The sequence below is a fragment of the Onthophagus taurus genome, chromosome 2 (genome assembly GCF_036711975.1).
Source record: "Onthophagus taurus isolate NC chromosome 2, IU_Otau_3.0, whole genome shotgun sequence".
NCBI lineage: Eukaryota > Metazoa > Arthropoda > Insecta > Coleoptera > Scarabaeidae > Onthophagus > Onthophagus taurus.
The window spans coordinates 29402031-29462958 of NC_091967.1; the positions used below are offsets into that span (position 1 = coordinate 29402031).

Genomic DNA, 60928 nt, shown 5'->3' on the forward strand with positions numbered 1-60928 from the left:
AATAAAAAACAATTTAAATTACTTTATATTGTATGCAGGTGACCCGTAATATACGGTATCTACTAGGACAGCTGTATATGTATAAAACTACTTATTAAACAAATGGTGATTTTAATTTAACCGCTAATGAAAAATCATGTAACGTATTGTACGTCTATGTTGATTGGTGGAAATTTGATATCAGCGTAAGTAAAAATATATGTGACAACATTTTTTGGCTTATTTACAATAAAAGACAAAGTATGTTCATCCAGCTTTTTAACCCTCCGGTGGGCGCACCTGTCGGACTTACACGAATAGGCGCCTTGCGGCTTTTACACCGCAATTGAATATTTAGTCTTTTCATTGGTAACGTTTGTAAAATTTTGGTTCTATGAAAGAAATGAGCATTAATTTTGTTGCTTTATATTTAATTATATAAAATTGGTAATTGAACACTTTTGACAACCTTAACAATACTAATTAAATTAATATACTTTCATCAGCTTGTTTTCACTTCTAAAAATATTTTCAATAGAGTTTTTGATTTTTTTTTTCTTTTTGACCTTGTTTGAAAATTAATCTATTTCCATTTGCTGCTCACCATCGCACCTAATACATTTTGTATTTGTGACACTATGCTTCTTACAAACATTTAAACTGCAATTTTGACACACTGATTTTGTCCTATTGTTCTTATGCCTACCACAAATGTAACAAATTCCTGGTTTTGCTGGTTCTTGGGGCTGCTCTTCATTGTTTGCATACTTTTGCAAGAAAGCCGTAATATCTTCAGGAAGAGTTTTTAGTGATGCTCTTTGTTTCAAATGTTCTTCCATCAAATGTTTCAAAAAATGGCGCCTTCTTTGTTCTGTCATTTCTGGGTTGTTAAATTTGAAAATAACATTGGCATTAATGCCAGCAATGTCGATATGTCTGTAAAATAGAACAAGTGGCCAACGTCTAGTTATTCTAGAAGTGGAGTAAACTGAGCACATCTGATCAACGGTGTCTATGCCTCCTTTAGTCGCATTATAATCCAAATTGATTATAGATTTCTTACTTTCCTGGTCTATATCAGGTGTACTATGCATCGTTGAAAGGAAAATCACAATCCTATTCTTCTTAGGCACCGTTGAAGACAAACAGAAGTCATGTTGGAAACCAAAAAGAGATGATTTGACATCTCTATTTTTGTTTTCCAAGAATTCTGGAGGAATTTCTTTTTTGTTCTTTTTCATAGTACCTAAAAATGTCAATCCTTTCTCCAGTAGTTTTTCTGCAAGGGGGTAGCTACTATAATAATTATCAGTGGTGAGGTTTCTTTTTGTTTTCTCTATAGGTTCAATTAGCCTTGTCACAATATCTTCAGGCTTATTTGATTTAACATAGGGTCCGGGCAATTGCTTTCCACAATAAACTTCAAAGTTTAGTGTGTAAAATGTCTTTGCGTCACAAAGAGCATACATTTTGAGTCCATACTTCGCAGGCTTGTTAGGAATATATTGTACAAACCCACAGCGACCTCTGAAAGGATGAAGCATTTCATCAATAGTCACAAACTCACTTACGTTGTAATAGGCAATGCAGTTGTTGACAAATTCTTGATGAAAATCTCGTATAGGAGCTAATTTGTCTGCTTCCTTCCTCTGATCCCGGGTATCTAAGTCGTCAAACCTAAGGGCACGAAGCAAAAAGCGGAAGCGCTTATAACTGAAGAGGGTTCGCAATATTGTCATTCCTGTTCCATCTGAATCCCAGAGCTCACAGCAGTTCGTGTGTCCTCCCTTTTTTACACCAATTAAGTACAGGGCACCTAAGAGAGCCTTTATCTCTGCTCTTGATGTGTCTCTGCAATCCCTAGGTCTTTCATATTGCACTTCAATCCTCTTTTTCTCAATATATCTGTTAGTATTTATCACAATATTATCGATCATTTCATCAGTAACAAACAGTGAAAAGCATCTATTTCCCTTCTAGTATTTTTAGCAGCCATTTTAGGCCCTGGTAAAATTTTTATTATGTTTTTTGCCTTAGTTTTCGAAGAAGAGGCAGGCGGTTTACTCATCCAAATTGTTTCCCCATCTTTTCCAATGTAAAATTTGTAATCATCACTGTCTTGTCGCTCCCCTTCATCTCTAATCTCTGCATGAAAATTTTCTACTGACTGCTCAGATTCGCTGTCGTGGTTTTCTTCTTCAATAACTTCCTCTTCTGTATCTAATTCACTAATATCTGATTCATTTTCCTCTTCTTCTGATAAAACTTCTCTCAATATCTTCAGGCTTCACTAAATTTCTCTTCCCGGAATGAGACCTAAAAATACCGAACACTTAGGAAATGTGATACTATTACTGTTTTGTAACATACATTTGTTGGACGGAGTCCATTGTCTAAAATGTTTTCACACAACTTTTCGGGAGTTGAATCTACTCTTGTCTTCAGGTGTGGTTAGCGCCCTGAACTAGTAATGCAAACTTTGTCGAACGAAATCAAGTTCGCAGGTTCTAATCCTGGTCACAGCAAAAACTACTAAAATAAAAATAAATAAAAAACTGTCCTTCTAACGTCAAAACACCTGAAGACGGGAGTAGATACAACGCCCAAAACCTTGTGTGAAAACACTACGTCAAACAAATTTAGGTTACAAATCAAACACCATTGTCACAAACCATTAGAACTACCCTATTATTATTAAATCAGCGTACTGAAATTCGATTGTTTAGAAGAGGATGCTTATACAATATTTAAGAACGTACAAAAACGTAAAATGTATGAACTTATGTAAAAAAAATAGATACTTACATCACAGGGCGCTCAGCGGCAAACACACCGCAAATACGTCACTCGCTTTTCAAATCTCAATACCAACTAAACTGTTATCAACAACCTTTGTACAAATATGACATGGGATGACATCTGTTACGAATAACGAATGCCTCTGTGGACACATTTATTTTAATAACGCTATCTGAGATACACAATGGAAACTAAAAGATGCGGCTAACTGCCGCAAACGCGCCCACCGGAGGGTTAATGTGGATTAAATTGGTTAAAAAGTAATATCTGTCATTTATAAAAATTATGAAGCGAATTGAATGTAGATTGAGGGAATCACTGTTATTATCATTGCAAATTGCAATCATATCTTGTTCTTTATATTTTATGCCATTCACGTTCAATTTGCAATAAGTTAACATATTGTCTAATTGAGTGTGATAAATATTAGTGTGTGTAAAATCCACGTGTCGAATTTCACTGCTCAAATGCTGGTAGTGTCCTTGTGGACTAGCCTGATTAATACTTTTGTGAGAATATAAGTAATTAGCAAAATTTAACTGCCATTTTATAGCTGACGTTAAAAGCACATTCCTTCGATTTGTGACGATGTGTAAGTATGCTTTAGTTTGTTTGTGTTTAGTTTTTTTGCCTCATTGTCCATAATCGCTTTAGAGGACCTAATTTTTTAATTACAAATGGATAATGAACAATGAAGTGGTGCTTAGGTGTGAGATCAGTGCGAAATACAGATATATATGTTTCATGATGCAATGTTATGATCTCACTAAGCTCGGAAAGTTGTTTTTCATTATACGATGGTAAAAGACATGCGTTAACTAACTTTATAAGCAATATGAAAACTTTCCAAGTAGGTTCGTCGTCCGGAACTAAATCTCCAATCATAAGAGGTAGATAGTGCAAGAATGCAAGCATTTCACTTGCTAACATTTTTAATTTTGAGTTCATTAAACATTTAGTCGTAATATTCACAGACATATTACTAGCATCCGAATAATGATACTGGATGTTGGGTATCAATAAAATATATGTTTAGTTTTATATTCTATGGTTGTAGCGGACGCGCTGCGAACTAAAAAATTGTGACGACTTATGAACACAAAAAAGAACAATACAGTCGATTAGCAATTTAATAACTAACGCAGGTCCTCGGCCGGCCCTGTGAAGACGGGTAGGGTTATTTATAATAAATGACCAAAACAAGTACGCAAAAAGAAAATTATAAATTTGAATTGAATTACGCGTACGACCCGTACCCCTGATATCAGTGTGGCGTCGAGAAAGAAAATAAAAACTAATTCGTGAAACAAAAAAAAATGTACGCCAAAATTTTACAAAAAAAATAAAAATTATTTTGTTTGATTTAACTGACAACAAAATACTGAATATTTTCAATCTATGATAAATTTTTTTTTATGATATATAAAATATATTTAATTTATTTGATTTATGAATTAATTAATTTAATTTAAATTGTACTAAATTGAACAAAAGTTCACCGGGAAGCGGTATATAAAAAACAAACGTTTAGGTCTGACCTTGTCTTGACCACGTGTAGACGATCCAAGCAAATTCTTCCAGCTCCAGCGACAATCTCCTCCGATTCAGGGAAAGGAAAACTTAATAGGTGGTGGCAATGCAACCTCGACCAAAATCCTCAGGGAAGAACCTCTCCGAAAAGGTAGAACTTCGAAAATGGATTGAAAATCTCACAAAATAACCAAACTTCTGTCTCGAAAATGTTACAGAAAGGTTGCCAAAAATTTACGCTCTTCCATTAAAACCTTAAATGAACACGAGGAAATTAGAAAAGGAAAAAAAAAATATATAAAAAAAAGTAGAAAGGATGGAAAAATAAGATATAAAAAAAATGATGGTAATAATTTAATTAATTTGGTGGTAAAAGGATGTATGTTTGAATAAATGAAGGTATGGATGTGTAAGGGAAAATATAAAATGTATTTAATAAAAATATCTTACCTCAGATCATCGAGGTTTAGTCAGAAAAACTTAGAAAAGTTTCAAAATACGGTTTAATCCGGAACAATCCGATAATTGGACGTGCAAAAACGTTACCAATAAATTACATAACACGTAGATGAATCCCAAAAATTTGGATTAGGAACCAATCACCACGCGAAAAATTCAAAATGGCTTTACCAAAAATCCTAATTCTACGGGCGTACACGTACTGATCTGACTTGAAAAGAGGAAGAGAAAATCTTACACAGACGATAAATATCCTCAAAAATTCACAAAAAATAGATACTTGCGCACAAGCAAGAATAACGAAACAATTAACACCATCTTTTAGGGGAAACGAAGAAGTAAAATAAGTTTAGGGGAAAATAAATTGAAAAGGAAAAAGGAAAATCATGAAAGGAGATCTTCGGAGAATTGTCGCTGAAAAAGAAAAATTAATTAAACAAAAATTCAACAAAATAAACAAAAAGTAAACAAAATAAATCATCGCGAAATTTATACAACTCAAAATACTCGATAACAAAATAAAATATCTAACCCAAAATAAAATTAAAACGAAGAATTAGGAAAGTAAAGGTTAAACACTCAAATGAAACATTAAGGAAAAATACAACCGTAACTTCAAGAAAGTTTACCCAGTAAACTTTTATCAACCTAGGAGCTAACTAGTTCCTCCTCATTAATCAAACTACAAACGGCTGTCTCCAAATTAGGGATAAAGAGAGGAAATCAAAACAAACAACCCAACCCCCAAATATAACAACAAGATTTCGGAACCATCCACCTGGTCCACCACTTGCCCAAAGCCACCAGGTCTTCGGCAAATCAGCCGGAAGGATAAGAATAAAAATAATAAGAAAAAAAAATAATAAACAAAAGATTAGGGAGATTAATGTGGATTTGGCTACGTACGCGCAACGGCTACTCAAATCTCTTGCGTCCATAAACAAAAAAAAAATGGAAATCATAAGATAGTATAAAAAGAGAAGATTAGAAAAAGAACAATTAACAGGCCTACCCGGATTTACAATTGACCGCAGTCTTCAAGACCGGTAAAGGCGAAGAGATACCTAGAGAAGGTAGAAATGAAAAAGAAAATTATACAAAACAATACGGCTTACAAGAGATCGAGCCACGGTCACACAACGCTCCAAACCACACACCGCAAACCAAAATCCGTAAAACAGAACTCTTCGTGAAGCGAAGATATTCCAAAAACAAAAAAAAACGACTCTAAAAGGACAACAAAAAAGGTTTATTACTACAATTAAGGATACAAAGTGGAAAAGGATTGGGAAAACAAAGAAGGGTTGATGGTCCGAACCCACCCCTTACAAAAATAAAGCACCCCCACAATAGTAAACATAAATCCACCAAGTGGATTAACCAATGACAAACTACCAAATCAGAAAACGAGGATAAAGATGGATAAGGAAACCAAACTGTACTCGTAAGTACCAAAAATTGAAGGCTACAAGGTATATCTTACTATCTTTCATTACAGCTGATACAGATCGTGCTGACGTTGGCACAAGCCAATATCATGGAAGGAAGTTGGATTTGGGATGGCTGCTAAAGACTTACCCTTATTTAAAAAAAATATTTCATGCGGATAAAAATAGAACCGTACACATGTTTCGTGCACAATCTGCCACGAATATAAAGATGAAGCTTCCAGAATAGCCAGAAATGGGACTGTTCCGATTTGCCTCAGGAGTTCGAGCAGATGGTGTGCAAAGGCTACAGCAGATTATTGATCGTATGGATTCCAACGTCCACGCCGCTGCCGTGAATGCGAAGAAGGCGGCGGAATTATGGAAGCAGCAATCCGACAAACACCCTTGGGTTAAAACTTTAAAAAAGCATAGAGCAATGGTTGTCCACGATTTAATTGGCTTATGCATTGACGTTTACAACGATTCTTTGCTTGAAACGCCCACTGCTCGTACTTGGCCAGCTCGTTCATTGGCAGCAATGCGCGCTAAATAATAATGCATTTAATAATAATGCATTTATTTTCCAGAAAGAGAATAAAAAAAACAAAGAAAAAAATTAAATCAATACATTCACAAAACTAATCTTAATTTACTAAAAAATTAATATAAACTAATTTACTTAAAACTAAACTTAATTTCCATCACAAAACATTCTTTCGGGAAAAATGGCGCAATTCGGTAGAAAACCGCTTTTCAATTACGCCAAAAAAAAGAACACGACAACAAAAAGAAAAACAGCAGCGCTCAAAAACTCAACACATAAACTTGCACACACTTGAACACTAACCAAATAATAAACAAATGAAGAGAAAAAAAAATATAACATGTCGTACTCGTCATCGACAAGATAAAATCAATACAATCCCAGCTGAATGATTCGAATGACTGGGAAATTCAGCTGGATGAGTTTCAGCCCCGTGGTTCTGCACTTCAATACAGGGATGACGTCGTTTATACTGAAATGCTTCACGTTATTGGAGATACAGAGAAGAAGAAACTTCGGGACGAGTTTAAATCGGCTCTTTGCATATCTCTTCAGATTGATGGAAGTGTAGATCGTGGTAATCAAGACATGAAGTATGTTGTTGCTAAGTATGTTACCAAGGATCAACCTACAGTACTCCGCAGTTGTTTCATATGAGTTAGTCAGCCAGAATCGAAAGGAGCCAAAGAATTGCTCGAGGCGACGGTCAACACTTGTGAAAAATCTTTTGTTCCAACCGAATTATTAGTTGGCGTCACAACTGATGGAGAAGCTGACAATACTGGAAGAGAAAGTGGCTAGTTTGGAAATTGCTAGAGGACTATCTAGGACATAAACTACTAACTGTATGGTGTTACTGTCATCGATCTGACCTAGCAATGGAATCGGCCTTAGAATTGGTTCCTGAACTAAAAAATGTGGATGAGTAATGTAACAGGAACAATGTAACTTGACCTTAAAAAGAGATGCAAAGCCTTTAAGACTGATCATAAATGTAAATTCTAATTTCTTAATTCTAATTGCTATTTACTTTTAGAATTAAATTTCCAGTTCTAATTACATTTTCTTTATTCAGGAAGCACACATTGTAACTAGTGAATCGCTTAGACAGCCTGAACTGGAGCAAGATAATTTAACGGATTCTGTCATAGTAAGTTTTACTTTTATTTTCACTTTATCAGTAACATTGATAGGATACCATATTATGCTGAGAGCTGTCAGAAACAAATATTAATTAATTTCTGTGCTGGTTATTGTTATTTTTAATACATTATCACTTTTTACTCAAGAAGGTTTTTTTACTTTGTAATGTATGTGGGTATTTAATACTAATAATAATATATGTTTATTGATGATGCAACAAAAGTGCAACAAACCAAAAAAATATATATATAAGTAATTAAAATTATGAACACTGAAAAATTATCAACAAAAACGATTTGTGTATAACACTTTGTATGTTTATAGGAGTTAAATATAACAAAAGACGCTGCCATACCTTCCTCCGCTACAAATCCAACAACAGAGTCAGTATTTAAGAAGAGCCAGTCTAATGCAACAATCAAAGAAAAATCATTGCGACGAATTTTAAAGAACAAAGAGAAACAGATCCGGAGACTTAAAAAGAATTATGAAAATAAAACCACATTACTGAGAGATATGTTAAGCACACCAGAATCTTTTACTCAGGTTTTTAAAGGTAGTAATATTTACTTTCCAATTATTTAATCACGAATTGAGGCAACATGTTTATGTCTTAGTTGTGATCATAGTTAAAGCAATGCAATCATGATTATGATAAATGACGAACTAAGAACTTAAAATTATGACTAAGACTAATACATGTTACATGAATCTGACATAATACAAGCTGAGTTAAGTAAATGTGGTGTCAAATTTTAAACACAACATATTTAAACAAAATGCAAGCAATTTTTCCACTGTAATTGTTTGTACAGATAAGAAAATTTCCTTCAGAATGCAGGTCAGGACGCTTCAGCTTTCAGACGTTGCTGCTTACTTAAATAAATAGTTTGTTATTTTTTATCAGTTGTCTTTTATAACTCATACTCTGCCAACATTTACATTTAAATTTTTTTCATGTTTAATTAAAATTTGATTAAATCCAATTTTTGCTAATAAATTAAACAATTAAATTTTATTCATCTTTAAATTGCATTGCTATTTAATGGCATTAAGTGAATTAATCTATATATATCGTTATAAAATAACGAAAATAATTTTTTTTTCAAAAATTATAAGCGATCGTGAAAATTTTTTCAAGTAAAAGTTATGTGAAATTATACTGTCAACCCAACTGTAGAAAAAAAATTATAGATTTAAAAAAATAGCGAAATTAGTACTCACATCCGGTATAACCGGAACTACAAAAAGAATGATTTCATGTTGTAATAATCCGTTTTAACGATCTAACTATTCATTCCAAATGGTTTTCTTATATCACCAATAATAAAGAAAAATATGGGGGTGAGCCACTTTTGAGGGACACCCGGTATAAGAAGAGCCCTAAGTGTTACAAATTTCTACAACGCTTGTTTGTACTCCCATCACAACGTCCACTTATGTCACTATTGGATAAAATTCCATTCAACGTTGGAATTAACGACCACATTTTTGCACATTTGGGTGCTTGCTTAGCAAAATTACCAGAAAATGAAAGGCTTTGCTCATTGGTTTTTGATGAAATGGCTCTTAAAGAACATTTGCAATACAATAGCAAAACGGATTCTCTAGAAGGAGTTGAAGATTATGGCAGCGAAAGAAGTGAAAATGTAGTATTATTGTATTTATGGCTCAGGGGATAATTAAACCATGGAAACAACCACTGACCTTTTATTTCAGTCAAGGGCGCGATAATTCGAGCAGACTAAAAGTTTTATTGAAAGAAGTAATATTTAATATGTTTAAACATAAAATCCCCATTATGGCTACAATATGCGACCTGAGAACTGCAAATGTAAGAGCTCTTAAAGACCTAGGATCAACAATTTCGAGTCCATTTTTTATTTATGAAGGGAGGACTATTCACAATATCTTTGATGTACCCCATTTATTAAAAAGCACACGAAATTTATTCAAAAAGTACAATATACAGTTACCATCATCAGAAGTACTGCCCTCAATGTCATCAGATGAAGAAAGTTTGCAAGCTAGATGGTCTGATATCCAAAAAGCGTATGAAGTAGACACTGATACACCTCTGGTTTTTCGAAGTCTTTACAAATTAAAGGATTATTACTTTTCACCTTTACAGCACAATGCTATGAAAGTTAAAATTGCAGCACAGACACTCAGCAGAAGCAGTTCAGTATATATTTACCAGTTATAATAAAATAATAAAATAAATTCACGACTCGGCTTCGGTTACAACTGGTTAGAACCCGGGATTCCACTCATGCCTCTATGTGCGATGTGGAGTGTGAGTCTCATTTGTTCATTTTGCTTTTCTATCTCACGTTCGTTGGTTGATCTCGTCGAGTGTTTGTTGTTCGTGTTTTTCAGTAATTTATTTTCTTTCCATTACGACCAGTCTTTTTAAAGCCTTTTTAAGAATTTGTTTAATTTTACGCAAGGTAACTAGATTTTATACTGTTTTATAAACTGTAATTATTTAAAATATAAAATAATTTGTTTAGAATTATGTTGTTTAGTTTGCTTATTTATTTTGTGTAGATTGTTTCTTACAGTTTTTTTTTTTTGATATTTAGTATTTTTTTGTTTGGTTTTATATCCATGAAAATGTTTTAGCGTAAATTTTAGAAGTTTGTGTTCTGTGTATGAAACCTGTAAATATTTTGTAGTACTAGTAGCTATTAGGTAGGTACGTGCATAATATACAATCGCGAGCAATAAGTTTTACTCATCAATGTCGTCATTATAAGAATACAATTACAATGAAAAAATGTTAATGGTAAACTTTGTCGAGAAATTGTTAAGTTTCCAATACGAACACGCAAAAAAATGTACGTTTGGAAAACTTACCATGGTAAAAAAATTTCGAAGGGGACTAATGGACAAAGTGTTATTAGTTTGTGAGTTTTGCAACACCTGGTTTGTTTGTAGTACACAAAATCTCCAATCGATGTCATTGAATATGGCTGCTGTGTGGGGTACCGTTGTTGATGGGAGCACCTATACACAGAAATGATTTATTGTCAACACTAGATGTTCCCATAATGAGCTTTTCGACATTTTCAAAAATCGAGCGGCAGTTGGAAACTACTTGGCAAGACCAAGTATGGTTATTTATGGAGACGGCAGAAAAGGAGGAACGTCGCCTAGCAGAGGATTCGGGTGACACTGACAAAGATGGGAACAAGTGTATGTTGATGGCGGCTGGAGTAAGCGCTCGTATGGTCATAACTATAATGCTGCATCTGGGGTGGTATGTTTCAACAAGAGGATGTAACTAACCAAAATTAGTTTATATTATTTGCAGGCAGTTATTATTGGAATGCGAACGGGGAAAGTGATATTTGTTGGTGTACGCAACAAGTTTTGCACCGTTTGTTGCGGTGCGGAAAATAAAAACGTGGTTGTTCCAAAGCACGTATGTTTTAAAAAGTGGACAGGGTCGTCGTTGGCAATTGAAGCCGACATAGTTGTAGAAGATTTTAACCAAAGTATTGCTATGCGCGGGGTTAAATACCTTAAATTTATTTCTGATGGAGACTCAAGTGTTTTCTATCGCATTCAACAAACGGTGTCTTACGAAGGGCAGGTGGAAAATTAGAATGCGTTAATCATGCTATAAAGAATTACGGCAAATCTTTGTACAAGATCAAAGCAGATACATCGATAAACATGCAAGGCAGAAAATACCTAACAAAGCCAATAATAACGGAATTGCAAAAGGGTGCGTACAAAGCCATAAAGAAATATTCGGACGACGTAAATAAAATGAAAGCGGAGATCAGCAATTCAATTATGCATGTTTTCGAACATCATGAAAACTGTTGTGATGATTATTGCTATAAAAAAGGAGTTGTTGAGCTATGTCCAATTCCGCACCTGAAGCGCACTGGTTTGTTGTACCACATAAACGGTATGTGCAATATAATTATAAACTTTTAATTTATTACAACTGTATATTATGTGTACTGAAAAACAGGAGCACTTGAAAACTTATTGGTAAAAGCGCATCGACTAGTGGCGAAAGAAACAAACAATAGAGCCGAGTTATATATGTCATTGTTGGCAAAACTGAATTGTGGAAAACGTTTGAATTTGACGCAATGAAATTCTTTCCAAAACAGAGCATATATAACCGGCTTGCGTTACAATGAAGGTAAGTATGCAGTAAAGATCTTTAGATACTCTATAAATATAATTATCATGGACAGGTGTATCATGGCAACAACGGGGATTACAAGGATTACAAGCATCTGGATATGTGTCAATTAGCAATTATTTCATGAGACATATGCATAAAATGCAACGAAAACAGGAGACTTGACATGTTCTCCACGGAAGCGAAAGCATCGTGAAATAGTTGCATCAAGAAACTATGATTTTGGAGCATCTGCTATTCAGGGAACATTATCCACTGCAGAAATATAATCTGAATCGAAAAGAATTTTACTTTCATTACAGGTTTTTTGATCCACTATAACCTCACCCTTAGGACTGGTTTCTAGAACAAAAGTTAAAGTTAACGAATCGCTATCTCTAGTGTTGTCCTTGTTTTTCACACATGGTAAACAAGAACAGCGCAGATACATCCAAAATATCGGAACGACTACTTTGTAGAAATCGAGCATAAAAGTATCTTTCTATTTTACAATCGCGAGGTGTATCTGAATGACTGCAACAAACTTCAAGGGGTGATTCTTTAGTGAATTTTAAGGGTACTTTGATATATGAACCATGGGCGACTTCGGCTCCCTAAGGAGCTACACCCCTCCAAAAATGGCGGAAAATTTTGGTTTAATCTTTTTTTCTCAAAAACCATAAACGCTAGGAAAATGAAATTTGGGGAATATGTTTAACTCATAATAGGGCACGTTTTTACCCTATTTGTACTTTCAACCTACCCTTCTAAACTATTAAACGTAACCACCCCCTTTAATTTTTGCTAAAATTTTTTTTATGCAGATGATAAATACATTAGAAAAATTTTACATAGGTAGATGAAAGTATCTTAAAACTTTTTGTCTCTCTAAAATTTTTCCAAAAACGACTAATTTTTGAGAAAAAAAAAATAATAAAGCTAACACTGCCCGTTAAACAACGGGGTTGTCGATCAAAAGTTGGAATGAATTTTTAATGAAAAAATCTCGTAGGCTTTGCAATCTTTGTCAGAAATATTTTTGACGTTTAAATGTCAGTGTTTTTCTTACTATTATTATTGTTTTTCAAATTAATTTTTAAATAAAGTTCTATCGCATTTACGCTCGTTCACTCGAGTTATCAAAATTTTAAATAAAACAATAATAATAGTAAGAAAAACTGATGTTTAAACGTCAAAAATATTCGTATTCTGACAAAGATTGTGTAAACTTGCATAATATGCATTCTTGGTTCGAGCAAAACCTACATTGCTTTATCTAAATTATTTTATTATTGGGTAGACTAAACGACCTGACTTTTAAAGAAAAACCAATAACCAGGGAAAATATGACAAAACATTAAATATGATAAGGTTATTGGGTGTAGCGATCGGTATACAAAAAAAAGAGAACTAACAAATGGCTAAAAAACAAGATTACTTCACATAGGAGTGATTTTAAAACGAAAAAAACTCACTGTGCTTTGGCCAGTCATATGATAAACTGCAACCATACTTTTGATTTTGATAATGTGTCGATAGTTGATGGTGATCCTAATTATTACGGTAGATTATTTTTGGAAATGTAAAACATTAATATCACTGATACAAATAATTTAAGTATTTTTTACTCGTATTTATTTCATTGGGAAAAAGGGAGAAGGAAAAGAGTATTGAGTGACAACACCAACGTTAGTGATTCATTAATTTTTTAAATAAAAATTATAAAAATAAAATATAAAATATGTTTTTCGACAGTATCGTTGTGATTTTGTCTATCGCGCAGTCTCAAAAAATAAAAATATTTTTAAGAACTGGTTTCTTCGCCATGTTCAGTCATCATAAGATTTTTACTTTTGTAACGTCAGTTATTTTAGTTTGTATTTTAAGTGTCCTAATTTTAATTTATTAATTCGAGCCACCCTTTTTGGGTTTTAATGATGCTATGTTTCTTGGTGGACCGTTGAAATGTTCCGCAATCGTGCCGCTTATCAACTAACCTGTAAGTTTCTTCCTTTCTATGTAAGCCATTAATAGTTTGAGTGTTAATTTTGATACATTTGTTCACAGTTTTTTGCCTCTAGAAGAAACAATTAGTTTCGACATATAGCAAAGAAAAATTTAGTTCTCTTTTTTTCGTATACCGATCGCTACACCCAATAACCTTATCATATTTGTCAATTTTTGCGATCAAAAAACTCCATCTAACTTATTCCATAAAACATTAAATGCCAGTAGAAACGTGTCCAGGGCCGAGACCTAAACAGTGTTTTTTTTTTCGTCGAAACTAGATGAAATAAATGCATCAAGGTGTATGGAAGGCATTTCGAACATTATTGAGCTATTTTTACCAAAAATTTAAGTTATTCTAAGTGTTATGGTTTATTTTGTTTTATTATCATTGTTGATGTTTCATTGATCCGTTGGTTTTTAAACACGCCTCAAAAGTAGTTTTGATGCAGTTCAAAGCTTGGATAGAGTGTAAAGGAAGGGTCTAGGTAATAACATTTTTGTGCTCTCTTATTTGTTAACTAAGGTAACTTGATCCGATTAAGATATACGAATTTTTAACATTTTCTTCTATAATTCGAGAATGGATGGAGATATCGAGATGCGGTTTTCACTAATATTTACCAAATTTTATGGTGATTAAGGGTTTATGAAGTAAATAGTATCATTCCATTTAACTTTCTTTCAAAAATCACAAAAATATGTAACTGCTGCACATAACGCCCTCTAGTTTATTTGTTTTAAACCAAGCGGTCTTACTGAAAATATCTTTTAAAAGAGCATAAAATGCTATAAATATTGCAAAACAAAACCGATGCGGTATTATCCAAGCTACTTCTGAGATAGCGGGAATTTTATGTTTCTCTATGGCAGTTACAACCCCTAGCGGTCGAAGTACGAACTTCAAAATAATTTACAGCTATTTCTGTAAACTGTTGCCCACTTTGCTTATAAGGATTTTTTTCCCAAACCTATAGGCCTTACCGTTGTCAAGATACAGCCGCACCGTACCCTTAACGGGACACCTGTACATGAAATTTATATATTATAAGTAACAAAAGATCAACGTGACCAAATAGCGAATATCAGTACGGAGCAATATAATTCGCAAATGTATGTAAATGAAAAAAGTAAACGGTTAACAGCATCAAATGTGTTAATGTTTGTTAAATCGTTCACTTTCATGCCGAAAATTTAGAAGCCCAGCAATGTCATACGGTACTGAAAAAGAATCAGTGGCACGTAGTCGTTTTGAAAGCGAATACGATTTAGTTGTTTCTCCTGCTGGTTTGTTTATAGATTTCGAATATGGATTTCTTGGAACTTCTCCTGATGGTCAATTACATAGACCTCCAGTAACTGTTTAATGTAACTTAAGCGGCCCATACACGACCATTGCTCTAGCGGCAACGCCACAAGAGTCGTCGCATGCGGCGGCGGTTAGCAGCCCATACACGATGACTCTTGCGGCGGTGCCCCCAGAACCGCTGCAAGAGTCGTCGCATGCGGCCGCACTTCTTAAAAGGTTAACCGTTTTACGGTCCAAAATACTTTAAAATGTCTGACGTGACGTTACGTAATCAGATACCGATACCGGTGCTGTTGTCAGTTGAGTTAGCAATTAGATTAAAAACTAAAAATAAAGTTAAACGAATATGGTGCAAGAGATGGTTAAAAGATAAGAAGAAATTCGGCATCGCAAATTTGCTGCGAGAGCTACAAGAAACGGAGCCTACTGATTATAAAAATTTTCTTCGAATGAGTTCTGAACAATTTTAAAAACTTTTAACACTGGTAAGCCCACTACTTGAGAAGAAGGATACGGTAATGAGAGCTGCAGTGACTGCTGAAGTTAGATTAGCTGTGACACTCAGATATCTGGCTACAGGAAATAGTTTAGAAGATTTGAAATTTTCAACGATAATTTCGCCCCAGCCAATTTTGCCATTTACAAAGTACTTCAGAAAACATACATGAAGGTAAATAGTATACCTCTATATATTATCAGTGGGCCAAAAATCACTTTCCATTTTTTAACTTTGAAAATATTTTTTTAATTGAAATTGAGTGTCATGGAAAACATGATTTATGAAATAGATTGTAATTTTTTGAATACCTGATATTTATTAATTAATGCCATTGAGGTTTTTTTAGTTTATTTATTTTTAACGTAACCTAACTAATCTAGTTCAAAAAAAAATACATACATTAGTTTACATGTTTATTGTAATTAAATGTTAATAGTTCCTGACTAGTATTTGAGGTAGCCCTGTCTAAATCAGTAAATTGTGTATGTGGTGACATTGTATGATGTGGTGGCATTGTATGATGTGGTGGCATTGCATGCATATTGAATCGCCATTCTGTGTTGTATTGTCCTGAATTAGATGATCCTGTTGTAACTGACGCAGTTTCTGTTAACTTTCCTAGTTTTGCATAATACATAGCATCACTTACTAGTTTTTCAAGGATTACTCCTTGATTAGTTTCTAAAGTTTTAAGATCAGCAGCGTATTTTTTCCAGCTATATCGAAATCGTTTTCAATAACTTCATTGGAAGAACAAAATTTTTTTAATGCTTCATTGGCTAAGCCAATCAATTCATTCTCAGATTTTTTTTTATTTTGCTCTTTTTGATGGGTTCTACTTCAAGGGAACTCGTAGACAAAGGTGTCTGCGGAGTTCTAATATTTAATATAGGACTACTTCTTACAGAGTGTATTGTCTCCTCGTCGTCAGGTAGTGACGAGATTGTGGGAGATGAAGCTTTCCCACTCCTTCCCAATCTTATGAAACCATATCCCCGAAAAAAACTTAATCCCGATGAACGCATTTTTAACTACAGACTATCTCGTGCACGCCGTATTGTGGAAAATGCGTTTGGGATAGTATCGTCCCGTTTTGGTGTTTTTAAAACAAATATATCTCTTTCTGTTGATAAAGTGGATTGTATAGTTTTGGCTTGTTGTGCTTTGCACAATTTTCTTCGGGATGAAAGCAAACACTACATACCACCCAGGTATGCCGATGAAGAAGATGTTGAGGTAGGTGAACTTAGGCTCGGCCAATGGAGGGAAGAACGACAATTAACAGCTTTAAAAAGAATGACAAAACCTACAACACTCGCAACCACGGAGGCAAGGACGCAATACAAACAATATTTTAATAGCGTGGGAAGTGTTCCTTTTCAAGAAAAAATGGCGTTATTGAATTGCTGAATAGTTGGTTAATTACAGAAGTATTGCATGGTGAAAATATAATAATAGAACTTATGATTACCTCACTTTGCATTTCATTTTCCTTTTTTTTTTCTTCTTCTTGTTCTTCTTCTTCAATGTCTATATTTGAACGTCCTGGCCTCGGCGCTTCAGTATTAGATATGAAAGATAGATGGTCATAATACCATAATTTCGGTATATATGCATCATCTTGCCCTCGTCCAGTTGCCGTTAACGATTTCCGTACTTTTCCCAACTCGAGGTGGAAGTTTCCACGTAAAGTGTGATTTTTTTTTTGTACGAAATCTGCATTTGATAAATTTTACAAGTTCATTTATGGCGGTAGTTTTTAAGTTTTTGTTTATATAATTTTTTGATTTTGTGTCCCATAAATTAATAGATAATTTATAGAATGTACCCTTGACATTCTATAAAATTTTATGAATTTTTCCCAAAAATCTCTTTCGGCGAACGATGCCATTTCGGTGGACGTTGGAAACAAACTAAAGCGATACTTTCGGTGTCGTATGCACGTCGCAAGCCCATACACGTTGACTCTTGCAGGGCTGCCGACGGCATCGGCATGAGTCTTGGCGCTTCCATACACACGATGCTTCATGCGGGTCGACTCTTGGCGTCGCTGCATGCGACGTTGCAAGAGTCGTCGTGTATGGGCCGCTTAAAGAACCTGCTCAATTAGTTAAGAACTTATCAGTTACTCACGACAATTTTAACCGGCCGTGGAATCTTCTTGTTGATAGATATGAAAATCTACTATTAACAATCAAATCTCCGCAATATTTTCGGCAAAACCTCTAAGAACTGAGTCTTCTGTAGAGTTGAATCGATTGATTGGGGAAGTTAAAGAATGTCTCGGAGCTCTGGAGTCCTTGGGTTGTCCTGTCGACAAATGGGATTACCTCTTGTTATACTTAATCGTCAGAAAATTAGATACCGATTCTATAAAAGAATGGAAAAAATCGGTCAGCGATCATCGTACCCCTTCAAAATTCGACGATTTCTATCGGCGCGTGTTTTGACCCTAGAAGCAATCGAAAATCTTTCTGAAAAAAGTAAAAATTCGTATTTTTCTCCAAGCTCTATACAAAAAACTGTTAATTTTAAATCACATAATGCCTCACCGGGAACAGTCAGATGTGCGTTGTGCGGAAATGAACATCGTCTACATCGTTGCTCTCAGTTTATTGCAAAGACACCTGAGACGATGTGAATATGTGATGACCAACAAACTTTGTTTCAATTGCCTGGGTCATCATTCCGTATCCGCGTGTCGCGTCTTCGGTAGGTGCCTGAACTGCAGACAACCTCATCATACAATATTACATGATTTTCCACCTGAAAAGCTTTTACAAATTAGTTCTAACCTTACAAAAAATCGGCAATTGTAAATTCACCTCAGCCATCAACCAGTCATTCGGTTCATGCATGTCACATCAGTGCTCCAGTTTTTTTGGCTACGGCGTTGATCCAAATCAGTTCAATTCGCGGTGACGTCATCCGCCATCCAATACATCTGTGAGCGGACTCTATGGTCGCGCTTTCTTGGATTCGTAGTCACCCTAGTAGATGGAAGGACTTCGTTCGAAATCGAGTCATCGAAATACAAGATCTACCTGAAGCTCGTTGGTCTTACGTTCCTAGTGAAGACAATCCTGCGGACCTTGCTTCACATGGCATTTCGATTCGTCGCTTGCAGGATGAATCGCTCTGGTGGTCTGGTCCTCACTGGCTCAACAAGTCATCAGATTGCTGGCCATCTCATCCTTTTCCGATGCCATCTCATGTCGATCAAGAAAAGCGCGACACCGTTTCCATTCAATTAACCACTACCGCGAGCTGGGATCTGAAATCAAAATATTCCTCACTACACAAACTTTTACGAATTACCTCATGGTGTTTTCGTGCAGTCACAAAAACTAAAACCGAATGTGTTTCAGATATTCTTACCCCAGCTGAAATAAAACGTTCCCTTCTGTTTTGGGTTAAAGCTACACAACAGGAACATTTCCATACAGAAATTTGCACCCTCCAAGAAGGAAGAACAGTAAACAAATCAAGCTGCTTGTACAGACTCACCCCTTTTCTTGACAGTGAAGGAATTCTAAGAATAACTGGGCGTCTCCGGTTCGCATTGTTGGATTGGGATGAGAAACATCCAATGATTCTTCCCAAGGAATCACATTTGACCGGTCTCATCATCGATGCTCATCACCGGAGGACTCTGCACGGAGGAACGCATCTCACTCTCTCATCCATTCGGAGACAATTTTGAGTTGTTGGAAGTCATGTACCGGTTCGCTCATTCATACACCGATGCGTTATATGTGCCAAACAAAGCATAGAGGCTAGCCAACAACTAATGGGTCAGCTTCCCCCATCTCGGGTCATTCCATCAAGGCCATTTCTTCACATAGAGTCTATTATGCTGGACCATTTCAGTTAAAAAATTGCGGGGACGAGGTGGTAAAATCTATAAAAGTTACCTAATATTGTTCGTTTGTTTAGCTACTTCTGCCATCCATCTGGAAGTAGCTACCGATTATACAACCACTGGATTTATATCGGCTCACAAACGATTCACAGGGCGCCGTGGTCGGTGTCAGTGCCTTTACAGTGACTGCGGAAGCAATCTCGTCGGTGCTGATAAGGAGCTCAGATCCCTGTTTAATGCTGCTTCTAGGGAATCTAACGGTCCACGCAAAATATACACACAACTCCAACCTACGCACGCAGTACAAGACGACGGGGGTGGTGTGTTCACGTGTGTATGTAGAGAGTTTTCGCTCGTCACCCGCTTATCAGACGCTAAACACAGCCGACCGCGACGAACGCGGGCCGACCAAACGTGTTGGGAAACGCTTGCGAAGATTAGAGAGGCCCAGCACACACACGTTTGTACTTCTATATTTTCGTTGAAAAACGTAAAATAAACCTCTAAAATAACGCGACGAAATCCGAGCAGCACTCACATTAGCACTTAATACAACGTGTCGGGTCGGCTAGAACGTACATTTAGCAAATTCTAAAAGAAGACCTCGAACGCCGCTGTTCCGTATATATCAGCACTCACTTTAGCACTCGAAACGACGACGAGAGAGAACTGACCAACGGCTGCACAAAAATCTGGGAAACGCTAGCGACGGTTAGAGGATTCACGGTTGTGAAGTTAGCCATAGATTCTAGCCATAGATTTTAAAATCGAAAAATGACCGATTTCTGCAACTCAAAACGCAAATTAAAATTAATATTTGAGTTTAGCACTCTTAGAACAACCCCTATACAAAAATTTACGGGGGGGTGTTTTCATTTAAGGGAGTAAAAAAATCCCAAAGTCGTAAACATCGCGTGCGCGCGTATACTGTTCGATTAAAATCGAAAAATCACCAATTTCTGCAACTCGAAACGCAAATTAAAATAAATATTTCAGTTTAGCGGTCTTAGAATAACCCGTATACAAAAATTTACGGGGGGGTGTTTTCATTTAAGGGAGTAAAAAAAATCCCAAAGTTATGAATATCGCGTGCGCGCGTATACTGTTCGACTAAAATCGAAAAATGGCCAATTTCTGCAACTCGAAACGCAAATTAAAATTAATATTTGAGTTTAGCGGTCTTAGAATAACCCGTTTACAAAAATTTACGGGGGGCTGTTTTCATTTAAGGGAGTAAAAAAATCCCAAAGTTATGAACATCGCGTGCGCGCGTATACTGTTCGATCAAAATCGAAAAACGACTAATTTCTGCAACTCGAAATGCAAATTAAAATTCATATTTGTGTTTAGCGGTCTTAGAATAACCCGTATACAAAAATTTACGAGGGGGTGTTTTCATTTAAGGGAGTAAAAAAATCCTAAAGTTGTGAACATCCTTGAGGACTCCTTGCAGTTTATTTAATTGGATCTCCTCTCCCAATCCAACCATTAGGAAACATTTCATTTAATGAATTTTCAACATTTTGGGAATAGTGTGCAAGGCATTCATCATGCTGGAAAGCCACATTACATCTGTTTTCTAAAGGTACATGGTCAAGCAGGCCTATTAAATTGTTATGTAAAAATTCATTGTATGCTGCGCTAGTTAAACCATCCGGTAAAAAATAAGGACCAATTAAATTATTTCCAATGAGCCCCATCCACAAATTTTCTTTGATTGTTCATTTCCCTTGTTAGATGCGGATTTTGAATACGGTGAAAATGATTTAAGAACTGTTAAGAACTGTTCAGAACTGTTAAGAAAAACTAGTTACTTCCCAACGGAAAGAGTACAACATATACTATCAAAACAAGTTTTTTACTTCGGTCGATGCATCGGACTTTGATATTATTGCTCTCACAATCAGTGAAACTTGGGTCAAGAAGAGCGTCCTAGACTACGAGATCTTTCCAGACAGGTATGACGTTTTTAGATGTGATCGATCATTCCATAAGGGTGGAGAGATGTTACTGGCTGTTAATTCCAGAGTTGCTACTTCGAATATCATGATTGCCTCCTGTCCTATTGAATCAATTGTCTTGAAAGCTGTACGGATTGACTTTAAAAAGACGAAATCGGCGTTTAACATTGTTGTCTGCTATTTCCCACCTGTTACACCTGGAGGAATGTATGTATAGTTACACCTTCGATTACATTGAATCAATGTTGGATATGTCTTTGGATACCATAGTCATGGGTGATTTTAATATTGAAGTAATAATGACTTTCTGCAATTAAATAATGTAACGAATATCATTGATAGAACTCTTGATTTGATACTTGCTTCCTCAAACTTGAGTTTCAAATTAAACACTCAGACTTTACATTGGTACGAGAAGATAATTACCAATCGGCATTACTACTTACTATTGCGGTAACGGTGCCTACGCATTTGATAGCTCGAAATGTTATCTTATCTGCCTGACATGTACGAGGCACTGCTTAACATCGACTGGACTCATCTATTTACGTTATCATCGGTTGAACAATACTGTAATGTTTTTTATGACGCATTATACAACGACCTGGACGCTCACGTACTTAAATCTGAGGGCAAGCATGCAGGCTCGAAATATCCTGTATGGCATTCAATTAACCTAATAAGAATGCTTAGATTAAAAAAACACCACCATAAATTGTACAGAAAAACTCATTGCAGATATCATCGCACAAGTTTATGTCAAATCTCTGAGGAACATAAGAAAAGAACCAAAAAACGTTTGGCGTTTTGTTAACATAAGCAGAAACAATATAAGATCTCCAGGCTCTCTGAAGTGGGCCGATGAAAGTGTGTCCGATTTGCACACAGTAATTAACTTATTTGCCGATCATTTTGAGTCTATGTACTGTCCTGCATCATTTGGTAACCTAATGGTAACGATCACGCTGTTTATGATACTAATTCTGTCACCTTTGGTATCTCCGAAGTCAGTTACGACGAAATGGTTGAATCTTTCAAAAAATTCAAGACAAAGGCTACAATTGGCCCAGATGAGATTCCTACATTTTTAGTCAACGATTGCGCCCCTACACTCTCACATCCGTTCTTACATATTTTCAACCTAATAATCAAAAACTCTGAATTTCCAAGTTGGGAGTTGTTTACTCCCTTAAATGAAAACACCCCCCCGTAAATTTTTGTATACGGGTTATTCTAAGACCGCTAAACTGAAATATTAATTTTAATTTGCGTTGCGAGTTGCAGAAATTGGTGATTTTTCGATTTTAATCGAACAGTATACGCGTGCACGCGATGTTTACGACTTTGGGATTTTTTTACTCCCTTAAATGAAAACAACCCCCCGTAAATTTTTGTATAGGGGTTGTTCTAAGAGTGCTAAACTCAAATATTAATTTTAATTTGCGTTTTGAGTTGCAGAAATTAGTCATTTTTCGATTTTGATCGAACAGTATACGCGCGCACGCGATGTTCACAACTTTGGGATTTTTTTACTCCCTTAAATGAAAACACCCCCCCGTAAATTTTTGTATACAGGTTATTCTAAGACCGCTAAACTCAAATATGAATTTTAATTTGCGTTTCGAGTTGCAGAAATTGGTCATTTTTCGATTTTAGTCGAACAGTATACGCGGTCACGCGATGTTCACAACTTTGGGATTTTTTTACTTCCTTAAATGAAAACACCCCCCCGTAAATTTTTGTATACGGGTTATTCTAAGACCGCTAAACTCAAATATTAATTTTAATTTGCGTTTCGAGTTGCAGAAACTGGTCATTTTTCGATTTTAGTCGAACAGTATACGCGCGCACGCGATATTTACGACTTTGGGATTTTTTTACTCTCTTAAATGAAAACACCCCCCCGTAAATTTTTGTATAGGGGTTGTTCTAAGAGTGCTAAACTCAAATATTAATTTTAATTTGCGTTTTGAGTTGCAGAAATTAGTCATTTTTCGATTTTGATCGAACAGTATACGCGCGCACACGATGTTCACAACTTTGGGATTTTTTTACTCCCTTAAATGAAAACACCCCCCCGTAAATTTTTGTATACGGGTTATTCTAAGACCGCTAAACTCAAATATTAATTTTAATTTGCGTTTCGAGTTGCAGAAACTGGTCATTTTTCGATTTTAGTCGAACAGTATACGCGCGCACGCGATATTTACGACTTTGGGATTTTTTTACTCTCTTAAATGAAAACACCCCCCCGTAAATTTTTGTATAGGGGTTGTTCTAAGAGTGCTAAACTCAAATATTAATTTTAATTTGCGTTTTGAGTTGCAGAAATTAGTCATTTTTTGATTTTGATCGAACAGTATACGCGCGCACACGATGTTCACAACTTTGGGATTTTTTTACTCCCTTAAATGAAAACACCCCCCCGTAAATTTTTGTATACGGGTTATTCTAAGACCGCTAAACTCAAATATTAATTTTAATTTGCGTTTCGAGTTGCAGAAACTGGTCATTTTTCGATTTTAGTCGAACAGTATACGCGCGCACGCGATATTTACGACTTTGGGATTTTTTTACTCTCTTAAATGAAAACACCCCCCCGTAAATTTTTGTATAGGGGTTGTTCTAAGAGTGCTAAACTCAAATATTAATTTTAATTTGCGTTTTGAGTTGCAGAAATTAGTCATTTTTTGATTTTGATCGAACAGTATACGCGCGCACACGATGTTCACAAATTTGGGATTTTTTTACTCCCTTAAATGAAAACACCCCCCCGTAAATTTTTGTATACAGGTTATTCTAAGACCGCTAAACTCAAATATGAATTTTAATTTGCGTTTCGAGTTGCAGAAATTGGTCATTTTTCGATTTTAGTCGAATAGTATACGCGCACACGCGATGTTTACAACTTTGGGATTTTTTTACTCCCTGAAATGAAAACACCCCCCAGTAAATTTTTGTATAGGGGTTGTTCTAAGAGTGCTAAACTCACATATTAATTTTAATTTGCGTTTTCAGTTGCAGAAATCGGTCATTTTTCGATTTTAAAATCTATGGCCAGAATCTATGGCTAACTTCACAACCGTAGAGGATTCAGCACACTCAATTGCATTTCTGTACTTCCGTTGAAAAACGTAAAATAAACCTCTAAAATACGCGGCGAAACCCTAACAGCACTAACTTCAGCACATATTGCAACGCGCAGGTCAACAATGTGCCGCACAGTGTGACACAGTTTTACGCATTGCTGCTCGGGTACGAACGTGCGGTGCATCGATCGGCCCGGGTTTTCGATGTGCATTACGTAGCAGTGAGTTGTTTAGATTTGCCGTGAAGTGCAAAGAGTTTCAGCACAAACTGTTAGCCGGACTGCATTAAAAGTCTGTACTATTCAGAGGGATACGCGGTCGGACGGACTGCATTAAAAGTCGGTACTATTCAGTGGTCGGTACTATTCAAGTATCGAGTTATAGATGCCCTCCAAGAGCAAATGCTGAATAAGCATTTCCAAAACTATATAATCCAAAGCGCAATTACGAAAGACGAGACTAAGCTATCATCGCGACGTCGCCGCACTTCGTAAAATTCGAAACTTAGATTTAAGATAAACAAGTTAATTTACAATTATAAAATTTTAAATTTCAACCTTAAATTTTTGTAAACTTAGTTTTAAATAAAATAAACTTTTTAAAAACACAAAAATTCTGATCTTAGAATTTTAACTGGCGCAGTCAGTAGGATAACTACAACGTGTTCGCGAGTAAAAATCTTCGTGAGTTCGCGGTCCGTTCGAACGGTTTGTGTAGTATTCGAAACATATTGTGAACAATTGTTCAACCCTTATTGGATTACAACAAATTGGATTGCAGTGCATCAAGGATATACTGGATATTGATTCAGCAGGACATCGGTTATGATTTCCCTACAGCATATAATCTGCATGTGAGTAAATCTTATTGATTGTTGCCTTTGCCCCTTTGTTCTCTTGTTCCTTGTATGACTGACCTGAGTGAACTCATAAACGCAATAAGTGATATATCATTGGCCGACAAAATGCCTTATATACCAAAAGATATCACCAACGTTTATCAAGACACCATACCAGTATACGATGGAGACGTAACCACTCTCAACGCCTTCATATCAGCTTGCGAATTTCTGGTAGACACTTTTTATAATCCTATCGGAGAAAGAAGCCCGCAAGTTGCCTCTCTATTATTACGTATATTTCAAGGAAAATTAAAAGGAAAGGCACTTCAAGCTATTAGCAGCAACGAAGAAGTTACCCGATGGACAGATTTAAAAAACATCCTCCTCAGCAACTTTGGCGATCAGAGAAGCGAACAATGCTTATTCGGAGACTTAGCAGCCTTGAAACCACACCGAGATGAAGCTCCGTACGCCTACGGAAAAAGAGTAAAAGAAACAATGCAGCTTTTGTTAACTCAAGTCAAATTGCGAGATGATGATGCAAATAGTCGTGCATTAAAGATTACTAATTATAAAAGTACGGCACTTCAAATATTCTTACAAGGTTTGTTCGAGATCGACACAAACATGGGAATTATGGTACAAGTAAAACAACCCGGAGACCTAGAAACCGCAATGAGTCATGTCGTTGAGGTAGAAAACTTCAATTACAGAGCGGGAAGACCAAATCATATACATAAAACGGAGGCGAAACATCAAGCACACCCTCCGCACAAACCAATATCGTCTCCTAGACCGATATTCGTACCATACTATCCACCAGTTCAATCTTTTACTCAACCGTTTCAGAGCCCTAGAATGATGTTACCACAATCTGCTCCGCGACCATTCTTTAATCCACCCAGAGTAAACTCAACTGGAAATTCGTTTGAAACTGGAATGCGGCGGGAAGGCCGCAGTTCGGAAGGTCACAACAACAGTTCGGAAGGCCACAACAATTTAACAATACTTTCGGTAATAGAGCACAAGCGTTACGAAAACCGACACCAATGGATGTGGATACTTCTGCAATGAAAAGACCAGCAGAATCCAGCATTCTAAACGTGCATAAAAAACCTAATAAGTTATACTATCAAGAAACTTATCCAGAGGAACAGATCGGCGATGAATCAGCAGACATAAGTTACGAAATGAAAGGGTTTTCTCCAGATTCATCGTTTTTCAGTATTAATTAAAAAGCTTATGTTTGGCTTGAACGATGTATTTTTTCTTTATTTAATAAATTCGGTGCGACACGTGTTTCGCCGTTGAGTCATCTACGGGCACGACTGGCGTACAAAACAAAAATAGAGAGATCAGTATAACAATTTAAGTTAATTATCATAAAATTATAAAAAGTTTCTATATTTACCGTCATTGGACAATAGATGTATATAACGAGAGAGTCGACATATGAGAATTCCTTTCCGAATTTAGATGTGAATATTCGTTGTATGCTTAAATTTAGGTTTTTTTGACATAGATTGTTTTGAATTATTGACGTTAAAACTGCAAAATATTAAATTAAACATCTCAAATGAAAGCATTGTTATCTACGCATACCTCCGATACGTCCACGCCTTGTATAACCTCAAAGTTATATTATGTATAGGTTAAGCCAAAAAATATTTATAAAAACATGAAAATTACAACAAAATTAAGTTGATACGATGTGGATTAAAAATTAAATAAGGGTGATCAACTTAATTTTACAAAATATAAAATTATTGAAACGAAAAACAAAAACTTTAATTTGAGTCACACTCTCTTCCCGACATCTTTGAGCGGACTGAGGATGCGTAGTTGAAAACGGTTGTAGGTTAAGGAAAAATTGAACGTTGGGAAAAAAACGGGAGAATTCGAAAAATGGTTCCCTAATTGAACTTGAATATTTGAGATAAACTTAGCTATTGTAACATTTTTAGAAAAAATTTCTAGTTATTGAATTCGGAGATGTCATTGAGTAGGTTTCCTATATTATCTTTTTTATATTTGTTGGGTTGTATATGGGTTGTTATATCAACATAATGTATTTTCCCATGGCGATTTTGTTATAGTTATAAAATAATAAATAAACGGATAGACACACATAAAACAGTCTATCAAATACTCCATTTTAATTTTTAATATTTTATTATACGATTAATTAATATAGAGTTACAAGTAAATATGCTCTATAATTGGTGACCCAGACTATTTTTAAAAAAGATATAATAGAAAATATATAATAATAACCGTATAAAATCTCTGGTTATTGAATTCGGAGATGTCATTGAGTAGGTTTCCTATATTATCTTTTTTATATTTGTTTATGAAAAATTCCTCATAGAGATCTAGTTTTTTGGATTTATTAATATTTTTAAGGAGTACATTCGGAAAGGAATTCTCATATGTCGACTCTCTCGTTATATACATCTATTGTCCAATGACGGTAAATATAGAAACTTTTTATAATTTTATGATAATTAACTTAAATTGTTACTGCTGATTGAATGGTTGTGTGCATGTAAGTGTTTATATACGTTAGAAGTTTGTTTCGTTTTATGTTCTTTAAGTCTAGATGTTAAATTCGTTCCCGTTTGTCCCACGTATTTACAATTGCATTCCTCACATTGTATCAGATATACACCGCTCTTTTGCATCTCATCGAATTTATGTTTATTGTTGGTAATTATCTGGCTGATTTTTGTGCCTGATAAGAACGCTGGGATGATGTTATATTTCCTAATGTTTTTGTTAAGTTTATTCAAGTTGTGGCTGTAGGGTAAAGTTATGTATTGTTTTTTGGTTTGGAAACTTGGGTAAACTAATTTTCTAATATTATTGTTATGTATATTGTTAATGATATCTTGCATAAAGGTGATGTTATAACCGTTATTAATCCCTATTTTTATAATATTGTTAAGTTCTGTTTGAAAGTTATTTTTATTAAGGGGGGTGTTGTATAATCTGTTGAACAAAAAATTAAATGCAGCTTTTTTATGAGCAGTACAATTGCAAGATTCCCTGGGTATGATACAGTCTGTAGTTGTCGGTTTTCTGTAAATGTCGAAATTGATAAAACCATCCTTATTATTTTTTATGAGGGTAAGATCCAAAAAATTTATACGTAATAAATTTATATTACATTCCTTTTCCATGGTAAATTCTAGATTATTGATGGTGTTGAAAACGTTGAACAAAGCTTTAAGCTTAGCTGGGTTTCCCGTGTAAACTATAAAAATGTCATCTACATATCTTCCATAAAATTTAATATCCTTAGTAACAGTGGAGTATTTGTTTGAGAATAATTTATTTTCTAGGTTATTAACGAAAATATCAGCGATGATACCCGATATTGGGGAGCCCATAGGTAAGCCATCAGTCATAGTGAAAAATTCATTGTTAAAAAGGAAAAAGTTCTGTTTACATATGAATCTGATGATGGAGCAAAGGTCCTTTATGTTCTCGTTTTCAACACCATCAAAATCATTTATGTGACGTGTAAGATGTTTTTCAATAATTTTCAATGACTTATCAATGGGTATGTTTGTGTATAGGTTTTTTATATCAAATGAAATCAAGGTGGTGTTCTTATCAATCTCGACATTTTTTACCTTTTTTATAAGTTCAGCTGAATTTTTCAGTCTGTATTTCATATGTGGTTCAAAGTGTTTGTATAAAAATTTCTGTATGACTTTAGCTATTTTTTCGGTGGTGGTGTTCCTATTACTGATGATAGGTCGTATTGACTGTTCTACTTTGTGCAGTTCGATTAAACTTTTGAGAGTGGGTGGAAGGGGATTCATTACAAGTTTATTGAAAGTGTCGATGTTGAATAAATTTAAGCTATTTCTACATTGTTTCAACAGTTTTCTAAATTGAATGTTAAAATTTAGGGTGGGGTCTTTATTGCATTCTTTTATATTGTTTTGTTTGAAAAATTCATAGGTTTTATCTAAGTATGATTTATGATCTAAAATGACCATCCCAGCGTTCTTATCCCCTAATGTTACGGTAAGATCATTGTCTTCTATTTTTTGTTTCAATGTTCTGATTTCGTTAGATTTTATGTTAATGAAAGTTTTGTTGTTGTTGTTTCTATTCATACCTTTTATTATATGTTCGTTTTCTTGAATTATGTCTTTAAAGTTAGGGTGTTTATAAAGCTGTGATTCTATTTCTATGGCTGTATCAATATTATTAGGTTTATTATGTATTGAAAATTTATGACCAAGATTGAAAATTCTTTTTTCGGGGCTGTTGAAAGTTATTGAACTGAGGTTACTATAACGTGGGGCAAACGGGAAGGTATCATTCAAGTTAATTTTGAAGTGATTAATATTGTCTCTATGAGAAATCTTTCTTACAGTAAACTTACAATTATCTAAACCTATTTGTTTGTTCTCTTTAAATTTAATATCTTTATTGTTGTTGTGATGTTGTAACATGCTTTCATTGTCATGTTTTGTCATCGTCTCACCCTTGTTTTTTAATGTGTTAGTACATCTCTTCTTATTTTTTCTAGTACATCTTCCATCTCTATATATGTTATCTTCTTGGTTAAGATTCTATGTATATATTTGAGGATAGTGTCTATATCGGTTTGTTTGTTATATAAATTTCTAAGTTCTTTTTCATCAGTCTCTTCTCCAGTTCGAATTTGTGTTCATTTCGATTTTTAGGTACTTTAACTTTGAAGGATTTCGGTGTTAGTTCTCGTTGGATGGCTGTGTGTAAGAAATGTATATAGTCTCTAGTTCTCTCTCGTATTATCATTATGTGCCGTAATTTATGGAGTACCACGGATAACTCCGCTTCTTTAAGTAATGAAAGGGTTTTCTCCAGATTCATCGTTTTCTTATCAGGCACAAAAATCAGCCAGATAATTACCAACAATAAACATAAATTCGATGAGATGCAAAAGAGCGGTGTATATCTGATACAATGTGAGGAATGCAATTGTAAATACGTGGGACAAACGGGAAGGAATTTAACATCTTGACTTCTGAAAAATCCTATTATATACCACATCATTGTATTGTTCGACCAGAGAGTCTTTCTACAAAGCTTAGAGTGGTTTTTGACGCCTCTGCCATAATGTCTAATGGCATATCATTAAATGATACTTTATTAATTGGGCCCAAGCTTCAGCAGGATATCGTAAAAATCTTAATGTCATTTAGATGTTTCAACTATGCATTCATCTGCGATATTAAGCAGATGTATCGGCAAATTTTGATATCCCCTTCTGATCGGCCGTTTCAGAAGATCTTATGGCGGTTCTCTCCTGCAGAACCGATAGAGGAATATTGTTTAAACACAGTAACGTATGGCGTAGCGTCGGCACCTTTTCTGGCTTTACGGACCTTATTGGAATTGGCCAACAAATATGAGAATTACTATCCTAGAGCAGCTACGGTTTTACGCAACCATGTGTCTGTGGATGACATCGTTGCAGGAGCCCAATCGATAAATGAAGCTTTGAAAGTACAGCAAGAATTGATTGATCTATTGAGAAGAGGAAGCTTTGAGCTAAGAAAATGGGCGAGCAATTGTAAAGAAATATTACGTTCTGTGTCCAATACTGACCTTTCAATGCCAATATCCTTGGATTATGATGACACTCATTGCGTAAAACTGCTTGGATTACAATGGAATCCTACCTCCGATCAATTCCAGTACTCTTTCTCCTCTCGTCAGGCTCCTTGTACCAAAAGATCTATATTATCAGAGATCGCTCGAATATACGATCCCCTAGGGTTTCTTATTCCATGTACCCTCAAAGCAAAAATTTACATGCAGCAGATATGGCAACTAAAAATATCTTGGGATGAAACTCTTCCGCTCCATGTAACTGAAAATTGGAAAACATTTAAAAACAATCTTCCGGTGTTATCCGAATGGAGTTTACCTCGATTAATGATTCCAATTAAAACTCAATCGGTGCAACTTCATTTATTCTGCGACGCTTCTCAACAGGGGTATTGCACAGTTGCCTATTTACGCTCTAAAACTGACACCTCCATAACCACATCTTTCATATGGGAATTGTGTGGCGCAATTCTTCTTGCAGACATGTTGCAAAATATTAAGGAAACATTGTCTCCACTTATAGATTTTAAATCAATTACCGCCTGGTCGGATTCGCAAGTCACCTTGGCGTGGATTGCTTCCACCCCAAGTCGTTGGAAGGTCTTCGTCGCCAATCGTGTGTCTCATATAAATAACATTCTGCCGTCAACTTCTTGGAGATACATTCCCTCGTCCTCTAATCCCGCTGACTGCGGATCTAGAGGCATGTTCCCAGATCAACTAATTGCTACAGAATTGTGGTGGAAAGGTCCCTCATGGCTTAATAAATCCCCAGAATATTGGCCATCTATCAATAAAATTCCTGAAACAAAAGATATTCTACGTGAACAATAACAGAAATTCGTTCAAACTACTGAAATTAAAACTAATATCATTGATATTCTTTTGAATAAATTTTCCTCACTATCAAAAATTCTACGTATCCTAGCATACATTCAAAGATTCCTAAATCTATGTCAAAGGCAAAAGGGATGTTCTGGTATAAACTTATCTTTGTTTGAAGTTCAGCAGGCTTTAACCACTATGCTCCGCCAAGTTCAGAATCAACACTTTTCGTCACTGTTCATTTCCATAAAAAATAACCAATTACCCCCTAAACCTCTTCGAAAATTGGCTCCGTTCATTGATAGAGAGGGTTTAATTAGGGTGGGCGGGCGTTTAAAATATGCAGTGATACCATTTGATCATAAACACCCAGTGTTGTTACCAAAAACTAATCGGGTCAGTGAACTGTTGGTGGAAGAACTTCATAAAAAACATCTTCATGTGGGTCAAAGAACCTTACAATCGCTGGTGATGCAACAATATTGGATTCTTGGATCGAGAAGTTTAGTACATCGTGTTGTATCCAGATGTATCCGTTGCGTAAAATGCAAGCCTCGTTCATATGCACCATTGATGGCGGACCTGCCAGCATTTCGAGTAGCTGAAGCTAAGGCTTTTTCCAAGGTAGCTGTGGACTTCGCAGGACCCCTTTATACCACAATCAGTCGATGTAGAGGAGCGAGCTGTATCAAATCTTATATTTCTGTATTTGTGTGTACGTCTACAAAAGCCATACACTTAGAATTGGTTTCAGATCTCTCCACAGAGGCCTTTATGGCGGCTTTGAGAAGATTTACATCCAGAAGAGGTCGATGTACACTCATTCTATCAGACCAAGGAACTAATTTCGTGGGCACCTATAATAGACTTCAAGAAATGGCAAAGATTTCAGGTCAAAGGCTAGAACTCACTGGCAATTCCATCCGCCAGGGGCTCCGCATTTTAATGGATTGGCTGAGGCGGGCGTAAAATCGGTTAAGTCACATTTAATCAGAGTCATCGGAGATCAGACACTTACCTTCGAAGAGGTCTATACAGTTCTTACACAGATCGAAGTTATTTTAAATTCGAGACCGGTTTCGGCGATCACCAAAGATCCAAATGATCTTCAACCATTGACTCCCGCCCATTTTTTATTCCTCGAACCTCAAAATACTTTTGTTTTAAATTTAGATTGTACTCAATTACCCCTCAATCGCTTGGACCGTTGGAAGCTATTACAAAGAATGGTCCAGGATTTTTGGAAACGATAGCACGTTGAATGCTTACATTCGCTTCAACAAAGAAGAAAATGGAACACTCCTGATTCGAGTCCGTCTGTTGGGGATCTCGTCACCATTAAAAATGAATTGCGTCCTCCGTTGCAGTGGGAAATGGGTAGAATCGAGGCGCTTCATCCTGGAGTTGACGGCGTCATTCGTGTGGCGACCGTTAACCCTTTCGACCCTAGAGATGTCATCGAGTTTAGTCCTTGAATCTCTACACATGATGTATATTCTCGAGGAAGATGTAATTTCTTTGAGAGTCTTTCAGAAATAAAATTTGACATACTTTCGGAGTCAATTAAAGCATTTACGGTGTGTAGTTTTCCAAATTGATCCGGAGTGTTGACTTGAATAATGGGTAGAATAACCTTGTGAGTTGTTTCTTTTATATTAGAAGACATTTCATGGAAGGATGTCCCGACGTGAACAGATGAAGAACCTTGACCCTTCAGATGTAAGGATGAGTGGTGATGTTGGTTGCATAGACGGCAGGTACGAGTAGAGGTGCAATTGTGGGTTGCATGTTTTTGACTGAGACAATTACGACACAAATTGTGTTCTCTTGCAAGTGATAATCTTTCCAGAGCTGACTTGCCATTAAAAACCTGACAGCGATAGATAGGATGAGACTATGAGCATAAGACACATTTCAGCGATGAAATCTTCGAATGATTTTCAATTTTTAAATTCACTGATCGAGTGGTGGGTTTTGAACACCCAAGGGAAGTTTTATCTCCCGACGTTAATAAAACTGACTCTATTGCCTTTGCTCTTTTTTCAAGGAAGGACATCAGCTGTACATAGGTTGGAATATCTACATGAGTATGTTCCGCTTCAAAGGCTGTTCGGATGGCGTCTGTTAATTTTTGCAACATTAAATTGAAAAGTAAGAAATCCCAATTGTCAACGGGGAATCCCAAGGTATGAAAACCTTCAACGTTTTCATGAAAGGTATCAATTAGTGATCGAAAACCTTTTGCAGACTCGTCCTTCAATGGTTTCACATGAAGGATTTCAAGAAAATACAAAGTGGCTAAATGCCGTTTATTATGATATCTTCATTTTAAGGTTTTATAGGCCGTTTCATAATTAGCCTCTGTAACAGGCAATCCTTTTAAAAGATTAAAGGCTTCTCCTTTTAAGGATGTAAGCAGATACTGGTATTTAACGATAGACGACAGAGAATTGTTTTCATGGACCAGAGAATGAAATAAATCATAAAATGTATGCCACTCCTTATAGTTACCATCAAAAGTAGGTATCGAAATTTTATTCAGTTTTGGTGACGATGGTGCAGAAACGTTACTAATTGTGGCAGGTGGTGGTGAACGTTGATGAAAGAGAGCTTTGATTGTATAGTATGCAGTAGCTGCTGTTTTTCTAACTTTATCATGATCGTCAAAGTCAGCTTCTTCAATCAGTCCAATAATTGTATTATGAGCCGTTTGGAAATCATTATAAATGCCATCAATGTCTTGTGCTCGTTCAAGAAAAATGCTATTTTTTATAGGATCGGAAGAGGTATTGTCACCAAGTACGAATTGAGCGCCGTTCGATCTGCTTGGCCATTGGTCGTCAACCCTACCTACGGATCGGACGGTCGCCAACCAACCACAACGCCCGGTTGATAGGGTTTTACCCACGGGCGCCTATTTAAGGCAGCCGGGTTTCCATCAGCGGGCAATTCCAACCGAACTCCGAAGCGACAACAACAGCGACAACAGCAGCGACAACGATAACAGCATTTCAACCGCCAATTCGAAGACGACCCCTTTCGTCTTAAAAAAACCTTTGAGGGTTTTTTTTTGTACATATTTTGTAAATAAATTATTTCGTTTTATTCAACAACTGTTGTTTCTTCTTCGGCGCAATCCATCCCCCGTAACAATTGGCGCCCAACGTATGACCCGATAATGCCAAAAGGACCAACAACGAGAAGCCGTTCATTGTCGACACGGCCATATCCGACGAAGGAAGATTTGGCAAGCTCTTCAGAAGAAGAGGGGCCCACCCAACCGATTAAAGAAGAGAAGAAAGGAAAAGAATCCCAAACGCAGAAGATGGGGAAGACCGCCGAAGAACCGAAACAAGACAGTGCGACCGTTCAGACACAGGTTTGCGCCCTGTCAAAGTTATTGGCCGAACATGTCTGCATCCCAAAAGCCGAGCCCCCGTGCTTCACCGGCGATTCCTTGGAGGATCCTGCAGAATTCATCAAGGCAATAAAGACATATTTCACTGACACCGGCATTCCATCAGCGGAACAAACAAAGAAAGCGACCAGTTTTCTTCGAGAAGATGCCGCTGTGTGGTGGAGTGCATTCGATGATTTGGAGATGTCCTTCGCGGAATTTCACCAAGCGCTGTTGGAAAGGTTCAACAGTCCGCAAATATTGGCACAAGTCAACGGCCAATATTTCAGCCGCCATCGGCAGACTGATGAATCGGTGCAGGCGTTTTTGAAACGCAAACACCTGCAAGCCCGTCGTCTGCACCGAAAACCGGACGACGACATTGGAATGATGGTTGCCCTGCTGCTACCTCAGCTACAGCTGCACCTGTCCCCCACGCCGGCCAACATACACGAGTTGCGACACAAAGCAATTCGCACGGAGGCGCTTCTGAAGAAGTCGGGCCTCCTCAAACAACCCACAACACCATCTCCAAAGGGTAAGAAGACTCCTGAAGGGGATAACGAGGACCCCAAGAAGAAGGTGCCCCGATGCTGGTACTGCCCCGGGTACCATTGGAACCGTGACTGTCCCCTACAACGCAGCACCGGTTCGGGAAACGAAACGGCGGCCGTTCGCCCAGGACAACCCGGACGGCCGCAGTAATCTCCACATTGGAGGAACCTGGTTGCTCCAGCCGCTCGACTGTAATAATCGAGGTAGCAGGAAGGCGCAGCCTAGCTCTCCTGGATGCCGGCTCGACAAGCAACTTCGTCAGCTCAAGAGCCGTCGCGTCTTATAAACCGCTGGGAGACACCTACGCCACCCAAGCGGACCCGAATGCCCAGCTGCCCATCCTCGGGAAGGCCGAAATCCAGTTCACCATCGGTGGACTCCAGTGCACCCAGCAGTTTTTGGTGGTTCCCCGACTCAGCACCCCGTTTGTTTTTGGGGATCCCTGGTTCCGCGACCAAGGGGTGATCCTCGATTTCCAACGAGGCTGTTTTCACTTCGGGAAAGAGAAGAGGACCACGATGTACTTCCGACGGGGCAGCCCCACTGCGCCACTGCCCGCTCTGGACGTCAGTACTATCCGTCACCAATTTCCGGACAAACACAAAGAGGCCTTTCTAACGACGCTTCGTGCCTTCCCCGACGTGTTTACCGACTCCCATAAGAGTACCACAGGGGCAACTCAGCACAAACTGGAGCTCACCGAAGGAGCAAGGCCGTTTCGACTACCGCCATACCGCTGCTCCTATACCAAAAAGGAATTTATCGCCCGTGAAGTAGACCTCATGGGCCCATACGTGAAAACACGAGATAACAACAGGTTTGTGTTCGTTGTCACTGACCTGTTCAGTCGATGGGTGGAGGCGTTTCCGGCCGCTACCAGCAGCGCTCCGAAAATCATAAATATCCTGGAGAGTGAGGTGTTTCCCCGGTATGGTTATCCAAGGGCCATTTTATCCGACAACGGGCCTCAGTTTACCAGCGCCAACTAGGACTCCGCGCTGAGACGTTGGGGGTGCCACCACTGGACGACGCCGATATACCACCCTCAGGCCAATCCTGCGGAGAGGAGGATTCAAGAAATAAAGAAATGTATACGGATCCAACTCCAGGGCATAAATCCAACAACCTGGGATCGACACATCAATCGTTTCAATTCATTCAACGTTCGGTCACGGCGCAACGCGGCGACAAGAGAAACCCCCGCCGCCCTGCTGTTGGGATACGAGTTATCGCGACCTGGGGAATGGTTTCTTGAGGGCCCCCAAGATGGTCAACAGCCAGCGGCAGGACGGGCCGAGAGAAGAAGACGAGCGCACAGGAACGAGCACCGATACCGCCAGCGATACGCTGGGGCTGTACCACCACCCAGGCGGTTCCTGCCAAGGCAGCTCGTAATGGAGCGGGGCTCATGTAGCGACGCCGTTTGGTCCTCGTTGGATAGGACCCCACATGGTTATAGAGGAGGCCGGACCTACAACGTACTGGATCCGCAGACACCAGACTGCAGAGCCCAGCAAAGTCCACATCAACGACCTACGTCTGGCTCCTCTACCACATCGACACCCACCTGCGCAGCCCGAACCAGCGCCTTGAGGGAGGGGGTGTCACCAAGTACGAATTGAGCGCCGTTCGATCTGCTTGGCCATTGGTCGTCAACCCTACCTACGGATCGGACGGTCGCCAACCAACCACAACGCCCGGTTGATAGGGTTTTACCCAAGGGCGCCTATTTAAGGCGGCCGGGTTTCCATCAGCGGGCAATTCCAACCGAACTCCGAAGCGACAACAACAGCGACAACGATAACAGCGACAACAAGCCAGCACTTCAACCGCCAATTCGAAGACGACCCCTTTCGTCTTAAAAAAACCTTTGAGGTTTTTTTTTTGTACATATTTTGTAAATAAATTATTTCGTTTTATTCAACAACTGTTGTTTCTTCTTCGGCGCAATCCATCCCCCGTAACAGTATCTTGACCCAGGGCTAGGCATTCAAGTAGGTGGTTATAGAAACCAGTACGGCGTAAAGTGATTTTTGTAAGTTTTTCGCTCATAATGAGATAATAAAGTAATTTTGTTTAAAAATAGAATAGAAACAAAATTTATTTAATGATTCGCAACTCGATTGATGAGAGCGAGAGAGTGAAAGAAAGCCTAGAGAGAGAGAGACTTGTGGAAGGAACGAGGTATACGTATATAAAATACTTAGGATGATTTTCGTAAGGACGATTTAAAACGAAACGATTGCGACCAATGAGGTAAGGGACCAAATTTAGGTGCCAGATGTTCGAAACGTCGAACATGAAGGACCAAAAAAAAAACGCCTGGATGAAAGAAGGAAACGTGAAATGAAAAGCGTAATGACGAAAATTAATGAAAATAATAAGAAAAATAAATGAAAATGATAACGAAAATAAATCCGGAATGCGATCCGGCTCGAAGGACCAATGTTCCCGCAGCAATAAATGCCGGGACAAAATTAAAAAAAAAAGGGGCGTGCTGATTCAAAGCAAAATTAATAGAAATAATAAAAAATAAACTGAATTAAAGAAATTCTTGTTATATTTACCCAATTCTCTTTCCCTTCTCCAAATCACACAAAGGTTTTTACTTTCACAAATTACTAAGAATCTAACAACTCGCGTGTTATCGCATTGAGGGTGGCGACGATAAGAGATCGATCAAAAAGATCGATCCAATTTTATCGTTTTAAAGTTCGGCGGTTCAATTTCTACCGGCGCCCAAAAGGTGGCGCTCACACAAAGAACATAAAACGAAACAAACTTCTAACGTATATAAACACTTACATGCACACAACCATTCAATCAGCAGTAACAATATTTCACTCCTTAAAAATATTAATAAATCCAAAAAGCTAGATCTCTATGAGGAATTTTTCATAAACAAATATAAAAAAGATAATATAGGAAACCTACTCAATGACATCTCCGAATTCAATAACCAGAGATTTTTTCTAAAAATGTTACAATAGCTAAGTTTATCTCAAATATTCAAGTTCAATTAGGGAACCATTTTTCGAATTCTCCCGCTTTTTTCCCAACGTTCAATTTTTCCTTAACCTACAACCGTTTTCAACTACGCATCCTCAGTCCGCTCAAAGATGTCGGGAAGAGAGTGTGACTCAAATTAAAGTTTTTGTTTTTCGTTTCAATAATTTTATATTTTGTAAAATTAAGTTGATCACCCTTATTTAATTTTTAATCCACATCGTATCAACTTAATTTTGTTGTAATTTTCATGTTTTTATAAATATTTTTTGGCTTAACCTATACATAATATAACTTTGAGGTTATACAAGGCGTGGACGTATCGGAGGTATGCGTAGATAACAATGCTTTCATTTGAGATGTTTAATTTAATATTTTGCAGTTTTAACGTCAATAATTCAAAACAATCTATGTCAAAAAAACCTAAATTTAAGCATACAACGAATATTCACATCTAAATTCGGAAAGGAATTCTCATATGTCGACTCTCTCGTTATATACATCTATTGTCCAATGACGGTAAATATAGAAACTTTTTATAATTTTATGATAATTAACTTAAATTGTTATACTGATCTCTCTATTTTTGTTTTGTACGCCAGTCGTGCCCGTAGATGACTCAACGGCAAAACACGTGTCGCACCGAATTTATTAAATAAAGAAAAAATACATCGTTCAAGCCAAACATAAGCTTTTTAATTCATATAAGTTACGAAGGTTATTATTACAATCAACCTGACTACCACGAAGAAGCCGATTTGACTAACGAAAATAATGAAAATAACGAACAGACAAATGATAACGAAGATGAAGTAAATTTTCAAAGACTTAAATTTTTGATCGACACAGGTTCCACTAAAACTTTAATAAATTCGTTAATATATAAAAATTTCAAAGATTATGCGAGAAAAATGACTTTTAAAGTAAAGACAGCGCATGGAATATCATGTCACGATGACGTTATCTATGTAGAAATTCCGGACATATTTAAAGCACCAATCAAACACGTTTTCTATAAATTCGATTTTAGTAAGAACTTCGATGGTCTTATAGGATTAGATTTATTACAAAAATTAAACGCAGTTTTAGATATTCGAAGAAGAAAATTAATTACTGAAAATACCCAAATTCCAATCCATTTTAGAGACAACAGAGTAGTTTTAAATGCCCTTGAATCAAAACCCGTACGGATATCCGTTGTAGCGCATCACGCACTCTTATTATTTTTATATAGAAACATCATGTTATATCACCATGGGTTGTTATATCAACATAATGTATTTTCCCATGGTGATTTTGTTATAGTTATAAAATAATAAATAAACGGATAGACACACATAAAACAGTCTATCAAATACTCCATTTTAATTTTTAATATTTTATTATACGATTAATTAATATAGAGTTACAAATAAATATGCTCTATAATTGGTGACCCAGACTATTTTTAAAAAAGATATAATAGAAAATATATAATAATAACCGTATAATAAATCTATAATAAACACCAATCGAAGAAGAATTAGAAGAAGACGAAATATACACATGGAATAAAAACGACAAGAAGAAATTCACCAGAAATACGGAATAAAGAAATGTACGACAGGAAGAAATCTGCGTTTTATAAAAGAAAAATCTTCCTAAGAAAAAATAAGGGACGAAGAAACCTACTATTACAACTAATCATCATAATAACTGATTTTTGGGTGAGTGACAATTGTTTCTATTGCTGATAAGTCAGACATTATATTCTTCAAATTTTCAATCATTGATTCTTCGATATTAAACAAGGTTTCATTCAAAATGCCCGATAACAACGTTGGTGATACACAAAATTTTTCCGATAATTTTTCTGCAGTGCGACTTCCACCTTTTTGGGTATCAAAACCTGAAATCTGGTTTACTCAGGTGGAAGCAAAATTTTCAATATGTAATGTGCAGAATGACAAAGCTAAATACAATCTGGTGATTTCTAATTTACCGTTAGAAATCATTTCATCAGTTATTGATGTGATTAATAACCCACCAGACACAAACTTATATCCTTTTCTTAAAAAAACTTTAATTGATAGACTGTCACAAAGTGAGGAGAAACGTCTGGATGATCTCCTGTCGGGTTCAGAGATGGGAAATCAAAAACCATCTGAATTCTTTCGAGGTATGATGGTTACTGCAGGTGGTTCTCAAGTTGTAAGTCAAGACTTACTATTAAAGCTTTGGAAGAGGAGGCTCCACACACAATTTCAGTTGCCTTACTGGCCTCTGGAAAAAGTGATCCACTTGATTTGTTAACGATGGCAGATAAAATTTGGAATTCTTTAAATTACGGTCCTTATCCTTCATTAAAAGTTTCAGAAATTACGCCTGCCCAAAATTCACATTCGACGCATGATTTTCCTTTATTAAAAGCCATCAGTGATTTAACTTCAACTTGTCAAACTTTGTTGCAAACTGTAACACAACAACACACATCTATTACATCTATTCAAAATAAAATAAATAACTTACAACAGAGTGTTGAAGATATAAATTCTTTACAACGTTAGTGTTGTTCACATTGTCGTTACAATGACAATTCTTCATTTCGTTCGCGCAATCGTACTCCTTCTCGAGAACGTTCAAACATTTGCAAATTTCATAGCAGATATGGTACCAAAGCTTATAGTTCTGAAGGTACTTGGTGTAAATTCCATAATTTAATAAAAAATAAACCAACTACATCCTATTCAAATTCAAAAAACTAATTAAAGTTTCGATAGAAAAATCCTCACCTTCTTCAAAATCAATTAACCAAATATCTTCCAGACTTTTTGTATATGATAATAAAAATAACCTGCGATTTTTGATTGACACCGGAGCTGACATTTCTGTCATTCCAAATAAATTTTATCCCTTAAATCAAAAAGACTCACAGTCCATACTTACTGTGGCTAACGGTTCTGTAATCGATACTTATGGTAAAAAATTACTAACCGTCTCTTTAAATTTACGAAGAAATTTTCCTTTCGTTTTCACTATTGCGAATGTTACAAAACCAATTATTGGAGCTGATTTCCTCAATAAATTCGCCATTTTAGTTGATATAAAAAATCGACAATTGATAGACTCAAAGACCACTTTATCTACTTATGGCACGTTAGCCAACTCAGAAATTTCTTCCTCTAAATTATTTTCTATCGAAACTGAATTTACAAATCTTTTAAAATCCTTTCCAAATTTAACCACTATTCCAGATTTTAATTTACCTGTTAAACATAATGTTAAACATTATATTATAACCGATTCACATCTTCCATTTTGTAGGCCGAGACGACTTGACAAAACTAAATTTGCAATCGCCAAAAGAGAATTCAATGATATGGTAGAACTCGGTATTTGTAGATCATCTTCTTCTTCTGTTGCTTCACCCTTACACATGGTACCTAAAAAAGATTGTCAAGACTGGCGTCCTTGTGGCGACTATCGTCAGTTACATTTAGTAACGGTACCAGACAGATACCCATTACCTCATTTGCAAGATTTTAATTTGAACCTTCATGGCTGCACAATTTTTTCAAAAATCTATCTTGTACGAGCGTATCACCAGATACCAGTAGGAGAAGAAGATATCTACAAAACCGCTATCACTACCCCTTTCGGTCTCTATGAGTTCTCTAGAATGCCATTTGGGTTAAAAAACGCAGCCCAAACGTTTCAACGATTTATAAATGAAGTAACTTCCGGTTTAAGTTTCATTTTTGTCTACCTGGATGATATCCTTATTGCTAGTAAAGACAAAAATGAACATTTAATTCACCTTCGACAACTTTTTGAAAGATTAGACAGTTTTGGAATCAACATTAAACCGTCTAAATGTGTTTTTGGAGTAAGTTCAATAGATTTTTTAAGCCATCATATATCTTCCAAAGGGTCTCGTCCAACTCAATCAAAAATTGAAGCAATAAATAATTTTCCTCAACCTCAAAATCTGAAAGAACTCCAAAGATTTCTTGGAATGATCAATTTCTATCACAGATTTGTACCCAATTCTTCTGAAATTCTTGGACCCTTGCATTCTCTTTCGACCACACTTTGCAAAAATAATCAGAAGCAAATTACTGTGTGGACAGACGAGCACACCAACTCTTTTTCACGTGCTAAAGATCTATTACCCCAGTCCGTATATATCGCGCATCCAAATCCTTCAGCCAACTTGACATTAACTCAAGTCTCAGGCTATTAATAATACGACCCAACCCGTTGCTTTCTTTTCAAAAAAGTTATCACCTAGTCAAATAAATTACTCAACTTTTGATAGGGAACTTTTAGCTTTTTATTCATCTATTAAATATTTCAAACATTTTTTATACGGCAACCAATTTACAATTTACACTGATCACAAACCGTTAGTTAATTCCATTCATTCCAAATTAGATAAAACGCCAAGACAAACACATTATGTTCATTATATATCTCAATTCACTTCAGACATCATTTATATTAAAGGCGATTCTAACATTATTGCAGACACAATGTCACGCATTAATATAGAATCCCTCAATTTTTCTGTGTTTTAACTCGTTGACGAAAAATCAGTTTTTCCTGATATAACTCTTTGGGGTGATGTCTCAACATCCATTCCTAAAATTTATATTCCCGAAAAATTTCGCAAACAAATTTTCCTAAAATTTCACAATGTTTCACATCTTGGTATACGTGCAACTCGTCATTTATTAGAGATGCCTTTCTTTTGGCCTCACATGAGTAAAGACATTTATCTTTGGACTAGATCAGTGTTTTTCAACCATTTTCATGACACGACCCCCCTAGCAACAAAAAATATTTCGCGACCCCCCGACCCTTTTTTTCATGTATGTTAAAAATATTTAATCCATACAAAAATTTACGACAATTAAATTTAATAATTGTCGTTATTTATGACGACAATTATTTGAAATTTGGGTTTACTGTGATTTATGCGGTTTATTCTCCGCAGTGTGTAATTTGCTTTGAAATTTTGTCAAGAGAAAGCATGAAACCATCGAAGTTGGTACGCCATCTAAACACAAAACATCCTAATGAAAAAATAAACCCGTGGAATTTTTTGAGCGAAAACTAAAAGGTTGAACATCAAAAAACTGCTATAGGACAAATGTCCAACCTAAATGAGAAAGCGTTGCTCGCTATTTATCGAGTAGCTTTTCGTGTGGCTAAAGCAGGAAAACCTCACAGTATTGCCGAAAATTTGATTTTACCAGCGGCTTTAGATATAGCAGAGATTATGTTTGGCAAACAAGAGGTCGAAAAGCTCAAAAGTATACCTATCTCTGACAATACCATTCAACGCAGGATAAGCAATATGGCGACTGACGTTCGTGATCAAGTCATAGAAAAAATAAAGAAAAGTTCTTTTGTGTCCTTACAATTTGAAGAATCAACGGATATTGCGGGTTGTGCGCAGTTTGTAGCTTTTGTTCGTTTTGAATCCAATGAAATATTGATGGAAGAAATACTATTTTGCAAGGCACTTCCCAAAAATGCTACAGGTCAGTTGTTGCATGACATGTTCGTTGAAGCTACGCAAGATATGAATATCGATTGGGCACAAAAATGCATTGCTATGACGAAGCAAAAGCCATGACTGGTGCGAAGAGTGGATTTATTGCTAGACTGAAAGAACAAATGCCAAACGCTTGTTGGATGCACTGCTTTCTCCATCGCCAAGCTCTTGCAGTCAAAACCTTGCCACAAACTTTTGTTTAATCGTTCTTTGATTGATTTAGTAATTAAAAAAAAAAGTTTTGTAAAGATTTGTAATTTTTCATAATTTTATTGTTAACTTGTTTTGTTCACCTGTTCGATTTTTTTGATTTCAATTTATCTTTTTTTGACACCAAAGGAGTGTCCATACATTATTGACTCAGCTGACTCAATTATTGTGTATTTTCTTTCTTTTTCAGGTTATAGTTTTTGTTAAGAAAATACACAAAAAAAATGTTAAGAAAATATTAGAAACGCAAACAGGAAAATTTGAAACACTTATAAATGTCAATTAAAGTTCGGGTGAAAAACTGTCAAATAAAGAAAATGAAATATAAACGTCTTACAGTTCTTGTAGAATCTTGTAGTGGTTGTTCAAACAGAAAATAAAAGTCGAAACACTTTTAACGAACATCTATTTGAAACAACACGGAAATACTTTAAGCACAGAAAATTGACGCGTGGTCTCTTGCACGTGAACGTCAACTCTTATAGAAAAAACAACTGAATAACAAAACTTAAAAAATACGGAACGGCCGATTAAATTATAATTAACAAAAATAACAGAAACTATTAACTTTTAAACAGTTTTGATTCTATTTTTGGAGAATCCTTAGAGCAGTCAGGTTTTTCCTTTTTTTTATAAATTGTTTATCATATTCTAATTTAATTTAATAATCCTCTTTATTGGTCATAAACCAATATATTTTATGAAACCCAATATTTCTTTTCTAATCATTTATCTTATTATTCAATATAGTTTCAAATCTCAACTACAGGAGTTTGTCTTTCTGTGTATTTTGTTTAAAGCTCTCGACTTGGTTTCGAACTTAGCTAGCTGTCCGAGGGAAATTAAGTTGGTGGGTATCGGTATAAGTTCGTGGCGCCCTTTTATTAACATCGTAACCCCCCCGTCTCCATTGAGTGAGCTGGAGCCCGTACCTATCCAACATATTTGTGTTCTGTCTTTTGTAATTTTGGTAAACCCCTTTTTTTGCCACATATGGCTTTGGAAATTAAAAGAACCAAATTCAAAATTAATGAAATGGAAACTAAAACTAGCAGAATACGATTTCGAAATTATTTATAAAAAGGGAAAATTAAATTCAAACGCTGTCGCTTTATCTAGAATCCAACTCGAGGAACTAAACGCAATAGAAGATGACAAAACCACAGCACCCACTATCGGTGAAGAATTAGACCAACTCGTTAACGAATTTTTGAAAGATGAAACAATTCCGAACATAAGCGAACTACCCGATACTTCGTTTCACGTCATTCACCCTTTATCATCCCCAACAGGAAAAAATCTATCCATGCCCAGAGAAGAACTAAGAGGAAACAACGATCAAGAAATGTTACTTCCTGGTGAAGATGACGATACAACGCATTCTAATCGATCCATAGAACCTCATAAAACTATCGAAATTATCGACGAACCAATCGACAAACAAAAGGTGCAGTTCGTCATTAATGTAGGAAGAGGAGAAGAAATAACAACTTCAATGGAACTATTAGGAAGTAAAGTAAATAAAGACAACAGAAAAATAATAACTGCACGAATTCGAAAGTACAACAACGAACAAATAGAACACGTAGAAAATCACCACGTCGGAAAATCAAATCATAGAGGTATAGAAGAATCATTAGCATATATAGAAAGAAGATATTGGTGGAACAACATGAGAGAAACAGTCACGAATTACATTAAGCAATGTGAAATTTGTAATCGTGCTAATTATGACAGACACCCTTCGCAACCACCCCTACAAATTACACAAACTCCAGACAGACCATTTAAAAAATTATTTATGGACACATTTTCAATTAGTAACAGAAAATATTTAACGATCATTGATGTATTTTCAAGAATGGTACAAGCTATTCCTTTGAAGAGCGCTAATGCCACCGATGTAGCCGATGCCTTAACCACGTACTTTCAATTTTATGGAACACCAGAAGAGATCAGTTGTGACAAAGGTACCGAATTCAACAACTCCACTATTAAACAATTATTAGAAGCACACAAAATATTAATAGATTTTGGAACCCCATTAAATCCAAATTCTCAAGGAAACATTGAACGATTTCATTCCACGTGCGATGTCTTCGTGAAACAAACAAAGATCAACCAGCACACGATCTTATAAAGCTAGCAGTTATTGCATATAACAGCAGCATCTCAAAACCTATCGGAGCCACTCCACTAGAAGTAGTTTTTGGTCACACATCGCTAAGAGATCCCATGGATTTACTGTATTCAAAAGATTATTTTGCGGATTACATTCAAAATCACAAAGAACGACTTAAACATCTATATAAAACCATAGAAGAAAAAAATAAAGCATACAAAGAAAAATACGTGAATAAACGAAAAGAAAAGATCAAAGGAAAACCATTCAAAGTAAATGAATTGGTGTACATAAGAAACGCAGGAAGAAATAAACTTCAAAAACCCTATTTAGATCCTTACAGAATAACGAAAATAAATAACGGCGAGACTGTCATAGTAAAAACTAAATCAGGAGAAAAAGGGTATCATACAAGAACTCTAAAACATTCCATTATTACAGATACCTCGGATTCATGTTCCGTGGCCACTGGTGCGACGTTACAGTAACTAACATAGAAGACAACACAGGACTCCTACCAGTATTACTGGGCAGAGCTCAAAATGCTCATAGTTATTGGAGCCTAACAACCGTCTACGATCTAGCGCAATTATTGCAGGAAGTGGAGACAACCAAACGACATTATCAAGATTGTTTCAAAATGATCAACCAAACGGAATCATAGTATGAAAGAGAAATGTACAATTTTATATCCATAATGAAAACAGGAATAGAACAAATGACAAGACACGTCGAGGATATATTCCCGAAGAATCATCCAATATCAAAAAGAGGAGCAATTAACATTGCGGGAAGTATAATAAAGGCCATTACAGGAAACCTAGACGAAGAAGATGCCCTTCGTTACGATCAAGCGATACAGGAACTCCAATCGTCTTAAAAGAAAATTAAAACCATCGTCGATAAACAAATTACTTTATCGACCAAAGCCTCGACAAAATTTGACGACTCGATAAAGATTCTTAAATCAAATCAAGTGGTCCTTACATCTAGAATATAACAGATGGGAGCCGCAATGAAAAACGCATCTTATTTCGCTTTGGAATCTCGAAAATTTATGTCAATGTATGCTATCATTAATCAATTAATATTCATGATCGACAGACTTAATAGCATCCTATCTATCGTAACAAATTTCATAGTATTCGCAAAAGCAGGAATATTTCATCCATCTATTCTCGACAAAAATACATTTCATCATAAACTGGTACATATTGAAGAACAACTTACAGATGACAAATTACCAATAAATCCCGACGAAGAAGGCACTTAAAGCATTTATGAAAGATTCTAAAATATTTTATGTTCTTATGATTCCTATCGTTGAAAAGTTACCCTATTCCCTATATCAACTACTTCCACTTCCAAAAAGATACAATTTGTCTACTTTCGCCTCGATAACTCCCAAAACTCCTTATTTAGCAATCAATAATGAAAAGTTTATGGCTACTCACACTGCATGCAGAGAAGTTTTACCGTCAGAATTTATATGTCACGAAACCAGTCATCAAATCAGTCTTGAAGAAACTCCATGCGAAGTACGATTGATTCTGATTATGGGACAATATGAAAATTGTGAAACAAATATGGACGAAGTATTAACCCCGAATATTACAAGAATAACAGACGATCGATGGCTTATCACAACATCTACACCTCAAAAGGTAAAGAAGAATTGTAGGAAGATAGAAGAATTCGAAATATTGAATGTTTTCTACAAATTGGCGCTGCTACCCTGAAAGCATACCTATCCCGACTAGTTGCCGAAAGAATAATCAAGTTTCCCCATCTGAAAATATCCGACATACCCGAACAAAAACTACCTTGGAATAGAGAAATAGAGAAACTAAAAGAGGTCCAAGATGATAAAGTTCAAGACGTTATTGGTGAATTGGAGAAACTGTCAGAAGACATGAGAAGAATTGAAGAACCATATCTACACGAGAGGCCAATCACAATATGGACCATTATATTATATTGCTTAATCAAACTTCTAATTGCAGGGTTGATAAGTAAGAAAATGTACAGGAAAAAGAAAATTAATCCACCGAAAGAAGAAAGATCCAAACAGAATCTAGGGAAACATGTCACTTTAAGAAAATTCCAGGCAATGTTTCCCTCTTTGGGGGGAGGAGTTATAGATGCCCTTCAAGAGTAAATGCTGAATAAGCATTTCCAAAAGTATATAATCCAAAGCGCAATTACGAAAGACGAGACTAAGCTATCATCGCGACGTCGCCGCACTTCGTAAAATTCGAAATTTAGATTTAAGATAAACAAGTTAATTTACAATTATAAAATATTAAATTTCAACCTTAAATTTTTGTAAACTTAGTTTTAAAGAAAATAAACTTTTTAAAAAAACAAAAATTCTGATCTTAGAATTTTAACTCGCGGTCGGGCGGACTGCATTAAAAGTCGGTACTATTCAGTGGGAGATGAAAAAAAATTAAATTTCTATAACAGTTTACCTTCTCGATGGTACGAGTTCGTATGTGAACGGAAAACGGGTCCGGCATCCATCGCTTCGATTTGCCGTGATGTGTAATGAGTTGCAGCGCAGGTCGACAATGTGCCGCACAATGTGACACAGTTCCAGGCATTGCTGCCCGGGTACGAACGTGCGGGGCATCAGTCGTCCCTGGTTTTCGATGTGCATTACGTAGCAGTGAGTTGCTTCAATTTGCCGTGATGTGCAATGAGTTGCAGCGCGGGTTGACAATGAGCCCCTCAGTGTGACACAGTTCCACGCATTGCTGTTCGTGTACGAACGTGCGATGCATCGGTCATTCCGATTCCTTGATGTGCATTGCGTGGCAGTGAGTTGCCTCGATTTGCCTTGATGTACAATAAGTTGCAGCACAAACTGTTAGCCGGACTGCATTAAAAGTCTGTACTATTCAGTGGGATACGCGGTCGGATGAACTGCATTAAACGTCTGTACTATTCAGTGGGATACGCAGTCGGACGGACTGCATTAAAAGTCTGTACTATTCAGTGGGATACGCGGTCGGACGGACTGCATTAAAAGTCTGTACTATTCAGTGGGATACGTTGTCGGCCGGACTGAATTAAAAGTCTGTACTATTCAGTGGGATACACGGTCGGATGGACTGCATTAAACGTCTGTACTATTCCGTGGGATACGCGGTCGGACGGACTGCATTAAACGTCTGTACTATTCAGTGGGATACGCAGTCGGACGGACTGCATTAAAAGTCTGTACTATTCAGTGGGATACGCGGTCGGACGGACTGCATTAAAAGTCTGTACTATTCAGTGGGATACGTTGTCGGCCGGACTGAATTAAAAGTCTGTACTATTCAGTGGGATACACGGTCGGATGGACTGCATTAAACGTCTGTACTATTCCGTGGGATACGCGGTCGGACGGACTGCATTAAAAGTCTGTACTATTCAGTGGGATACGCGGTCGGACGGACTGCATTAAAAGTCTGTACTATTCAGTGGGATACGTTGTCGGCCGGACTGAATTAAAAGTTTGAACTATTCAGTGGGATACGCGGTCGGACAGACTGCATTAAAAGTCTGTACTATTCAGTGGCAGTTCGACTCGAGCCCTCGTACCGAGCGGATCGTTTTTTACCTCTCTCCTGAGTGCTTGAGTGTATTTTAAGTGCTTTTTAATAAGTGCCCACGTGTTCTTATGTTGTGCCCGTCGTAACAATTAAAAGTTCTTTTTAGAACTCAACGAGCGCGAACAAAGAAACCCGGCTCAAGGGTCGGGTCCGTCCGAGACGCAGGTACCGGAGTGCGAACGAAAACGGTCGATTTGTCACTTATAAGTTTAAAAACTTTTAATTAAAAAGAGTAATAAGTTCGGAAAGGTGTCTAAAACGCGGCCTATAATGGGCAAACACAAACTTTCGGACGCGAACGCGAAACTTAAAACGTACGTCGAGAAAAGTACGGAAGAAGAAGAAGAAGATTCTGACTCCACCATAACTACGGAGGCATCAGAAGTTTCCGACGACATGGTGGTCTCCAGCGACGACTCCCAATACCAAAAAAAAAATTAAAAAAAGTAAAACAAAAATCTTAAACACCCCCAAAATCAAAACCCTCAATCAAACACAACCCATTCCCTCAACTTCAACCGCAAGAATCATTGCCACAATCCCGACATCTAACAAATATTCCCTTCTCCCCGAGGAAATAGACTCAACCAACAACGACAACTCCAAATCAACATCTCCCATAACCAAACCCCAATCAATTAAAAGTTCTTTTTAGAACTCAACGAGCGCGAACAAAGAAACCCGGCTCAAGGGTCGGGTCCGTCCGAGACGCACGTACCGGAGTGCGAACGAAAACGGTCGATTTGTCACTTATAACTTTAAAAACTTTTAATTAAAAAGAGTAACAAGTTCGGAAAGGTGTCTAAAACGCGGCCTATAATGGGCAAACACAAACTTTCGGACGCGAACGCGAAACTTAAAACGTACGTCGAGAAAAGTACGGAAGAAGAAGAAGAAGAATCTGACTCGACCATAACTACGGAGGCATCAGAAGTTTCCGACGACATGGTGGTCTCCAGCGACGACTCCCAATACCAAAAAAAAAATTAAAAAAAGTAAAACAAAAATCTTAAACACCCCCAAAATCAAAACCCTCAATCAAACACAACCCATTCCCTCAACTTCAACCGCAAGAATCATTGCCACAATCCCGACATCTAACAAATATTCCCTTCTCCCCGAGGAAATAGACTCAACCAACAACGACAACTCCAAATCAACATCTCCCATAACCAAACCCCAATCCCAACCCAAAAAATCAAGCCCTCCCGTGCACATGCACATGGTTATTCAAACCACGCAAAAATCACTACCGACCTTAACAATTGGGTCGGCAAATCCAACTACACCCTATGTTATTCTAATGGTCAATGTACCATAAATACGACAAACCCTGACGCGAGAAATGTAATCATAAACCAACTCCGATCCAACAATGTTTCCTTCCATACACACACTCCAAAGGAAGAGCGGGAAAAGGCCTTCGTCCTTGACGGTCTCCCGCATCAAATCGATCCCAAGGAAATTTAAGAAGACATTCAAAACGAATATGATATTGATGTGAGTAAATGTTACAAGATGAGAGGAACTAAATTCCCGAAATTTCTCGTAACTTTAAAAAAAAATTAAATCGTTAAAAACTGTCCAAGAAACGGTTAGATACGTCCTCAGAACACGTGTGTTCTGGGACCACGTCAAAAATAGCAAAATACTGATCCAGTGTAAAAACTGTCAGATGTGGGGACACGCAACGTCCAATTGTTACGCGAAGCCGAGATGTGTAAAATGTATGTGGCTGAAGTTAGCTTCAGATTTAAATCCAAAACAGATTCAGATTTATAAAATTACAGCTGACCAACCAAGTAGTGCACATGAATTTTAATTATTACTGGGCTAGATAGTTGGAATAGGTCCTCTAGTATGTAACGTACCTATGGGCATCCCCAGATATAACGTAGGGGCGGCGGGGTGAATTTTTTAAGTAGACTCACTTTTACCACTAAATTAAGGATTTAATTTCTCAATCCCTAGTGAATGTCGCACCCTGGAATTGGTCTAGATAATTCGTACAGGTCCTCTAGTATGCAACGTACCTATGGGCATTCCCAGATTTACCGTAGGGGCGGCGGGGTGAATTTTTTAAGAAGACGCATTTTTACTACTAAATTAAGGATTTAATTTCTCAACCCCTAGTGAATGTCGCACCCTGGAACTGGGCTAGATAGTTGGAATAGGTCCTCTAGTATGCAACCTACCTATGGGCATCCCCAGATTTACCGTAGGGGCGGCGGGGTGAATTTTTTAAGAAGACGCATTTTTACTACTAAATTAAGGATTTAATTTCTCAACCCCTAGTGAATGTCGCACCCTGGAACTGGGCTAGATAGTTGGAATAGGTCCTCTAGTATGCAACCTACCTATGGGCATCCCCAGATTTACCGTAGGGGCGGCGGGGTGAATTTTTTAAGAAGACGCATTTTTACTACTAAATTAAGGATTTAATTTCTCAACCCCTAGTGAATGTCGCACCCTGGAACTGGGCTAGATAGTTGGAATAGGTCCTCTAGTATGCAACCTACCTATGGGCATCCCCAGATTTACCGTAGGGACGGCGGGGTGAATTTTTTAGGAAGACGCATTATTACTACTAAATTAAGGATTTAATTTATCAACCCCTAGTGAATGCCGCACCCTGGAACTGGGCTAGATAATTCGAACAGGTCCTTTAGTATGCAACGTACCTATGGGCATTCCCAGATTTACCGTAGGGGCGGCGGAGTGAATTTTTTAAGAAGACGTATTTTTACCACTAAACTAAGGATTTAATTTCTCAACCCCTAGTGAATGTCGCACCCTGGAACTGGTCTAGATAATTCGAACAGGTCCTTTAGTATGAGTAGTATAGAAACGCCGATTCTAGATAGGAAGTTGCTCCACAGCTCCACATCCGCTCCACATGACGTCATCAACCCAATGTAAAAGGATAGGGAAGGGTACCAACCTATGGCTGTGGAGAAAACAAAAATAGGTTGGTATTGGAAAAGTAACTAGATCTGGTGACTTTTAAAAAAAGTAACGCGCCACCTAGTGGCTGGTAGTGGAACTAAACCACTACCAACCAGGTAGACTGCTACTTTTTTAAAAAGTCACCAGATCTTGTTACCAACCTATTTTTTCCCTCAAGCGTTTGGTTGGCACCCCTCCCTATCCTTTTACATCGGGCGGATGACGTCACGGAGGAGCGGAGGAGCAACAACTTCCTGTCTAGAATCGGCGTTTCTGAAAGATGGCGCGTTGAACGCATAAAGGCGCGCCTCACAACTCTTGAATGCGCGTGCGCAGGAACTTGGGAATATTCCGGAAAATAATAATAACACAATTTAACTCCCCCCCCCAATCAACCCAATAAAAGTATTAATAAACATTTTTATAATAATAAACATTACATAATAAATAGTTACAAAAAAATAATAAAAACCTTAATGTTATGGTACTTTTTTTACAAATTCAATTATATGAGCGGGCTTCGGTTTACCACCATCCTTTATTATTATACACGATACATTGATCTTGTAACTCCAAAAAATTTCTTGATCGGTAGGTAAAAAAGAAACGTTGAGAAGCAAGCCCGCTTCTAACTCCACCACAACGGAAGGTGACGACCATGCGCAGCTCGTAAGACGTTTTCCATTAACAATAAATATGGTAAAAGGGGTAAATCCAACTCAACTTCGAATAAATTTTTTCTTTGGTTTAAACTCACAAAGACTGAAAAAAAAAACACAGAGACGACTATGAGACATTGCGCGCGGTTTACGTTTGACGGGTAAATCCAACTCAACTTCGAATAAATTTTTTCTTTGGTTTAAACTCACAGAGACCGAAAAAAAGAAAAACACAGAGACGACTACGAGACATTGCGCGCGGTTTACGTTTGACACGTTCGGTTTCTAAAGTAAAACTGATTATGAGTTACGCGATACAATGCTTTCCTCGCCGTGGCGGAAGTGTCAACTTACGACAATCGGCGCGGCGCATCACCAAGTAAAGTGCAATGCACCTCGCCGGCGGGAGTGTCAAGTTACAATCAATGCTGAGCAATGGAATAATTGACCTAAATGAAATGCTATACATATATATAATTAATATTAAGAAAGTAAAAAAAAATAATACAAATTATAAAATTTTTTAATGCGTTTTCATTAACAAAAATGATGTAAGTGAAAAAAAAATACATTTAAATAAAAGAAGGAAATGGTTTAAATAATACAATTTAATTTTCCCAATTAACCCAATTTAAATATATTGAAACATTTTAAAATACAATCTTGAAAGTTTATACACAATTAAATATATACAAAATTTAACAATCTTTAAAATTAACAAATATAGTATTTGCATTACGATACACATGCCAATAGTTATAATTGTAATAACAATCGTTAATATATTCAAAATCATTAACATTAATATGGTCGTCAATAATTAATTTAGCTGATTCATTATCAGGAAAGTATCCGTTAACTTTTAGGAAATCTTTAAATTTTCGATGATCTTCAAAGTCTTCATCACTACCAACATACAGAATATCACCCTTGCGATAAACCCTCCATATGTTATTTTCAAATTCACAAAATTGTACAAATTGTGAATCATTTATTTTATCACCATCGATGTCTCGTATGTCTACAAGTACCAAATCGAGCTGGGTAATTTCTTCTGGGAAATCGGTATTTAAACACTGCTTCAGTTTAAGCCGAAAGTCAGTCCAAGACATTATGACCACGATGTGAACACTTCGATTTTTAAAAGGTAACTGAGGCACATATGATTTAAATTTACAATTAAACATAATTTTTTAAAAGTCAACTAAATAACAGCAGAATTTAACTTACAACTAAAATGGATTTACATCAAAAATTTAAATAATAAAAAGGATTTCGATGGAGTAACGTTAACAAATACCTTAGTGGCCGAATTGAACTTACAACATAAAGGGAATAGAAAATCACATTTAAACGCGATTCGCAATTCAACCATCGAAATCCTTTTTTTACAATTATATAATCAAAAAATATAAACTATTTATGATAATGGAGTGTTGATACGATAGTGACCCCACGCTAATGTACTCACCCCATCATCATTAATATAACGTTTCGAATCACGTGATGAAAGAGCCAATTTATTTTGTAGCATGGTATATATGCTATGCTTTTGACTTCTGAACAAGTATTGTTTCATGTAAATATCTCTTTTTGACGTTAAACATTCCAAATAATGTTCAAAGGTAATTTTGCATTTAACCACAGCCTTCTTTACACCTTTAGCCTTTTTAGTGATACGGCCGGAACAGACCCTATTAGCGTACAATTTAGAACGTAAACCAATAAATTCTGACATGATTCTACCTGAATTTTCATCTTTCATCAACCCCAATACCGCTTTATTTTGTAGTGGGATGCTAAACTCATTATCCGGAAGATAATTTGACGTATCGAAGCGTTCTAAATTATCTTTTACGAATGCATACACATCATCTGTGGTAATGGACACAGTGAAGCTGTCGGTATCCATGTATCACAATTGAATTTCAGAACCAAATTTAGGTTTCAAAAAATCATAATAAAATTGGTACATAAGTAATTTAGAAATTTCCAAAACTGCAAACCCTACATATAAGGGTTTATCGTAAACCACATGCAGATGTTCCATTTGAATAGCCGAAAATGTTTCCGTAAAAATTTTTATATTTTTAAAATTTAATTTAGCAATTAGACTACGTGCCCCTAATTTTGGTCTACCCGTTCTCTTACGTATATCTTCCCAACTTGTCACTAACCTCACATCGACCCTTTTATCTACATTTTCCATAGTTTTACCGAAAACCGCATTATTCATTAATTTAAAAAAGTCCTTTTCAAAACTATTCTTAGCAGTTTGACGTAAATGTGTGTTAACGTCAATGTAAGGTTTAAGCCAAGCTGATTGTTTAAAAGATAAAATACGATTAATTTTTCTAACTATAAGACCGTGAGCGACGGCATGGTTTAAATTTCTATAATGAATTACATAATTTTTCTTATTAAATAAATTTGGAATAAGTCTTTTATCGCTTACGCTTTTAGAGTTTGGCGGGCATACGTAATGTCCGTGTCCATTTTCATATAAATAAAGTAAATTTATATGGGTATCCCGTCGATTTTTTGTAAAATAAATTGGCCCTTCCACCACGTATTCTTTGGATGATTTAACTAGTTCATAAATATTTATACTTAAATTATTTAATTGTTCAATTTTAGGAATGTCTTTTAAATGCACGGGAAAGTTTATATCTTTTAAATTTAATACGGTTGAAAAGTGCGGGTACGATGATGTTAAGTTTCTATTACTTTCAACCGGTCGCAGATGAGATACGAGACTCCAAGCTAAACAAGCGTTGTCATCGTAGTTTTTGATGTTGATGCACGCTTTCTTGGTAGCGATTGATTCAGGAAGCGGGATGTACGACGAGCCGGGTATAGGTTGGAATTTGTTGATGTTTAGAAGAAGGTATGAAATAGAGAAGAAGGCCCAACCGGACCCCCTCTCCTGAAACTCTTCAGCTTGATGGTTAATACTTGCCACCATCTCATCATAAGTTTCAATAAAATCGGCGAATTGTGTAATTACTTCGAATTTGGTATTAAAATTCTTTTCGGACGCGGTAACGGTCTCATCTCCATTTTCATTAATTGTTGTTTTAATAAAAATGGATAAAAGCTCGAGTTGCACCTTCACCGAGCCGTTCAGGTTCATGTAAGATGTGATAATATTTCCGACAGTATTTCGGGAACGCGCAAGATATGTGGAGATATCATCATCATCATCATCACGATCTCCGGATATTTTATAAGACGCAACTCGATCTTTGTAACAAGTTGCAATCTTCTCAACACCTTTCTCAACCTCTATCGTATGATTCATCCTGAGATGTGACTCCAAAGCCATATGATTTGTGAAAGAAATTCCACACAAATCGCATAGCTTTGATCTATTATCACCTGATAGCGGTTGAGGAAGGTGTTTAGAAGGTTGCAAAATTGACCTTACCGCCGACGTCGATGATGTAGATGGTGGCACATCGATGGTGGGTTTCGCTTTCGAACAATTTGCCATTGCAGGAGGTGGCGCTTGGCGTTGAGGACCAACTTCTAAACCATTATCACCCGATAGCGATTGAGGAAGACGTTTAGAAGGTTGCAAAATTGACCTCACCGCCGATGATGTAGATGGTGGTACATCGATGGTGGATTTCACTTTCGAATAATTTGCCATTGCTGGAGGTGGCGCTTGACGCTGAGGACCAACTTCTAAACCATGCACTAATCTTTTATGTCTTTGAAAACTATCGAATCTCGAAAAAGATTTATCGCATAAAGAACACTCGTTCTTAACGTTATTAGTATGCGAAAGTCGCGTGTGCCGATCGAGGTTCCTTTTGGCAGTGAACGACTTTTGACACTTATCGCACGCGAACATCTTTAAAGAGATTTGAAATTGACAGTGTCAAATATAAACTTTAACGAGAGCAACCGCTTATTAAAACTGCTGATGTTGCGAGTACCACAGATGACTGTGAAGTAAAAAGTTTCTAGAAATAATAGGTATTTATATTAGATAAAAATGCAAACTAAGCAGTTTTTATTAAATCGTCGAGGTTCAGTAAAGTTCAATGCACCACGTCAGTGGAAGTGTTAAATTACATTGTGGTTACAATAATGCTGAGCAATAGAATTATTGGTGTAAATGAAATACGGACCCCGGTGAATTCACGTTGAGTCGCCCCCCGTCCTTCGGAGGGGACGTTAAGCCGTCGGTCCCGGCAACCAGTCTAACATCTCTGGTTGTCGTTAGCACGCATGTGTGTGAGGCTCGACTTATAGGGACGAATGCGCGTGAGCGCCCTCTGACCCCTCGGGGTCGGGGCGGCGGTAATTCGTCATTGGAAACGAGTAAGCGGTATCGTCACCTAACGAGATCTTCTCTACCATCTACCAGCCTCCAAGGGAGTATGCACAAGGGGCCCACTGGGGCCTAAGTGCGCGTAAAAATTACGCACCCCTCTCTCTACATACATACATGAAATACGGATAAATAGAAATTTAAAACGCTAATTAATTATAAGGATGTAATAAATTAAAAGTTTTTAAATAAATAATAGGATTTATTAATATTTAAGTTGACAATAATGTAAAGTAAATATACGTTTTACTTAGAAAAAAACATTTAAACCTAAACGATATTGTCTTTCGGTATCCAACTGTTATGGGATGAATCGAATCCTAACCACTTAACGAACACTTGATTCTTTCTTCTGTTTAACACTTTTTCAACAAGACAACACATCAGGTTGTTTGGATCTTTGAAGTTCGAATTCATAAAAAGCTCCTTTAATAGGTTGTCCACTCATATCTTCTAATAAATAAGAAATTGGATTCGTAATTTGTGTTTTAACTATTTTAAATAACTCAGTGGTCCAGTTGGGTAAATATCCCTTATCGAAGACATGCTTATGCTTGCTAATGCGAACTACATCTCCAACATTAAAGTTTCCCTTACCGGCAATTTTAATATGATTGTACACCGTATTGAGAAGTTTATTTTCTACAGATTTCGAATTTATTTGAGATGGTTTCATTTTCGTGGTTGAATGCTTTCAATTATTATATTGAGTTGTAATAGCATCCAATAAGTGTAACCATTTATGATTTCCGTAAAGACTAAACATTTTATACAACTTTTGTTTTATGGTTCTAATTACGCGTTCAGCTATTGCAGCCTTCATTACGCTATACGTTGAATAATGATTAATTTTAAATTCCATCATCAACTTTTTGAAGTGTGTATTGTAAAATTCCTTTCCCTGATCAGTTTGTAGATTTTTAGGTACACGACCTTCAGAGAGAATTGAACGTAACGCGTGTATTACATCTGTTGAGGATTTATTTTTTAACGGCCGCATCCAGAGATACTTTGAAAAACAATCGATAACCACTAAGATGTATTTATGTCCAACATTGATTTTACCAAATTCAATCATTTCAATAAGATCAGCTTGCCATAAATCATCGATCCCCTTCAATATAGTTCTGCGTCTAGGAAATAAACGTCTAGCGGGACGATGAAGTTCTTCAACTATAGTTTGTTTCGCTTTCGATACCTGCATTCTTACGCTCATGGATTAGGTCCAACTTTTTTTTCTCCAATATATCTAGTCGTGAATTTATAGTGCTTTCCATATCAAGTAGACGATCTGCAACACCCTGTATCCCATTTCGTAGATTTGTTGTGAGTATATCAAATGCATTTAAATTAGTGTTGAATGATTTTGTTAGAGTTGTAATTTGCTGACCATTTAATAGGATTTCCGCGTTAATTTTTTTAATGTCGCGTAAGAGTGTAGAGTTTTTAATATCAATTTTTGTTGACACCTGATGTATACGTTTACTATGATCTCCAATAATTCTTTGAACGTCCGCTATTATGACCTTAATTTCGTTTAAGATTGTAGCTTTCAATGTTTCACATATTTCGTCTACATAAATTTTTATCGGACAATCATTTTCATCCGTCGGTTGTTGAACGTTAGATAGTTTACGCCCCTGGATATCATAATCTCCATCTACGGTTAAAGGGAATCCAATATGGCGTTGAGATGTAGTTAAATTCTCATCATTCAATACTTTATTCCGCGCAGAACGTAATGTACGACCAAACTTATCAATGCTCACACCACTCACGCTTGATCCACCGTTCATTGGTACGCATAAATTATTATTATTATTATTATTATTATTATTATATAACGCCGCTCTCCTTCAGTTCTTCTATAATGGATGTGATTTCATTAATATGGGAATTGTTTCCTGCCGCATGTGAAGCGTACAACAATTTCAATCGATCTACCAATTCGTTAACATCATCCCAATATTTATACTCAACGATTTTCGAGTTCACTTCAAGATGTCGTCCGGGTATTAATCCATCCCCCGACTTATTAAATGTAAATAAAGGTTTAATAATTTTAGTATACTTGTACGATTTATTTCCAACTATAGGACCCGTAAAATTTCGCTTATGCGCACCCGTATACGCTAGAACAGATTTGTAACGTTGTAGATCCTCTTCGGTATAGTTCGTAGGTCGTTTTAACTGTATAAGTTCATATAACCCCGTAGAGGCTTGTATGCGTTTTTCGCCTCCGAGAACAATATGAGAAGGTTTAAACTGGACAGTCTTCGATCCAATCATCCAATCGTTTTCATCAGGATCATAACGTATACCCATTCTCTCATCAATTTCTCCTCTTTTACCAAACGTATAATATAAATCCCGAATTTGATTCGGTAGATTTTCTATAGGTAAATCCTCCGCCTTCAATTTTTGTTTTGCATCCGGCGGCGTTTTAAATTCATCATCACTTTCAGGAAAAGTTAATTTTTTCCTAAATGCCGGAGTTTTAAAATCGGTTTCATCAAATT

General features: G+C 36.6%; 2 protein-coding genes and 4 long non-coding RNA genes across 7 annotated transcripts; 5 read left to right on the forward strand and 1 right to left on the reverse strand.

Annotated features, from left to right (window-relative positions):
* The first annotated feature begins 7838 nt into the window (after positions 1 to 7838).
* Positions 7839 to 8747, forward strand: LOC139432760 (uncharacterized). The gene is made up of 3 exons (XR_011642430.1): positions 7839 to 7891; positions 8209 to 8440; positions 8700 to 8747. It is a non-coding gene; the product is annotated as an uncharacterized lncRNA (long non-coding RNA).
* A 2793-nt stretch (positions 8748 to 11540) lies between these two features.
* Positions 11541 to 12137, forward strand: LOC111416145 (uncharacterized). Its single transcript, XR_002706489.2, has 3 exons — positions 11541 to 11806; positions 11873 to 12049; positions 12105 to 12137. It is a non-coding gene; the product is annotated as an uncharacterized lncRNA (long non-coding RNA).
* Positions 12138 to 18805: 6668 nt separating this feature from the next.
* On the forward strand, positions 18806 to 19549 carry LOC139432715 (uncharacterized). The gene has a single exon (XM_071201481.1). The coding sequence runs from the start codon at positions 18806 to 18808 to the stop codon at positions 19547 to 19549; it is 744 nt and encodes a 247-aa protein (XP_071057582.1).
* Positions 19550 to 30735: 11186 nt separating this feature from the next.
* Positions 30736 to 33465, reverse strand: LOC111423556 (uncharacterized). Of its 2 annotated transcripts, none has more exons than XR_011639814.1 (4): positions 33307 to 33465; positions 31532 to 32014; positions 30968 to 31474; positions 30736 to 30907 (listed from the first exon to the last, which is right to left on the reverse strand). It is a non-coding gene; the product is annotated as an uncharacterized lncRNA (long non-coding RNA). The 2 variants fall into 2 exon arrangements; XR_011639813.1 differs by having other exon boundaries at positions 30738 to 30907; positions 30987 to 31474; positions 33307 to 33464.
* Positions 33466 to 33490: 25 nt separating this feature from the next.
* Positions 33491 to 34539, forward strand: LOC139429111 (uncharacterized). The gene is made up of 4 exons (XR_011639815.1): positions 33491 to 33614; positions 33697 to 33794; positions 33887 to 34004; positions 34085 to 34539. It is a non-coding gene; the product is annotated as an uncharacterized lncRNA (long non-coding RNA).
* A 9587-nt stretch (positions 34540 to 44126) lies between these two features.
* LOC111421039 (zinc finger BED domain-containing protein 5-like) lies at positions 44127 to 44615 on the forward strand. The gene has a single exon (XM_023054152.2). It carries the CDS (start codon positions 44127 to 44129, stop codon positions 44613 to 44615), a length of 489 nt encoding a protein of 162 aa, XP_022909920.2.
* The last annotated feature ends 16313 nt before the right edge of the window (positions 44616 to 60928 follow it).

Excerpts from the sequence above, each read along its gene's own strand:
- LOC111421039 (XM_023054152.2), top strand. The coding sequence starts at position 44,127 with ATGTCCAACCTAAATGAGAAAGCGTTGCTCGCTATTTATCGAGTAGCT.
- LOC139432715 (XM_071201481.1), top strand. The coding sequence starts at position 18,806 with ATGGTCGCGCTTTCTTGGATTCGTAGTCACCCTAGTAGATGGAAGGAC.